At 32.4% G+C, this 67,295-nt stretch overlaps 3 protein-coding genes and 1 pseudogene across 4 annotated transcripts in view; 2 read left to right on the forward strand and 2 right to left on the reverse strand.

The window, feature by feature from the left end:
* Positions 1–21,024: 21,024 nt before the first annotated feature.
* Positions 21,025–28,509, reverse strand: LOC121217859 (PH, RCC1 and FYVE domains-containing protein 1-like; annotated as a pseudogene).
* A 4,711-nt stretch (positions 28,510–33,220) lies between these two features.
* Positions 33,221–36,191, forward strand: LOC107914118 (RNA-binding protein 2). Its single transcript, XM_016842877.2, has 7 exons — positions 33,221–33,444; positions 33,528–33,637; positions 34,358–34,494; positions 34,589–34,877; positions 34,982–35,043; positions 35,180–35,261; positions 35,732–36,191. Exons 2-7 carry the CDS (start codon positions 33,550–33,552, stop codon positions 35,833–35,835), a joined length of 762 nt encoding a protein of 253 aa, XP_016698366.1. The 5' UTR covers positions 33,221–33,444; positions 33,528–33,549; the 3' UTR covers positions 35,836–36,191.
* A 5,019-nt stretch (positions 36,192–41,210) lies between these two features.
* Positions 41,211–42,715, forward strand: LOC107914116 (extensin-2). The gene is made up of 2 exons (XM_016842875.2): positions 41,211–42,318; positions 42,426–42,715. The coding sequence occupies exon 1, from the start codon at positions 41,258–41,260 to the stop codon at positions 42,293–42,295; it is 1,038 nt and encodes a 345-aa protein (XP_016698364.2). The 5' UTR covers positions 41,211–41,257; the 3' UTR covers positions 42,296–42,318; positions 42,426–42,715.
* Positions 42,716–60,958: 18,243 nt separating this feature from the next.
* LOC107914115 (serine/threonine-protein kinase STY8) overlaps positions 60,959–67,295 on the reverse strand; it is a 12,230-nt gene continuing 5,893 nt past the window's right edge. Inside the window, exons 8-16 of one of the 2 annotated variants that reach the window (XM_016842871.2) lie at positions 66,649–66,788; positions 66,447–66,554; positions 65,718–65,791; positions 65,184–65,359; positions 63,431–63,526; positions 62,999–63,079; positions 62,855–62,905; positions 62,170–62,310; positions 60,959–61,329 (exon numbers count right to left, since the gene is read on the reverse strand). In XM_016842871.2, the coding sequence (XP_016698360.1) occupies positions 61,291–61,329; positions 62,170–62,310; positions 62,855–62,905; positions 62,999–63,079; positions 63,431–63,526; positions 65,184–65,359; positions 65,718–65,791; positions 66,447–66,554; positions 66,649–66,788 (906 nt within the window). In that variant the 3' untranslated portion in view covers positions 60,959–61,290. Of the gene's footprint in view, positions 61,330–61,830; positions 62,091–62,169; positions 62,311–62,854; positions 62,906–62,998; positions 63,080–63,430; positions 63,527–65,183; positions 65,360–65,717; positions 65,792–66,446; positions 66,555–66,648; positions 66,789–67,295 lie in introns of those variants that run through there. The other variant, XM_016842873.2, reaches the window with a different exon arrangement.

Raw genomic sequence — 67,295 nt, forward strand, 5'->3', positions numbered from 1 at the left:
CGTATTTGAACATGAAACATAGCACATAAGAAGTACACTTTGCAAAATAACTATCAATTGGTGTGATATGTTTTGAGTTCAGATATGTGGCACAGATGAGGGAGGCAAAACCTTAAGAGAATTATGGGTGCTAAAGAGGACCATTTTGATTTATATCTCATGACCTAGCCTAATAGGTTAGATTGAGTTGTACATAATAAAAGGCATTTTTTATGTTATGACTGTCGACTAATATATATGTTTTGTGAAATTCACTTATATGTGTTGTATTCCATATTTGAATCTATCAAGGCATATTTGTGGGTAACAACACCTTGAAATACTTGTAAATATTCAAATAATACCAATTTAATTATATATTCATTGTTGGAAATTGTAGATTGTAAATTTAATTATTGATGATCACTTATTCAAATTTAGAAAATGTCAATTTATCTTTCAATGGATACATTTCCATGAGATATATTTCTTCTAAAATGTATGTCCAACATGAAGGTTTGTGACTCCTCAAAATAGTATCCATTAACTGCATATAAATAGAGGGCCTACGGTGCTCACAAAAATCATTACAACCAATCCTATTTTTAGAAATTAGAGTAAAAATTAAGGAACTCGATTTTGCTAATCAAAAGAAATTCAAAAGTTTCGTTGTATCCCGAGAGGACCTTTGTCTTAACCCTCTAGCAAATTTGTATGGGGCAAATAATTCTCTTTAGAAAGCGTCACCTACACCCTCGAAGTCTACTATTTAATTCAGTATCGTTTCCAGATCTATCTTCTCCACTCAATATATCCAACATCCACAACACTACCTTGGCACATTTTTATGCCATAAACCCAACCTAGAGATATTAAAAAGAAGAAAAAGTGATGGCAGTTTTAAGTGGTCAGCGTTTCTTGCTTCATGAACTTTTTTTCCCCTTACGTAAAGGGTTTAAAGTTTCAACAAGATGGGATGTCAATCATAAATGCACTACACATTTCTTTTCTCCATATCACTTCCTTACAAACCCCCACCCAAGCAAAACAATTGGTGGGTAGCAGATGTAATCAAAATTGAAAATAAAATAAAGTGGGTTTGGGGGAGATATGGTTAAGATTTTAGAAGCATTGGATAAGATCACGTGGGGGGTTTTGAGTCGTTTTCATGAAAAAGAAATGAGGATTTTGTTTTGAGTGCAATGGCTCTCCACCTACTTCCACATTTCCACCATTTATTTCCTTACTTGCCTTACCAATTCTTCTCCACCTACTCACTTCCATCTTCTACTGCCTCTCCTTTATTTATTTGGAATGATTCTAGCTTGTGTCAACTTAAATTCTCATGATTTGGGCCCAACAGAATGCTTGAAATGATCATTTTAGGCCAGTTAATTAATTTGCTTGGGAAAGGCCTATGGATTGGCTTTCACCTGGGTAATGTACACGAGTCTTCATAAAATAAACTTACTACACTCACAATTGAGGGTAGGGATCCAACTCAAATTTTCATGCTACACAAAACCTTGTAGACTATTCTTTTAGTACATCAAATTATCCCCAAACCCTCTGAGTTCTTATATTTTTTCCATAATTTAAATGTACTGGAAAACACTTTTTATGTAATAAATTAAGGGGATTGTTCATGCAAATTATCTCAAGTTTTAAACACCTCAAATATATGCAATGACATAAGTATTGATCCCGCTATTATTCTTTGTATTTTACAAAAGTTGTGGGTTAAGTCCATGTACTTTGGCTTGGTCAATTTTAGTCCCTCTACTTTTCAAATTTTAAATTTTTAATCATCACCAGACGATAACAGTTAAATTAATTAAGTTATGCTATTTTCACAATTTGATGCAACAAACATATTATCATACGTGTAATGTGACGTCATGTCATATCAGCTTGTTATTTTCACATATTACTCACTAAAAATTTAGTTAAAAGACTAACAACTGTCATCTATGTCGAGACTGAAATTTCTACTTTGAAAAGTACAAGGGCTTGCAAGGATCCAATTGAGAATATGAGGTAAATCTACAATTGTACACATAGTACAAGACTGGTAATTGAATTTAACCAAATGGACTTAACATATATTGTTTGGGTCAAGACTAGAATTGATTGAATTAAAATATTAGAACTAAATCTATATCTCGATATAAATTATTAGTTGATTGTATTTTAAGAAAATTTTTGTTATAATATACTATCTTCAATTATATTTTAATTAAATTAAAATTTTTTATTGTTAGTTGTTAAAATAAGAATTATATTAAATTAATTTATCATATAAAATAAATTTTTAAAATAAATTTATTATAAAGATATAACATATTACAAGTTAATTATATTAAAATTTCAAATAATGGATTAGATGAACTTAATTATTAACTAAAACTTTATAATTTATATTATTGTTCTCTATGAAATAAGAAACTTTTATGCTTACCAAAAAAAGTATAACTTGACATTCTATTTTTATTTTTAAAGACATTATAGTTTGAATTCATATAAAATTTTGAATATATGTATAATACTAAATAATAAAATATAATAATTATTTAAAAATATATATTACTTTAAATTTTAAAATACATGATATTTTATTGTATTAATGTTTGATGACATAAATGATATATTTTAAGTATAAAATTTTAAAATTACAATTTTGCTAACTATAAAATATTATTTGTCCGAACTAATAAAAGTTTAAACCTTTTTTTTTTCCTTTGATAACAAAAAAACCTTAATGTAGCTTTTGATTTTTATAAGTTCTCTAACTCCTCATTTGATTACAAGTGTAAGAATATGAGAAAAAATTATTTATTATATATGTCACATCTTAAAATTGGGTTAGTAGAATTGGGTTAGTGAGTGGATATCCAATCCGGATACCGGAATTGGGTTAAAAGTGATTAATAAAACTTGATAAAATATTAAAATAATTTTCGGGTCTAACAATTTAGGTTGGGAAATTAGGATTAAGTGTTCAATTATTAATTTTCTTAAAATAGATTTTAAAAATGAAACCGGATTTGAAAATAATTAAGAAATGTGCTTTAATTTGACACTGAAATTTGGCACAAGAATGGTGAAATCTAAAATATTGAGTTAACTTGTTGTTTTAAATTGATTTTTGACTCATTTTAAACTAATTAGAAGGTTTATAAACTCAATTTTATAGATCATTAAAGAATTTTTTATGAATTGGACGTTTCTCCATTTTTAATGTTCGTGTAAGCTCAAATTAAAGTTAGATCTGGTAAATAAGATGAAATCGATGGCTTAGATATGTTATAATAAGATGTTTAGGATGTTTAGAAACATGTTTAGGGATTAGGATAAAAAATTAGATGTCGAAAACACTTATTTCGGTAAAACTAGTTAGTTTTCGGTAGTGAGAAAAAGGAGTTGAGATATGCATTTTCGTAGCTATTTGATTGTATTTGTGGTTGAAAATGATGTGTTTGTAATGTTTTTAATACATGTGCAAACTTCTAGATCAATCAGGAGCCTCTACAAGCAAATCAAAGGGCAAAGAAAAGCTTACCTAGTCCCCAACGATTGCATGAAAGTAATTCGGTGAGTGGTCAGATTTGCTGCATCTAAGCACGAATCCGTAGGTTAAATGGGATCTTAGGTTAGCCTAAACATCTATCCTAAGTTTTGAGTGTAAGTTTCCCTATTCGTTCTATTATCATTATGAAATTTATGCTTATGATATGTGATATGATATGTGATGCATATTGAGATGTTTATGTGAATGCTAAATGATTATGACTGACTATGATATGAGGCTTACTGATTTGATGCACACTATATAAGATTTATGAGAAGATGACTTATTGAGCATTATGTGAGCACTTGAAAGTGCATTATAGAGAATTTGAAAATGTTATGATCATATGTATATGATAAGTGAAAGTGCGCATAAACAATAATTATATGTGTTTTAAGGGATATGTTGGCATTGTGACCTCTTGGAACCATTGGATATCATTGGCATGCCAAAGGATTGTGAGTACTCACCACTTTCTGGTTTTGGTTTGGGTGTTAAGGCCATGGGACTGATATGGACTCTATGAGTCATTGGTTGTGTTTGAAGGGTGTTAGCTATATGCTACACGTCACGGGATATGCTGGTTGTGTTTGGAGGGGTGTTAGCTATATACTACACATTCATGGGACATGTTAGACTCTTTTGAGTCAAGGTTGTGTTTGAAGATCTGCTTATCCAATGCATTATGTTATATACATGTTTCATAGTCACAAAATGCCAATATATCATTATGAATGACATGAGTTATGCTTATTGTTATGCCATGAATGAATGATTGATATAGTATGCTTTCTTTTAACCATGGAGTATGTGTTTATTTGTGGCTTCTTTGAGCACTCATTGAGCTTGAATAAGCTCACACACTCTTATGGATAATTTGCAAAAAAATAGTTGGCAGCAAATAGGAGAAGTGAGCCTTCCAAGTGATCCAAAGCAAGGTAAAATTCCCTTTGAGTATGTGTTGTGTTTGCAACTACAGTAAAGAAAGCAATGTAGGACCATAATTGAGGGATTAGACTTCATGTTTTTGTTGGTTTGTAAAAAGGACTTTTATTGTTGGTTTGTGGTTGAATGGTTGTTTGGAATAATACTTGAATATGCATGATATGTTGGCTTAAGTTGCATGATGATTTGTGTGTATGTCTGTTAGTGAATTATTGACGTAGATGATTCAGTTGGATGTTGGATGCCTGGACAAGTTCTAAATGGTCATTTGGTATGTTTTGAGCCATTAGTTCACTTAGAAATGCATGAGATGCAAATTTGATATGTTGAATAAATTGAATTGTAACTTTAGGAAAGCATTTTAGCATAGCAACTTGCTTATAAGGTCAAAGCATGTTAATGTGTGTTTTAGTGTAATTGAGCATGTGTTGAATGACCTATGCATGTTATATGACATGTTAGAATAGAGAAATTGACATGAAAACATGAAATGGTATGTCTAGTTTAGTGTGAAAATGTCATATGCGATGACCCATAATCGACATTACGACGAGGGTTTGTCTTCAGGAAGCTGTTTAATGCGTCTTCATGATGAAGAGCCTCTCCTCAATGACGTCATGACGTCAAATCTCGTACGGTTGGGACGTGACAATTTGAGTATTTTAACCTGTTTTATTACTTTTTGCAATTGAGTATTGATTTTTATTTAATGAAATTGGATCCTTAAATGCCATAAGTTACGATGAAATTTTGCATGGTTAAGTCTCATATGTTTAATTTCATAATTTTACTCTTAATTTTTTTAAAAAAATTTTCTAAATATTTTACTAAATTTACGAATTAGTCCTTAAATCTTTATTTTAAAATCAAATGAGTTTTACTTATTGGGTTTAAACGATTCTTTTAAATATTGTCTCCGTTAATACTCTATTGTATGTATGAATGTCTAGTTTGATGTTTTGCAAGCATTCGCATGATGAATGTAAAATGACAGAATTACCCCTAAGTGATGATTTTATGTTTTTCTTAGAGAGCATGATTCTAGGGTCCGTATGTTTACTTTTTCTTGATGATTGATGTATGGTGTGATTGGTGGTTCTATGATGTGATTAGTGGTTAGTGAGGAGAGTCACGCAAGTGGCTAATGTGACATTTTGGATTCAGGTCAAACCGTCCCGGTCAGGTTTGGGGCGCCACAATATATGTATTACAATAGTTAAACATAAAATAAAGAATATTTAGTATGAATTTAAACTTGAAATTAAACTTTAAATTAGAATGATAAGTAAAAACTTTTGTAAAAACTAAGATCTCTTCAAAATAAATGAATTTTTTTCCTTCTTTTGCAAAAAAAAAATAAATCATGTTGTTTTATCAATAGCTTGATAATATAAATATTTCTTAGATCTAAATAAACCAAAATAGAAATTAAATTATCCCATTTAAATTTATATTCCAAGAATTACAAGCTAAATGCAATGACAAATGATTGAAGAAAATAACTTGAAAATTAGGTACTAATATCATAGAGTTTTTGGTGTTTCTCTAATAGTGGTAATCTCATTTTCTCAAAATTACTATTCCATTACATATAAAAATTGTAACACCCCTTACCCGTATCCGTCGCCGGAATAGGATACGAGGTATTACCAGATTTTACTGATTTTTTTTTAAATTCAATATAATCCCTTTATAAATATCTAATCCTCCCTGCAAATTTTAAACCGAGACCAAGCCAACACAACCAATCCATTTCAACATATTTTCAAGATAGATTTATTGTATTCATAAGATAGTCTCATCACATGCCAAAACCAAAATTTGTTAGCCATACCAATGGCTAACCATACATTCATTCCACATTAACATCTACTTTACTAGCTTATACATGCCATTGATTTCCAAAATAAGTTTCTTTATGTACCGAGACCTTGAGGTTGATAGTGTGATGCGTCTCCGACCAAATCTGACCTCCGAGCTCTTAACACTCGATACTTGTTCGTAAATAAAAATCTACTAATCCTGAACTTTTTCTTTTCCTCGATCTAGCTTCGTATTTGAATTTTCCGGATTTGGTGCAAAAATTATGAAAAACCAGCTTGAAGAAACCCTTAGGACATTTTTGGCTGATGAGAGTGCAGAAAATATGAAGAGAATTCTAGATATTCCACTTTAGTCCTAACTTTTAAAGCAAATTTTTACAATATTCCAATTTTACCCTTAATTCTTCAATTCTCCTGATTTTTCTCAGCTATTGCCGCCCAAAATATCTCATTTTGGGGTTATTTGCAATTTATGTCCCTCCTCATTTAACAATTGAGCTATTTAATCCTTCTAGTAACTTTTACACCTTTTCAATTTAGTCCTTTTTACGTAATTGATTATCCAAACATTAAAATTTTCTAACGAAATTTTTATACCATATTACTAATATTTCATAATTATTTATAAAATTATTTTTGACTCGGTTTTACGATATCAAAGTCTCGATACCTTATTTTTACCCAATTTCTTCAATAATTTCTTTTTCTAACTAACCACTAAATCGGTAAAATTTTTCTATTAATATTTTCATACGATTTTCCTATCATATCAATATTCATGCAAAAATATTAAAATAAATTTATCTTTAAATTAGATTTGTGGTTACAAAACCACTATTCCGATAACTTTGAATTTGGGCCATTACAACTCTCCCCCCTTTAAGGATTTTCATCCTCGAAAATCTTACCAGTAAAAAGGTTCGGGTATTGTTTCCTCATTGCCTCCTCCGGTTCCCATGTCGCTTCCTCAATCCCGTGCTTTTGCCATAATACTTTCACCAAATTTATCTTTTTATTTCTAAGCTCCTTTGTTTCCCGTGCCAATATCTTGACTGGTTCTTCATTGTAAGTCATATCCGGCTGAATCTCCACTTCTGTCGGAGAAATAACATGCGAAGGATCTGATCGATAACGTCGTAGCATAGACACATGAAAAACATTATGAATTCTATCGAGTTCCGGTGGTAATGTCAATCGATAAGCAACCGGTCCAATTCTTTCTATGATTTCATATGGCCCGATAAATCTTGGACTCAATTTACCCTTTCTACCGAACCGGAGAACTTTCTTCCAATGAAACACTTTTAAGAATACCTTATCACCCACCTGAAATTCAATCTCATTTTGTTTAAGATCAGCATATGACTTCTGACGATCGGAAGCTGCTTTTAGACTATCTCGAATCACCTTGACTTTTTCTTCTGTTTCCCGAATCAAATAAACCCCATGTATCTTCTTTTCACTGAGCTCTGTCCAATATAACGGTGTTCTACATTTTCTACCATACAAAGCTTCATACGGAGCCATTTTAATACTGAACTGATAACTGTTATTGTAAGCAAATTCAATCAAAGGTAGATACCTCTCCCAATTACGTTCAAACTCTAATATACAACATCGGAGCATATCTTCCAATACCTGAATTACATGCTCAGATTGGCCATCTGTCTGAGGATGAAATGCAGTGCTGAAATACAACTGAGTACCCAAGGCTTCTTGCAATTTGTCCCAGAAATGAGATGTAAATCGAGGATCTCTATTTGATATAATAGAGATTGGCACTCCATGTAGCCTGACAATCTCAGATATATACAGTTCAACCAATTTATCAAGAGAATAATTCATACGTACTGGGATAAAATATGCTGATTTTGTTAATCGATCAACGATCACCCAAATGACATCTTTCTTCTTCGGAGACAATTGTAATCCGGACACAAAATCCATAATAATTCTTTCCCACTTCTATTCCGGTATAGTGATTGGCTGAAGTAACCCTGAAGGTACCTGATGTTCAGCTTTGACCTGTTGACATATCAGACATCTTGATACAAACTCAGAAATATCGCGTTTCATACCTGGCCACCAGTACATCTTCTTCAAATCATTATACATTTTATTACCTCCCGGATGTACGGACATAATGCCACTGTGTGCCTCGTGTAAAATCTTCTGTACAAGCTCTGAATTTTTCGGTACACATACTCTACCTCTGAATAATAAACAACCATTAATCCCAATCTGAAATTCTGAATCATTACCTAACTCACATTGTACCCGTTTAGCCTGTAGCTTCTCATCATTTTTCTGAGCTTCATATATTTGTTGTAGAAATGTCGGTTTAACTCTCAACTCAGCTACGACTGAACCGTCATCAACCAAAGACAATTAGGCATTCATAGCTCACAAAGCAAACAGAGATTTTCGACTCAGAGCATCAGCTACAATATTAGCCTTACCCGGATGGTAATTAATAACCAAATCATAGTCTTTTATCAATTCAAGCCACCTACGCTGTCTCAAATTCAAATCTTTCTGTGTCATCAAATATTTTAGACTTTTATGATCAGTATAAATATGACATTTTTCACCATACAAGTAATGTCGCCATATTTTTAATGCAAATACAATAGCAGCTAATTCAAGATTATGTACCGGGTAATTTCTTTCATGTGGCTTAAGTTGTCTCGAAGCATAGGCTATAACTTTACCTTCTTGCATCAAAACACAACCTAAACCATTTAATGATGCATCACTATAGATAATAAATTCTTTACCTGATTCAGGTTGTACCAACACTGGTGCTTTCGTCAACAAATCTTTCAATCGGTCGAAACTCTGCTGGCATTCATCAGTCCACTCGAATTTAACATCTTTTTGTAATAAACGGGTCATCGAAGAAGCTATCATAGAAAACCCCTGTACAAATCTTCGATAATAACCAGCTAAACCCAAGAAACTTCTAACTTCAGATACATTTTTCGGTGGACTCCAGTTAATAATAGCTGAGATTTTACTCGGATCTACCCTGAGTCCTTCTGCAGATACATTATGTCCGAGAAAACCCACTTCTCGAAGCCAAAATTCACATTTACTGAATTTAGCATATAGCTGCTTTTCTCGCAGAATTTGTAACACAATTATCAAATGTTCTGCATGTTCATTTTCATCTCGGGAATAGACCAAGATATCATCAATAAAAACTACCACGAACCTGTCTAAGTACGGTCTGAATATCCGATTCATCAAGTCCATAAATACTGCAGGTGGATTAGTCAGCCCAAACGGCATAACAAGAAACTCATAGTGCCCATACCTGGTTCTGAAAGCTGTCTTCGGTACATCTGACTCCTTTACCCGTAACTGATAGTAGCCCGATCAGAGATCAATCTTTGAAAATACAGTGGCACCCTTCAACTGGTCAAACAGATCATCAATCCGAGGCAATGGGTACTTATTCTTTATAGTGATTTTGTTGAGCTGTCGGTAATCAACACACAATCTTAAGGACTCGTCTTTCTTTTTCACAAATAGGACCGGAGCACCCCAAGGTGAATAACTCGGTCGAACAAAACCCCTGTCAACAAGTTCTTGCAACTGTGTCTTTAACTCCTTTAATTCTGTAGAAGCCATATGATACGGAGATATGGAGATTGGAGCAGTTCCCGGAATCAAATCTATAGAAAATTCCACTTCTCTTTCTGGTGGCAACCCCGGTAATTCCTCTGGAAACACATCAGAAAATTCACATACAACTGGCACTGCCTGGATCTTTGACTTAGATACCTTAGTGTCTAACACATATGCCAAATAAGCATCACACCCTTTTCTAATACACCTCTGAGCTGTCATCACTGAAATCACATTAGATAATTCCTCTGTCTGATCAGACTTAACCCGAAGTAATTCTCCATTCTGACACTTCAATACAATATATTTCTGTCTACAGTTTACTACTGCATCATGCTGAGTTAGCCAATCCATACCCAATATCACATCGAACTCATCAAAAGGGAGTAACATCAAGTCAGCCGAGAAACAATAACCTCTTACCATCAGTGGACAATTTTTACAAACTTTATCCACCATCACAAACTGGCCTAGGGGATTTGAGACTTTAACCACAAATTCAGTATGTTCAACAGATAAATTTTTAACAAATGCAAGTTTAACACATATATATATGAATGCGTAGAACCAGGATTAATCAATGCAGTAATATCAGTATCAAGTAAAGAAAATGTACCAGTAATAACATCGGGTGCTGAGGCCTCTTCTCTAGCACGGATGGCATATGTCCTAGCAGGTGCTCGTGCCTCAGGCCTGTCTGCAGTATCTTTCGTAGCTCTTCGGCTACCACTGACATTACCAGATGGTCGAGATGGTCTACCCCTCGAAACTGGATTACTCAACTTCGATGTCTGTTCAACTTCTTTTTTACCTCTTTCTAGACAATCTCTAAGGAAATGATCGAAAGAACCACATCGGTAACAAGCCCCGCTCTTTAATCAGCATTCACCAAAATGAGTTTTATTACAGTACTGACATATCGGCTTAGGGGTACCAACACTGCCAACACTGGTCACTGATGGAGCGGAAGGTCTTGGATTAGTACGTTGAAAACCTCGCTCTCTACCCGAATACCAAGTGGCTGAAGTAGAACGATCCTGGTATTTCTTCAATTTCTTTGAAGCAGAAAACTGAGATTTTTCCATCGATCTTTTACTGAAAACCCGAGCTTCTCTTTCAGCTTGTTTTTTTTCTTTGCTCAGTTCTTCTGCTTTATAAGCTCGCTCTGCAATAGTATCAAACTCTCGGATTTCAAGAATTCCGATCAGTAGCTTAATTTCTTCATTCAACCCTTCTTCAAATCGTTTGCACATTTCAGCTTCTGATTGTACCCATTCCCGAACATATTTACTCAATCGGACAAATTCTCTTTCATACTCAGATACTGATCTGTTACCCTGTTTCAGCTCAAGAAATTCTTTTCTCTTCTTATCGAGGAACCTCTGACTGATATATTTCTTTTTAAATTCGTTCTGAAAGAACTCCCAGGTAATCTCTTCTTTCGGAACCACCGAAGCTTTAGTATTCCACCAATGATAAGCTGTGTCTTTTAGCAGTGAGACGGCGCATTTCAGACACTCTTCTGGTGAGCAAGATAATTCCTCCAAAACCCGAATAGTATTCTCTAACCAAAACTCAGCCCGTTCGGGATTATCATCAACTGCAGCTCTGAATTCTTCTGCCCCATATTTTTTTATTTTATCAATCGAAGTTTTCCCTTTTCTGATAGATTCAGTACCTGTACCCTGCGAAATCTCGGGAACCGGTGGAGGAGGGGGAGGAGGAGCTTGAGCTTACTGCACTACAAGGTTAGTTCTTATATACTGAGCAAACCATTCATTCATCATTTGATAGAAGGCCATTTTAGCCTCTTCACTTTGGTCCCTTGTCTCGGACCTTCTACTACTAGTAGCTTCAGCTTCTCTTTGTTCTGAAGCCGAAGCATGACTTTCGGCTTCCTCAGGTTGAGCTCGGTCGGCAGACATTTACTATAAGAAAATCACATTTCAAATGGTCAGGAGATATCACACTATCAATGATAATTTAAATGGCATGTATAGCTAATCTCATATTTGCTACGTCGGTCCAAGAACCGGCTAAACCGTAGCTCTGGTACCAACAAATGTAACACCCCTTACCCGTATCCGTTGCCGGAATAGGATACGAGGTATTACCAGATTTTACTGATTTTTTTTTAAATTCAATATAACCCCTTTATAAATATCTAATCCTCCCTGCAAATTTTAAACCGAGACCAAGCCAACACAACCAATCCATTTCAACATATTTTCAAGATAGATTTATTGTATTCATAAGATAATCTCATCACATGCCAAAACCAAAATTTGTTAGCCATACCAATGGCTAACCATACATTTATTCCACATTAACATCTACTTTACTAGCTTATACATGCCATTGATTTCCAAAATAAGTTTCTTTATGTACCGAGATCTTGAGGTTGATAGTGTGATGCGTCTCCGACCAAATCCGACCTTCGAGCTCTTAACACTCGATACTTGTTCGTAAATAAAAATCTACTAATCCTGAACTTTTTCTTTTCCTCGATCTAGCTTCGTATTTGAATTTTCCGGATTTGGTGCAAAAATTATGAAAAACCAGCTTGAAGAAACCCTTAGGACATTTTTGGCTGATGAGAGTGCAGAAAATATGAAGAGAATTCTAGATATTCCACTTTAGTCCTAACTTTTAAAGCAAATTTTTGCAATATTCCAATTTTACCCTTAATTCTTCAATTCTCCTGATTTTTCTCAGCTATTGCCGCTCAAAATATCTCATTTTGGGGTTATTTGCAATTTATGTCCCTCCTCATTTAACAATTGAGCTATTTAATCCTTCTAGTAACTTTTACACCTTTTCAATTTAGTCCTTTTTACGTAATTGACTATCCAAACATTAAAATTTTTTAACGAAATTTTTATACCATATTACTAATATTTCATAATTATTTATAAAATTATTTTTGACTCGGTTTTATGAGATCAAAGTCTCGATACCTTATTTTTACCCAATTTTTTCAATAATTTCTTTTTCTAACTAACCACTAAATCGGTAAAATTTTTCTATCAATATTTTCATATGATTTTCCTATCATATCAATATTCATGCAAAAATATTAAAATAAATTTATCTTTAAATCAGATTTGTGGTTACGAAACCACTATTTCGATAACTTTAAATTTGGCCATTACAAAAATAATTAATTAATTTATTAATAAAAATATTTGAATAAAACTACTTTTATAAAAATATATAATTATAGTTTGATTATTTTATTTTTATTACTAAAACAGTAAAAAAAATCTATTTTCTCCTACTTTAGTTATTGAGATCCCTTCTAAAAGGTGCCACAAGTTTGTCAAAGTAGTGTGTATAGATTGGAAACTAATCATGCCAGTAGTGAGAAAACAACCAACTAAGCAATGTCAGATCTGACTCTATAGAATTCAGATTAATCTATCACGCCTCCTCCTCACTATCATTAATATGTAAATATGCCGAAGCAAGCTCCATCACATCTACTGATGACCCAAAAGGATAGATCCACCATACTCTCCAACAGCCACAATTGAAAACCCACTTGTTGAAGAGAGTTGAGTCTTGAACACTTAACGGAAGGTATTATCTCACTTGGGGGGTTGTTAGTGTTTTTATCTTTTAAGTCCCTTTAAGGGCATGAGCTTGAACCCCATTAAGGCCAAAATGATAAAACATTTCCTTAGTGTCTACCCTAGGCACTTCCGATAACCTCTGTGAATCCCTTTAGGCTTTCCTCAGGATCAGGAGACAAAACCTCGAGGCTAAAACCAAGCATAGACGCTTTAAGAATAATACCCAACTGTTCAAGGTTCAAGTCAGCTGCTTAGAGAATAATACTTCAAATATTTCTTCCAATAAGAGAATCAGTTCCCCCTCAACACCAGCTAAGCTCGAAAAGTGCAACACTTGATAAGAAACTCAAAAAAGAAAAAAAAACACATGATACAAGAACAAACAAAAGAACGTGCTACAAAAATAGACCAAAGAGACGCAAGTAAACTTAATTAGAAAATTTCAAATTTATAAAAAGAGATAGGATTAATTCGAGGAAGAAGGTCTATATGTGGAATAATTAAATCACATTATGGCCAAATATGATAAATTTGAAATTATTTTTTCTATTTTTTTAAATGGGTTAAAGAATGACAAATCATATAAAAAATGGCAAAGAGCATATGTCATGTCATCTTATATATGTAAAAATAAATCACGAAATAACATAAAAAGTTAATCTTATGACTAAAAATACACATTTCAAAAAAGGGATGTAAATGGCATACCGTTTTATAAGATTCTTCTCATCTTTAAATTTTAGTTTGTCTTAGAACTAAAGAAAATATTAGCTTGGTCATATTTTATAAAAAGTCCCTATACTATGTGCTTTTTTATAAAAAGTTCCTAGAATTTTTTGAATTTAATCGTTCTACTATAATTTGATATTTTTATTTTTTCAATATTTCTATGTATATTTTTTATCCTAAGATCAACTTTTTTTTTATTAATTCCGTCATGGCTTATTGTTTTAAATACGTGGTAATGTGGCATATATACATCTTGGCATTTTTAATGTAAATGGACAAATGCTTTTTTTCTCCTTTTATGTCTTTTTTTATGTATGCAAAAATTTATACAATGAAAAAAATGTCAAATTTAAAAAATGAATTATTTGATAGAATTAATGAAGAAATATCTTAAATTGAAACTACATATTTAAAAAAAGCCCTAAAAATAATAAATTTATAATAAAATAAATAAATTTATCAAAAGCACAAAATACAGGAACTTTCGTAGGGTTTTACATAATAATTTTAGCTTTGCATAATAGAAGTGTGATGGATACAAATACACCCTAAATTTGCTCATGCTCCAATTTATTCACTTAACCAAACCATACAATTCATTCCTTTTCTCTAAATAGTATATCCTTCCATTTGGATTATTTTCAATTAAAATTTTCATCTATTTCTAAAATTAAAAATTGATAGAATTGACCGACCAAACAGTTACACATGACGTTCTACGTGTACCTCGCGTTGACATATAAAGACTAATTTTTAATAATATAAATGAAAATTTTTTTAATAAAAATACTAATTTACTCTTTGATATAATACAGAGGCACTAATCTACTCATTTTTATCTGACTTTTAATGTAAGAACCTTTATAGGATTTTTATCTTCCATTACATAATATTTTGGTATCACTTATTTTTTTTCCTTAGTAAGAGGTTGAATCTTCAAGTACTCTTGTAATATATTGTGACATAATTACAATTTTTTTTCATTTCAAAACTAAATAATAATAATAAAAAACAATCCTTATCAGTATTAGTCATGAACAGGTGAAGGCTGAGCACCCCACAGCATTAACTTGTAACATGTTTCTGCTGCATTTACAACATTGTAATTCATATCATATTCTTCTCACACAAGCCACCCCCAAACAGTCACCAATATACCAAACCTCTTCCATTTATTTAATATATATATATATATTATCTATGGAGGGGCGTCTATATTATATAATCTTTTGTAGCTTGTGCCACACAATGAACAGTAGTGGAATCCCTCATTCTCCCTCACTCAACCATTCACCTTAACAACTCGCTGTCACACTCTGTTTTGGATTTCCCTTCTTACAACTAATTCGATGGGAAGCTGCAGAAAGCTTGTGGCTCTGTTTTTGTGGTGGTTTCTGTTCATCTTTTTGGTGGGTGAAGCAGCTCATGCTTCACCATCAAGGCATTATTCCCATAGGTTGAAGATGAACCCAAATTCGTCTCCTCAGAATCCACCACGAAGCTTCTTCGGTGCCTTGCCTAGATCAATCCCAATCCCACCTTCTGCTCCGTCGAAGAACCACAATGACATAGGCTTACAAAGTTCAGCAACGTTCCCATGAATCTCAACATCAACAAACAAAAGAGATATATATATATATATAGAGAGAGAGAGAGAGAGAGTCCAACATGAATATTGGTTTCCCCCCATTTTTGCTAAATTCCAAGTTTCACACAGCAAAGGAGATGAAGATGAAGATGAAGATGAGTACTTTTCTTGTCTTATATTTTTGGTGGAATATTGATTTTTGACATATCCCTGGTTCTTATTTGTATCAGCACTTTTTGTTTGCCTGTTCAAAACAAATTTACATGCAAATTGAAGAAATACAAGCTTTGCATCCTTTGGGATTGAAAGTTGCAGAGTTTAATCATATTGGATTAAAATATGAGTTATGTGGAATCCATTTCTATTATATTCAAACAGAGCACTCTTTGTACCCAAAAGATTGAAAAGAAACAAGGCAAGGTCAGAGGGAAGTTGAGGCGGATCCACTTCAACCAAAACTTACATTTTGGATACATACGTGCAAATGCCTATAACTTACGTATGCATGACATGTTGGTGACATCCTTCATTTTATTCTTTATATTCCCTCTCAATAAGATTTTAAAATATAGTCATGTATATCATTTTTTAAATATTTAGTATTTTATTTTTGTACCATGCATTAACAAATGTGTTTCATCTTTCAAATGTTACTTGTAGTATTTAAATTTTTATCGATGTGGGTCACTTTCAAATGTTGTTTTTAGACTCTAAATTTTCATTCGCATTATAAATGTTCTTTTCTTTACATTTACTGCATTATTTCTTTTTTTTTATTTAAAAATCCGAGTAAAATTAATTTTTAAATAAGGTGAGATCATCAAAGCTATTCACAGTATTAATATTTATAAAAATATAAATCAACTTTTTTTTCCCATAACGTACTGGACTTGTCCATTATATCCTATTACTTGTACACCTACTGGCCTTTGAAAGATTTTTCTCTCTTTAATTCTTTGTTTGTTTCTCAAGTTCTTTGGCTTTTTGTTCCTTTTGGTGAGATCATCTTCCTTTTACAACTTTTCTTTTGTTTTTCAATATTAATCAAATAAAAGTAAAAGGTTTCTATTGGGTATGAATCAGTATTATATATGAAATCAAATGCTGTTACAACTTCTTCCTTTTTTTTTAATTAGTTATCTAAGAAAATGTGTTTAAAATGGGATTGGGTTAGTCACTTGTAAAAATAGATGAGATCTGATAAAATTTTAGACCTATATTTCTAACCGAGTTAAATTTAAACAAACTTAAAATATATTAATATCATAGACCATAAACTAACTTATGAATATAGTGTCTTTTCGTCGACAAGTTGCTCTAAGTATTTTCGGGTAAAGTACGCAATGGAGAATTAGTCAATATGTTGCTTTTTCCATTTAAAATGTTCAGATGATAAAAAAAATTATTTATTATTTAAAACTAATTAAATATTCATTTATATTTTATTTGATTAAATTTAATTAAATGATAATTATGGATCCCAATTTTAAATATTCTATTTTAAATTTGTATTTGGACAAGTATAATTTATTACCATGTTGATAAAAGTAGGGATAATTTTTTTTTAAAAATCTATCAAAAAATAAAAATTTGCTCTTTTTTTTCAAATCAATTAATACAATATAATTATATCAATTATACATTGTATTTTTAAGGGAGATTGTGGGTATGAACCTTAAAGACAATATTATTATGAAAAACAACCACGAATCCCGAATATAGACCGTAAAATAGATGTAAAGAATACATTATTTGTGTTTGTATTTTAATAGTACTTAATAAACTTTAAAAGAAATAGGTTATTTTTTCTTTAAAATTAAGTGTTTTAAACTTATTAGTTTTAATTGTTATTTAATGGTTTATGTATACAAAATGAGACATATAATAGCGTTTGAAAATTCTGCAAAATTGTTTATTTTTCTATCGTTTATATTGAATGTATTAATAGTATATATATATTGGTATTTGTCATGTCTATTTTACGGTTTATATTTAAGATATGTAATTATTTCTCCTAATAATATGTCTTTAAAATTTAAATTTGTATTCAACACTTATTAAATACAAATTATATAGATTATTAATAAACCATAATACGTCACATATTGAAAATTATGATAATTATATAAACACTTAAAAGCATTGTTGATGGAAGGGGCACTGAAATTCAACCAAAAAGAGGGTAAGAAGAGGCAAAAGAAGTGGGCGGCAGCCATGGGAAGGTCAAAGGTGGTTACTGGAGTATAGTTTGGATAATCAGAAATGGGAAAATTCAAGAGGGTTTGGTTAGACAAAATTTTATAACCCAATACAAAGTTGTGTAATCATTTCACGGACACCAAAATTTCAGCAACAATTTTAAGCTGCTATTTCATTGTCGGTCACTCGCTTGACTTAACATCAATCAATCAAAGGCTATCGAAATTTTGTGATCAATAGGTGTACCTCCTTCATTTACTCTTACATATATATATATATATAGTCATTTAATAGTTAATGAATTGTTTAGCTTAATAGTTAGATTGAGGCATCGACAAAATTTTCCCACCCAAAATGGGAAATTATTCTCTTTAAAAATAGTAAAGTTTTAAATTAATCCAATGATAAAATTATATTTTGGTCCCTTAAATTTTATCCTTTTTCAAAATTATGAAGTTTATGGTTTTATCCCTTAAAAAGTAGTGGAATTTTATGTTAACATAGTGATAAAATTATATTTTAGCTCTATCAAAAGTTTAAAATTTAGATTCAACTCCTCTATGGTTTGAGTCTCACTTTGTGTAAATCATGAGTGAACTTTCAATTTAAATTTTATTCTAATTTAAGTTTGGATATATTTTAATATCAATTTGATTGTGCTTTTATAATGGTTAATTATGATTGTAATTATTAATTATTCGGATGTATATTATTTATATTATAATATAGTTATTGAGAGGATTGTGGAGGGGTTTGGATATAAACAATACGCTTCTTCTATAGGCATTAAAATTAAGAAGGATTTTACTTGAATAAAATTATCTTTTATTTTATATTAAAAAGAACCTGATATAATGAATCATACTCTGACAATCGTGGACCATGGATGGTGTTCGGTTTCTTGATTTTTGATGAGCAAAGAAAATTGTGCATCATTTTTGTTGGATATTATTTTCAGACAATTGGTTCACGATGTTTTCTTCCATTTCAGAATTACAAAACCTAACCCAATGTGTGAATGATGGATTGGTGACATCATTCACTTATTTGCATTTTTCTTAACTTTTAATGCCCCTATTCATATTTCTTACTGAAAATGCAGTTAACATTTTATGGAAGGTTTCTATATACATGTATTTTTGGCTAATTAAGTTTCTCTTTGATATTTGTAGTCATTCTATTTTCTGAAATATGTCCCGTTTAATTCGATGCAATTTGTTTTTTAAAACATGTGGTATGTTTGATGGACAGATATTATACAATTTTTTTTTTAAATGTGCAAAGAAATTGCCCAATTATATAAAGAAAACCCGAAAATGTGTCATTTAGGAAAAAATAAGGCATGTGAAATTATTTGGATAAGATTAAAGACTGAAATTGTACATTTTGAAAGTAAAGAAACAAGAAAGTGGCAAATTACAAATCACAAATTACACAATAGGAGATAAATCCACCAAAACTGAATACTTGACCACAAATACAGATGTTATAGTTATATATGGTCCCCACTCGGACATAAGGCTCGCTTGCTTAGGGAATCACTACATCCCAACATGCACGCAGAGACATAGTTAATCCCATCTTAGAAAAATAACTATTCACACGAACTCGCAACCAATTTGGAAGAGGCAACTCCTCTCTTCCTACTTCTAATCTTTGGAGACTCCTTCGAAACTTTCCTCTATCTCCCTACCAGCTCTCCGCATTGCGGTTGTAAATTTCCTTCAACAATCAAACCCAAAACCTTGTACAGGAAAAAAAGAATACTAGTATCTCTGCATAACTAAATTCAATGTTCATCCATAATAATATATGTATCAGGTAATGGTCATGCACTCGAAATAATAAATGCTTATGCAATTATGACCATGTTATTTGCTATTACTCGACTGACAAATACCAAAAATATTGCACCTATGTACAAGCGTTTAGTCAAATACCTAACTTTGAATCAATTTATCATGCTGCTAATTCAACTCTTAATGCAGTTCCTTTCTCTTTTTCAATTTAAGTTATGAAATGTGCCTTTCTAATTACGCCCTTTTCTTTTTCTTTTTCTCATTTTCCCACCGTCTCCCGCTTTTTATAATCGTCCAAACATAATTCAATTGACCTAAGACGAACACTAGTGACGGTGGTGTTCAAATGGCTGGTCCTCCATTGATACAACCCTTTACAAAACTCTAAATCTGGATTGAAGATTTTTTATGTTAGGGTTCAAAATAATTAGTTTTTCTTTTCTTTTTCCTGCTAATGGTTTTTTTATTGTTTTTATTTGTACTTCGCCAATATGAAAGATATAAGGAAATTCAATAACATAACGCAGTAGATTGTTGTCACGCTTTAAAGTAATTCGATATAAGCATCTTTTCATATATTATTATTTCAATAATTCTTTTCTCCATGTCATTATTTCATTATTTGACGCACATTCAACGCTTTCTAATTATTCCATTTATCATCTCAGATTTATCAATATTTTTATGTACATATCTACAGTTTAATAGTTTCTAGCCTATTAATAATATATACATCCAAATATACCTATAAATATACCTATAAAGATGTGATATAAAATCTAAAATTACTAATTAAGCTTAATAACTTCAATTTAACGACTATTTTTATTTTAAATTCAATTATAAAAAAATAAGTATGACCAAGAACAATATATATATATATATATTCAAGATTAGTTTAAAATATCAACATACCCTCATTATACAAGCCGGTACATACCAAGACAAACAGGTACTTGTTAAAACGGATCAAAAAGCACCAAAACCACTGAAATTTTGATTGATTGAAATGAAACTTAAACTATTTGGTACCAATTTAGTGGTGTGTAGTACCGACAACTATGGTGCAGAGTACAGAGGTGCTTTGAACCATATATATAGGGAAGTCAAACTGTAACGTGCATAGATGCCTCCGGTTTACTGGTGCCGCTCCAGGGTGTGCAGTAAGAAAAAAAAGGCAAGGAACTAAAACTTTCTTGACAAGATTATTTACTATCTAGCAATTGATGATTTTATATACATACATTACAATACAAAGGTAAAAATACCCACAACTCAAATGGAAGTAACTGAATCATAGAGGGATAACAAAAAAGAAGAGAAAAGGAGGGGTCATCAAAAGAAAATATTTGTCCTAAAACAAGAATATGTAAAGAGCAAACATTACAAGAGAGAGACAGAAAAGAAAATAACACTTACAGCTTCCTTTCTTGCTCCATAGCTTTACCACAGGAACAAAATGGGTCGATACTAAACTTCCCTCCCTTTTGTTGTTACACTTGTGAAGTGGGTGACGGACCTCCCTCTGACCTGCGACCTGTTTGTCCAGAAACTGATGTTTTGTCTGATCCGCGCACATTGTACCTCTCGTACACCTTTTCACGGTTTTCTGACCACCAAGATTCCGCTTGGTGCTCCCCAAATCTTCTCCGGCTGTATATAAGAACATATGCTGACATCTAAGATTCACAAGATCAATTAGTTATGCAAACTATTGCTTGCATCCACCCACTACGTGGATCCAAAAGTCACACATTCCTCTTTCTTCTTTGCTGTCTTTCCTTTAAAGGTTTCCCCAAATAATGTTTACTATGAATCACAAAACGCTAATGAGACAATGAAAAACCTGCAATAAAAACCTACACAATTTCTAGTGTCAAATGAACCACCAGTGGTTTTCTAGTTCATCTTTCTTTTTCCCTTCCCCTTTATGTTATTGTTGCATTTAGATGAAAGCATAAATGCTAAGATATAAAAGAAAATAGAAAATTTACCTGAAGCGCACACGTTTAAGATCCCTAGTTCCATCCTGCAGTGCTACAAGAGTTATGTAAACTCCAGGCTCATACTGCTCAATCCACTCAGCCTCCGATTGATAGCCATTCCCAACCAATGCAGAATTTCTAGATTTGTTGCCATTTTCGCCATCTCTGAAAGGCCCAGATTCTCTTTCATCAACAGCCTCTGACACACCGCTGTCACCAGACTGCAAACCTGCAGTACCTTTCAGCAGTTGAGTATCTGAATGGCCATCTCTACCATTGGCTCCAGTCGTTTCCCTAAGTAATTGGGCAGGGCTCTGAGTGCCATTGATAGTGGCAGAATCAAGTGCGGTTGGGGAAGCAAGGAAATAGCCACCAATTGAATCAGATCTCAAATGTCCTAACCCATTTGCATCTGGATAGTGTACGCCATTCCGCTCCAAGCCAATTGGCAAGTATGCTGGTTTTGTGTTCTCAGTGTCATAAACTACAGGTGGCAACCTCTCAGCCATATCCTTGAGCTGGGAAGTAAAATAGAAATAAATCCATTTGAGCATTACAAGATGCAAACTGACAAAGCAAAGAAAAAGCTAGGGTTCGAAGTGACACCAAGTCTCACAGTTAAGAATGCAAAGGATTATGTAATCACTAAATAAAAAGTACTTTTAACATATAAGATAATGAAAGGAGTCCTCCAATCATCTTCAATAGCTCAGAATGTTAACTAAACCACTAAGCATATCATGAGCGGTTGCTTGCATCACTTTGCAAGTAAATGAAAACAGATTTCAAAGGAGGAGAGTTCAAATAAACAATAGAGATAACAAAACAAAGCTGAAAATAACCTGTCCTGTTAGCGACTTTATAACTTCCTTAGCAGCTTCAGATTTTGCAGACTCCTCTGCAGCCAGTGCCATAGCTTCCTGAGCTTTCTTAGTTGATTTTTGAAGCTCTGATTCTTGGAGCTCACATCTCTTTCTCAGGGTCTCAACCTAGAATAGATCTCATAATCATCAAAATTACATTGACTCAGTCACCAGAAGGCTCATCCCCCTTTCCAAATATCAGAATAGTCTCAAATAGAGATACATACTGAAAGCACCAGCAACAGCATTCTTACCTGTCCACGCAACGTAAGCATTTCTTGGTTCAAAAGTTCATTTGTCTTTTTCAAACTATCTATGACATTTTTTGAGAAAGAAAGTCCAGATGTTGGAATGGGGGTAGCTGAACGTGGAGGGCTAGATTTCCTTGAGAAAGGTGAAACAGATCTGGAACTCACTCCCGATGGAGTACGAATTGGTTTAGGGACTGTCCATCGTAAATCTACGGCAGTAGATAAAACGTCTTTCAATTGTAACAACGAAGGTGCTTGAGTAGAACGAACCAAGGAAAATGTTTCAGCCTTTTTCCCTTGTTTGGCTGCTTTGATATCTAACTGCTTAATTAAGTCTATATTCGAAGGAGATGCAGATTTAGATAATCTTATTTCAGCCTTATCCAACCTGTCCTTGTTCTCACCAGAAAGGCGAGGTACAGATTTCCTCCTACTATTACCAGCTTCTAAAACCTTGTTCATTTTAGCAAAACAGGAATCACAAACACGGTAAGGTTTCCCAGGATTAGGAGCCAAAGCTGCTCTTAGTGCTTTCCTTGAACTGCAGGAATGGCAGTGCACAAGCCCACAGTTATAGCAATTATGCCTTTTTCTGGTGAACCCAAAAGCCTGTCTACAAGCCGAGCATTGAGATTCCTCAGCACCAGAAACCCATTTATGGAGACATATAGCGGAAGTATAATTAGAACCACAAGCAATGTACTTCACATGTCTATCCTTCAAACCCTCAACCAGAGTTGGAATTTTTCGATCTTCAACATCTCCATGGCCCAACCTACCATTAGCTCCTTTCCCCCATGTATAGACTTCATTCCTGGATGTTAGAGCTGCTACGTGATATGCACCACAGGCAATTTCTTCAACAAATTCCCCTGAAAGCTTGTCTTCTACAAGACATGGTATCTTTCCATCAGCAAAAGGATTACCAAGTTGACCATACACAGCACTCCCCATTGTAAAAATATTCCCTGCTGTAGTCAAACCAACTGTTAAGCTATGCCCACAAGCAACTTTGTGGAAATTGTAATCAATTAGTGCTTGAACGCATGCGGGATTAAACCGGGGTTCCTTGTCTCCATGTCCAAGACGACTTTTGTCCCCATCCCCCATGTGAACAATTTTCCTGATGAAACACTAACAGTAGACTGGGTGACAATAACCTCAACAATGGCAGCAGTATGCCACACTCCACATGCCACAGCAATTGTTCTCAATCCCGAAAGAGACTCTACTTCTCTTGGATATGGAACATTTTCTCTGTCCCCATGGCCCAAGACACCAAATGTTCCATCCCCAAAAGTAAACAGCTGTCCTGTTGACGTTATCAAGGCCGTATGCCACGGACCACAAGTTACTGTAGCAACTTGAAGTCCCTCAAGAGGACCAGAAATTCTCTTCGGTATCCAATGGCTGACATCAGTACCATGACCAAGAAGCCCAGCATTGTGAGTCCCATCTCCCCATGTATAAAGTTCTCCAGCCATTGTAACAGCACAAGTATGAAATTCTCCACATGCAACAAAACCAACACTAGTAACAGCCAGTGACTCAACAAGATGAGGTTGAATGACATCCTTCCCAACACCATGGCCGAGTCGACCTCCAGATTCTTCACCCCAGGTAAAAATTTCACCCTGCCTTGTCACTAGGGCAGCATGCTTGACCCCACAAGCTACATGATGTACATCTAAAACTACATTAGACTCTAAAGGCCTGGGAAGAAGCACATCATCTCTTGAGCTCCAATAATTGGCATCCTTATCAGCCACAGCATTCACAACACTATCACAGATAACGTCACCCCATATATACACATCTCCTAAAGCATCATAATCATCTGGTGCAGAACCATGACTTGAAGTACTTGGTGCACTAGAAACACTTACACGAAGAAAATCTGATCCAGACCCTTTTATTTGCATATTTGTGCTGTCAGATGCTATATGTGTCCTTTCAGGATGAAAAGAATTCTCAGGTCGTAAACTCATTGAAGAAGTGTTCGGGTTAAATCTGACAGAAATATCAGAACTAATATCTCGAGTAGTGCTAACAGAACTGTCACTTGCACTATTTGATGTCAGGTCTCTGCCATCCTGAAATCAATCAGTGATGAGCATTTATGTCAAATACAATCTATAACTGTAGCTACAACAGTAAAACAGTCGATTATATAGCAAAAAGTGTGAAATTTTATGCTTATAAATGAAAGATTGTTCATAGTTAAAAGAATAAAACAATGAAGCCTTAAATACAAAACAAAGATTGTTCATAGTTAAAAGAATAAAACAATGAAGCCTTAAATACAAAACAAAGTTAACTAAACTACCTAGATTTGTCAAAAAACCAAGTAATTGTATATACATACAAGCGTCTAATGTAGAAGAGCTTAGAAGATAGTTTTGGAACTGAATCATGAATAATCAATAACTCCTCTGGCAAAATATTTTCACATTTCAAAATTGTACAAACTGGAATAATTATGCATGGCACTTCTTGAAGCAGAAAAACCACCAAAAAAATAGTGAAAAGGAGACAAATGAAGATGGAATTACACCAAGATAGAGGCCTCCATCACTCCAACCATCAATTTTGGAACGCCCACCCTGACCAGAAGATATTAATGCTTTGAGGCCTGCAATCCAAACCTCCGCCTCAACTTTGTCCTTGCAGATCTAGGAGCCAAGAAGACATTAATAACAAAAGATGCAAGGGGATAAATAACCAGATCAATACAAGTATCAACAATAGCTTATTGTTTATCTCCAAAGAGAAAGTCCAAGTTCCATCACTAACCAGATCAAGTGACCTTTTCCCGTTGTTGTAAATAAGAGAAAAGGATAAATAATCCTTCTCAGGACGGAGATACCGCTGGAAAACAGCCTAATAGAGCATTAAAGAGGAAAATGTAGTATAATTCAGAAGAAATTTATGCAAGCATAGTAGGAAGAAAACTAAATTTTGTGACAAAATAGCAAAAGAATAGAGTATACTATTCTGTATATGTAACAATAGAACCATAAGGATCTCACAGTTCTTTGTCCAGGAATAATTTTAGAGATTGCAGCCAACTTCAAACTTCTTTCACCGTTGCTCGTAATCCAGATTAAAGATGTTTCATCCTGCAATTTTGACAAATGAAAACAGTTATTAGATGCTGATATTAAACAAACATAGAATTCTTTGGTGTTGTAGGATTTAGAAATAAAATAAGTGCAAAGCCAAGAAACAAGTAAAACAGCATCACTTGTTAATTCAAAACAGTCCTAGAATGTTATGTTCTGACTGATTGATCTTGTCATTGGACAATCCACAGCCAAACCGTCTGTGTTAACAGGGCTCTTTCCCTGATTTCTACTTCCTCTCGAATGACCTATGACGAACAAATATATTGAAACAAATTCCGACTTATTTTTATTGCTACCAACCAACCCCTCAAATAGAGGTTACATAAGTTTACTTATTTGAATAATAGACTTATAAGCTAAGCTACTCTAAATAAAGAAAGACTCTTAAACCCTAATACTATAAAGATACTTTTAATTAAAGAATATTTCTAAAGCTAACATCTTTCTAAAACTAATAATTGACGTCTAACATAGAATTATATCAAACCAAGATAAAGAAGGCAAGACTGTAGAATCATAATTAACCATTGTAAATCTCTGAGTCTAAATAGTTGTTATTTCCAGGCAACATCATGGAATAAAAACCAGACTCAAACATCAAGTTGAACCAGGAAACAATGACTTGTCTAGTACAGCGGCTAAAAAGAACCAGGTGACAGGTGAACCAGTAAAAGCTGGATTGAAGTATAAAAATCAATTTTATATTTCTTTCCGAAACTTTATTTGTAATTATTATGATTTGAAGCTTTAACTTTTTGGTTTTATATTGAAGACCATGCTATTAAGCCAAATGCAATTATTTGTTAACTATTCACTATATTAATATTTGTTTTAACATTAAATCAGTGTTTAAACATTAAAAAACAAATTATTAAACTAGTTTGTCCAACTGGTTGACGGGAACTGGAGGTCCAACAGGTTAGACCTCTGGTACTTTAATGCATTTTCTTAATATGTCCTTGAATATTGGAGCACATTTCAACTTAACACCGTCTAACGAAGCATAAAAGAGTAAATTTCACAAATCAGAGGAACATAACAGAAAGGCTTTAAAAGATAGGAAAGGAACTTACATTAGAAATTCTAAAAGGACAAAACTTTGGCCTTCCTTTGCGGCCATATTTCAGAAGCTGAGCACCCTTCTTCAAAGCTATTAATCCCTACATTAGGTAAAAGTAGCTGTATGTTAAAAGGATATCGATATCAGGATATGTACAGAAAATTATTCAAATGTCAACAACATAACCATCAAGAAAGAGAACAAGGACAATGATAGCATAAGTAAGTTATAGTAACCAAACCTCACACTCTCACTTAAATCATAAATCTTCAATTGCCGATCATCCACAGCACCACTTAAGGGTGGCTCACTTTGCTCCCGACTAATACACATGCATTATGTATATGTCCAATGTTTGTAATATCACCTTATTTTTGGATCTTACAATCAGATGATACGTCTTCAAGTCAAAGTGTAATTCGCAGCCTAGAAAAGCAAGCAACTTCCTATTTCATTAACCGAAATTGTCAACCATTTCCCCCCTAAAACTTAGCATAATTCGGAAATAAGATAAACTTCAATATTCTTGAACACAACTCTTGAGATTATACTAAATTAGGCACAAAGGGTCACATTTTTTTCCAGCTTTCCAGAAGCAACTAAAATGTAGAAATCTACTAAAATGTGGAAAAATTAAACCAAATGCTCATCTTACCATACCATAAAGTAACCAAAAATTCTAAAATGTCAACAAAATCACTCAACATTTCTTACCCTCAGATCGGAAAAAACCGGGGACACAATTGAAAGTGAAACAAAGTTAAGAAAATAATTGAGAATAAATAAATGAAGTTGGAAAAAGAATTCTTAGAGACCTGGTGGATTTCGCGTTGGGCATTGCCGTAGCTAACAAGATCTGCCATTCCATGTGAGGAAATAACCAGAATGCCACCTCCCTCTACGATTGCTCTCTTGAGCTCCGTTCATCATCTGCTTCTACCACCTCTTCCTTTCTCTTTTCTACTCTCCTCTCCTCTTGCCCTCCTAAGCTTCACATCCAAACACCTTTAGCCGCACATTTTCCAATAACAAAAACAAAACAATTCGAGCAAGACTTGAGAGGATTTGTGCGACTCTCCTCCTAAAACAAAACACTAGCATTCACCTCTTCAATCCACCACCACAAACACGGTCCTTGTGTTAGATGTCGGGACGACTCCAAGGTCAAAATGGCGGCTCTGCAGAGGTGACTGAAGGGAACTGCCGGCGGAGCAGGCGGAGGTTACCGGAGAACAAGGAGAAGGTGAGCTTGAGTGTTTTTTTCTCCGACTGTTGTAGTGTAGAGTAGAGCTATTCAAAAAAAAAACAGGAGGTGGTCAAAGATGAAAAAGGCTGCAAGTAGCCTGACAGGTTGAAAAGATTTGAGAAGACATTGCGCATGCACTTCTTTTTATTTTCATCAACTTTTTCTTTTTCCTTTCCTTTTTAATGTATATGTAACATCAAGGTTTTTTACATTAATAATACGAACTTTAATAATTACGAAAATGGATAAGTTGCAGATTTACGAGAATTGTATATTTTGAACCATGCTTTAAAGCAGCTCAGCCACATCAGCCCCAAAAGTACTTCAATGTAAGCGACTCATTCCGGGATGAAAATTTTATTTTTAAGTGGTACTCTAACTTTATATCCAAATTATATTGGCCTGCGGTCGACCTTTGGTACTCTACGTAGCCCCCGGTTTGGGATCAATTTGAATGTAGATGGAGGCATTTCCTATGTTAAGAGGTTGGGAATGTAACGATTCAATTTTTAGTAGTGTCTGAAAATGTGATTTTGGAATCTTATTTTCGTAAATTAAGCCTATAGTATTTTATTTGCAGGTAAAGTGGATTTTAGATAAGTAATTTAATTGAATTAGTGATTAATTAAGGTTTAGGGGCTAGATTGTACAAACCAATCGTTATAGGTTTTTAATTAAAATTGAATTGAGGATTTAAATTGCAATTAACCTAAGGTCTAATATTGCAATTAGACCATAATAAAAATTCATAATAGTGAACTGTTGATTTAAAGAACATTAGTTTAATTCATTTAAGTTTAATTATAACTAATTTCATATATATTGAAGTTAGTAAATATTTCATAATAGTGGACCGTTGATCTTAATTTCCGTAGTATGGGTATGTTAAATTTTAATTATTTATTATGGTAATAAATTTCGTATTTGGTTTATTTATTTAAGATTTGCATATTATAAATTTATGAATTTTAATTAAATATTATTAAAATATTTGTTACAATAAATAAAAATTATTGGATATATGATATCCAAATTCAATATGATATTAAATTTGATTTTTTGTCTAGCAAGTTGGGGTTTGATCTCCGTCCATGAAAATAGAGCACATCTTATAATGAGCCGTTTACTTATTCGAAGAGCACCTGCGACGAAAGAAATAGTCATTGCTACTAACGGTGTTCAGTGAATACCTTAGTTTCGACAAAAACAATCAATTTTCTTATAAATTAATCTCTAATAGATTTTTTTTTGGTATAAACCATGTGAAAAATGAATTATTATATTTTTAATATTTTTTTACATTTTATATATTCTAAATTTCAAATTAATAATAATATTAAAAAATTTGAGGTCGTCCATTCGTCTAGTTTCATCCCCTATTGGTAAAAAATTATTACTTTTTTTTTTATTTTTTATTTTTTGCCACATGTCACCATACTATTGATCGTCAATGCCACGTCAGCATATTTTAACAATGCTAATTAGGTATCTAAAAAAATGCCAAATTGACTTATAATTTTTAAGTTTAGATACCAGTTAGGTTCAAAAAATAATTTAGGTACCAAATAGATACAAGTTGCCAAGTTCAGACACCTCTGTACATATTAACTTTTTTTTTATATAAACCATAATTGTATCTCTCCCTAAAACAATGATGATGATTTAATATCACGAAATGTGGAAATCAAACTAAGAATGATTGAATTGTGATTTATATGTGGGTGTACATATATGTTTGAAATAAATGTATTTATATACAGTAATGAGATATTGATACAATAATGATTATAATGTTATTGTCCTGTTAAACGGTGTTAGATGTAGTTTAGGTATAGTTGACATGGTATAAGGTCACATTTATTCGTTGAGTAGGTACTAAAAACCATAATTATTGGGCAACTCGAGGTGGCAGAATAAAACGGGTCCAATTCCTTGAGAGTCGTGAACAAATACTAAATCATCGTTGTTGGGCAACCCAGGATGGTAGAATAAAATAGTCTGGACAAGTACTAAAAATCATTGTTGTCGGGCAACTAGGTGACAGAATAAAATAGTCCAATTCCTAGAAGGTCAATGACTCATTCATTATACAGGTTTGAGTATTCATCCTGATGTCTAGCATCGATTATAGGACTGAAATAAATAAGTATTAGAATGATATTGTATGACATATTAAAATATGGAACACATTGTGATATGAGATTATGACATATTAAGATGAATATCGAATGTTAAAATTTGGGAATACTATGATTTTTGATTTGGTGATAAGTAGAACTAGTGTAAATTAATGTAGTTGATATTGTATTTTACATGTTTGCTTTAGTTTAATTTAACATGTTAAATTTGAATTATATTAGCACCACTGAGTATTCAATATTTAACGTACAATTATGTTTTTTTTTTGTGCGCAAATCTCAGACATCACTAGACATAGATTTTGAGTAGTCAAGTATCCAACTCAATGACTCAGCTTGGTATCCATTTACTACCTCTTTTGTATGTGTATATGAGTTTGAGTTAAATGACATGTACTTAGGATGTTTATGACATAAAATTGAGTATACATTTTGGTATGTTTGGCAATTTGGTCTAAATGATTTATAAATTTGAATCTCATCATTTAATTAGTAACTAGTTATGTTAGTTAATATGAGTTTGAAAGTGGTAATAGGTTGCTTGAATATGAATATACGAATTTCTATGATTTTGCGATGTTTGATTGTATGTATTTGTGTTAAATTGAGAATTGAATATTGAAATAAAATTTAGGTATATTTAATATATAAATTAAAAATTAAACATTTTTGGATCATTTTATCATTAAATTTTAAGACAAAAAGATCATGTCTTGAGATTTTTATTTGATTTACCAGAATAACGTAGATCTCGAATTGAATGTAAGAAGGAACTCGAATTTTCAATAAATTGGACACTTAAATTGCGAACTTATAACCAATCCAATCTAAACTGCTAAAAAACCTATTTTAATTCAAAATATTTGAACTATAGCATGAGATTGATTAATTCAAAAATTATATATATTAAAAATATCCAAACATAAAATAAAATAAACTTCAATAAAAAAATAATACTTGTAAAAGAGTCCAAACAAATAAATTTTTGCTTAAAAATCTTTTGGAAAAATCTAGCTCGCTCACTTTGTTTATTTATCTTTTCTTTTTCCATTGCGAGTAAAACAAAAACAAGAATATAATGGAATAAATTACACTATTCAAAACCCAATTATATGTAGGCCATAATCCTGTTGTCTAGAAAAGGAAAAATAAATAAAAACATATAAAATTTAAAAGTTTAATTTGATTTATTATTTTAAAATACTCACAAGATAAAAATAAAAATAAAAATAAAAATATATTAAATATAAACATAATATGGGTACAAACAGAGCTATCCATTTTTTCAAAAAAAATTACTAGTGGTCAATAGAGTTTTAATGACGATAGATTCTGTTATTTGTCTATCACAATTTATTAAAACAATAGATATATCAACCAAATAGATTTACAAATTAAAAAGAAAAAAAAACACTTAAAATGAAAAAGAAAAAGAAATTAGTGAGAGGGAAGACAAAAAGAACCGTAGACAGGTCAAAGACAAACACGGCCACTAAAAGAAAAAAAGCAAATAATTGAAGAAAGAAGAGAATTTTTTCGAGTGTGCATGTATCATAAATTCCAACTTTATGTATTTGTAGTGTTCACATATTGGAGGCTCTGCTTTCCATGTATGCCTACAACTTTTAAACGTTGAACAAGTGAAACCCATTTGGTTAGCACTAGTAGTCATATTGTTACATTCACCCTTCTCATCATCAATTTACTCGTATTTATTGACTAATATTATAGATAACCACATCTCAAAAGATTTAAAAAAATAACAAGGTGATTTTCTTATTTCAAAACAACTTAGTTTTAAATACATATTATATACAAATTTTAAAATGCAAAAATAATCATATTATATTAATTATATATAAAAATTATTTTTATTGAGTTGGTGTCATTAGATCAAGCGACATTAAATTCAATATGAGCGAAGTTAAAAATGATTTCTAGGGTAAGATTAAGTTACATAATTTTATAAAAATTAAAATATAATTTCACCATTTTATTACTTTATAATTTTTATAATTTTTAATGATTAAATTAAATTTTTATATTTTTGAAAAGTTAAATTGTAATTTTACAATTATTATTATAAATTTATAAATTTTTAAAGGCTATGGACATTGCTAACCTCCAAACATTATAATAATATAAGCTTTTGTCACATTCACTGTTGGAGTGAAAGGAAAAATAATATAAGTATATATATTTGTTTTTTAGATGAATGGTATTCTTTATTCAGAATAAACAAATGATAGCTTTTAAGAGAACAATGGTAGCTTTTAAGTTTGATAATTTTTCTAAAAAGTGGTTTAAGTTATTTTATATAATATAAGAAAACTAAAATATAAGAGTAGCTAAAATATTTGTTAAAAATTTTATTCACAAAAAAAAGAAAAAGTATTCGTTAGAATTTTTAAGTGTTATAAGGCTTAACAACCCACATTTACATTTATTAGCAAGTTAATAGAAAATGTGAATTGTTATCGTACAATCATTTATAATATGTTGTACTTGAGTTATGATAGAGTCAATTGTCAACGTGCCATAATATTTTATTGATGTTGAAGCTGAAGCTTTTATTGTGTTGACAAAACTTATCCTTCAACACGTACATTTGATATTTGTTACTTTTTTCTCTTGATTGTATTATCTCATTCATTGAATGAATTAAAAAAAAATGCTAAAATTCCTTTTTTATAAGGTTGGAAGGAATTGTGCCGAGAATTCACTCAAAACTTATTTCTCGTCTATTACGTAGACACGTCACACGTGATCCGTGAGTTGTTTCTTGACTCTTCCGAGTCATGACTCGCTACTCGTACGAGAAACTCAGCGGGAAATCAGTTTTGTGCTTTGTGTAAGAAAAAAGAAATCTCCAACGAAAATAAACAAAGTGAAGAAAGAAAAGTAGATTAGCAAGAACTAGGGTTTCCTCAATTCCAGGCCAAAGGTATTGGTTGTCTCTCATTAAATTCATTTAAATTTCTTCTTTTCATAAGGAAATCATGAACTTTTGAATTATTGTTTTTGCAGAGGAAAGTTAAGAAACGTGTGAATGGCGGACGGTTACTGGAATCGGCGACAGCCAACTCCTCCGATGCTGTCTTCCAGTGGGGCGCTTAAACGACCTCGTACTGAATACGGTAGTACCTTTTCTTTGTCGTTTTAAGTCCCTAGTGTGCCTTTATCTTTGTGTGTGTTTGCAGAGATATCTTTCTTCAATTCTTATTATAGTATAGCTGCTTTTGAGATTAGTTTAGAAATTATCGCAAGTTTTCGATTAGATTGGTAGAATTTTGTTCAAACCTTGTCTCGGGACAAAAATGCATTAGGTTTTTGTTTGCTTACTTTGATCATTATTTGTTGAGCACGCCTGCAAATTGATTTTTGTTTTCTACAACGAAAATGAATACTATACAAGTTTTAGATGCTTTATTTGAAGTAATCAGTTAAATATTCTTCTGCAAAATCTTAGTTTTAAGGTAGCAATTGAATGTCAGGTAAGGAATGAATGATCATCGAAATTTGAAAACTTAAGTTATGGCGTCTCCTTAACATATCTTTTCAGCCTTAGCAAGCTTGTATTCTGCACCATTCAGCTGTTCCGGTACTCCTCTCTTTTTTCTTTAAAGACAAATCAAATTGACCTTTGTTGGACTAATTTTTAAACATATCGTTGCTAGCTGCTAATTTTGTTCAGATTTGCATTTAGTCTTTTACTTTGTGGAACATTGTCTTCGTCTTTCTGTTTCTTTCATAATGAATTTAAGAAATATGCTTGTTTCACTGCTGCGTGTTTTGTGAAATATAGTATCTGCTTTAAGAAAGAGTTTCACCGGCATGCTATATGTTCAACTTCACAGATGGCCCACCTTCTGGGCTACATCCATCTCATGAGATGCATAATTATTTGGCAAGAGACAGTGATCGTGGTGGACATCTGCCTGTAAAGGATACAAAAACAATTGGGTCGGCATATGATCGCTATCTGCAGAGTGCAGTACCATCTTGAACCATCACTCATGCTTTATTTACTCCCCACCATGCATCTCAATTTTTTGTTTTCTGAAGCATTTATGAAATTGCTTTTGTAGCAAATTTCTTCTTTTCCTTCTGGAGAAGCAAGAACATTTGGTGGGTTGGGAAAGCCTGTTGGTGGTGCAATGCCTGCTCGTCCAATAGCTGATCCTCCTGTGATGGGTCGTCCTGGATCTGCTGCTCCAGATATGGTACCAAATGGTCGAAATGTAGGTTATGGTAATCAACTTCCGTTGGATGCAATGTCGAGGCTAGGTCGGGATACTGTACCTCTACCTCCAGATGCTTCCAATACTCTATATGTTGAGGGACTTCCTTCTGACAGCACAAGGAGGGAAGTAGCCCGTATCCTTTTTCATGATGTAATGCTTCATGAATATGTTGATATGTCTTATGATACCATAGCTCTATTACCTTGTTTCCAACACATTCCTTGATCAAGGCTTTAGACATCTTTCGCCCTTTTGTGGGATATAAAGAAGTACGACTAGTCAGCAAAGAATTCCGACATGTGAGTGAGCGATACATTGTCTAACACCTAATTTGTCTCCTGTAGCATGGCTTCTTTTGTTGTTTTCTTACATGTGAAATTCTTGTAAGCATGACCATTTCATCAAATGCTAAAATCTGATGCATTGGTAATGCAGCGTGGTGGAGATCCTCTTATCCTCTGTTTTGTTGATTTCACCACTCCTGCTTGTGCAGCAACTGCAATGAGTGCCTTGCAAGGTGATATTTTCTTCTGTTAATTTTGACATTCATAGAGAGTGATACATGGTATTTCTCAGAAAAACTGATAGGAAACAATAATTAATATTTTAAATGATATCGGTGCACTGGAGTGTTTGGCTTAAGCAGTAGGTGTATCTATCCCGTGCTCAAAGAGTAGAGTTTGAATTTCCTGTTCACCCAAATTTAAAATAAATAAATAAAGAGAAGAAGAATGAGATAGATAGCTTTTTTATGAGATACTAATTTTTCATCTAAGCCTTGATTTCTAGTTTTGACATGCATGAATGAGGATGTGGGCCTTATGCAGGCTGAAAATATGCATGGTTTTCCTCAAAATAATGCCATAGGGTGGGGATATGAAATTGAAAATAGAAGTTTAACCTAATATGCCATAAGTTGAGTCTATCGGTTTTGCGTTTTAACGCTTTCTCAAATTCCCAATTTGATTTTATTGTTGAATTGTGCAGGTTACAAAATTGATGAACATGATCCCGATTCTAACTACTTGAGACTTCAGTTTTCTCGGTACCCAGGCCCAAGGTCAGGTCCAGGGGCTCGTGGAAGGAGGTGAATGTCATTTTCTGGATAGAACTAATCTGTATGCAAGTCATGTTTAAGCCAATTTTGATGGTTCACATCTTTCCTATATATGGCTGGGTTTTGAGGAGTGGAGATGTTAATTAAATAGTATATTTAGGACTAGCAACCTAAATTGCTCAATCTGGCTAACTGTTGGCACTATAGATGCACAGAAATCTAGGAGACTGGGGATTGAGAAATTCTCGAATTGCTTGCACATTTCAGGAAGCTGTGTTGTAGAATAACCTTTTATATAAAACTGAAAGATCTGTTTTCCTTTTGGTGGTATAGATCATGGTAGCATTTCGATCTAGTGTTTTAAATAGAGAAATAAGTGCTTTTTTTTCACTTGAGATGCTCTCGGATATTAATCACTTTAGTGTAAAGCCAAAAACTATTCAGTTGTGTTTTAGCTAATGAAGTTGTAGGAGTAAATGTAAATTGTTCTCTTTGGAGGTAATTATGTGCATTGTGATTTTAGTTTTAGATACTTGGCTAATGGCATATTATTGATATAATTGCCCCCCTCACCATGACACCGATTACTCTCCTATCACCTTTGTTTTTCTTATCGGGGATGGAACAGCAAAGCTGATTTCCTTTCAAGTAACAATCTTTTGTTGATTTTGGAAGCTTGTCTTAGGAAAAGTAAAAAGTGTGAATGTAACAAAGTCCATATTGATGTAATGATAAATGAGCTGCGATTGTTAAGTTTAAATAATGGGTTCAAATCTGAACAATCTTTTTCCCTATGCCTAATCATCTTCAAAACGAAAATAATTAAAACATAACATCATACAGAAAATAATATTACATGAGTCAAAAATATCATGGAAGTTTTTGTATTAGAAGTCAGATTGTAACCCTAAGTTTTGGATGTCTGGAAGTTGGATCCATTCTATACTTGGCTACTTTCCAAAACTGAAATTGATTAAAATTTCATTATCCCAAAAATAGAGAGGAAGAGTGGAAGTATCAGTTGAATTGACGAGTTGGGTGAGAATATGTGAACAGCAGGCATCGTTTTCGATGCGCAAGAAAAGAAAAACACAGGTCTCCGAAGCTTTGTCTTCGTATTTATAGAATTGGGAAAGTTGTTTGACGTGTGTCACATAAAAATGACCCACCAGTAATTAATGTTTCGACATTGCAAAAGCACATCAATAGTTTAGGGTAAAAAAAGTATAGTGATTGGAGTTTGGGAGAAATGAGTACCTACCAATCAATAACCAAATGGTTTAATACACAACCTCTGATCATTTTGTTTTTTGTACATATAATTCTGAGTTGTTTTTTTGAATGAACATGTAACTCTGAGTTGTATAGACAATCAAACTGATATTTTTGGTACATATATATTTTATTTTAATTTTTTTTACATATAAAAGGTTATAATCAATAGACAAGAAAAGAGATGTAACCATTTAAATTCTTAATATGTTTAATATCATATTGTAAAATTGATTGAATAAATTTTTTTTTTTGAAACTAACCGTTACTCCTTAGGAATAAATTTTTAGGGGTAATTAAAGTGGGTATTATATGCTTTGTATGGGTTTATAATTATAGCTCCGACGATGGAAGCAATTTATATTTTAAGAAAAAAACCAGGCTACTATTCTTACTGACAAATTCAATGTCTAATTTATTGAAGTCAATAATTTGAGGTTGCGGAATTTTCAGTACCCAAAAGACCTTTGTGTCAATAAAAACAGCTTTCGGGGAAGAGAAAAATTAACACCACGTTTTCCCCTTGCATTTTAAGCATGTCTTTTTTCTTTTAGTTAGATGGTATGGACTATCTACATCAACTAATATTATTTTTTTTTCTAAGTTTGGTATTACGTATTATTTATTTGTACTATATATTAAATATTTATTTGAATTAGTGTCATCAATTCAATTAGGCGTTGACAAAAATATGTCTACTTCGTAAATTAAATTGTATTATTTTTTAAAAGTGTTTTTGTCAGTTTATACTTTTATATAAAAAAATAGACTCATATAAGATAATAATAGGATTTAAGAGCAAATTTTTATAATTTTCAACATTTATGGTTTACGATTATCCTAATATACCTCTATATTAAATTCCTTTTTTAATGGAAAAAAATGTGGGCTAGCTGAGCTTTGTGTAGTATTTTGTTTATAAGCTCCTTACACTCATCAACGGTTTTATTTATAAATTTTAAATCCAAAATCTAAAAAATAAGTTATAGGTACAAATTGAAAATTTTAATTTTTAATATTAAATTTTATAAGTGTTGAATTTATATTAAAAATTTATTTGGTAAATTAGTAAATATAAGTACTAATTTTATTGTTTGATAAAAGTAAATACATATTTCTAAAATATTATTTATTTTTTAATTTTAATCTTATTAATCTAATATTTTATATTATTTTAGATCCTTTTAGATAAAAGATAAATATGATAATGTGAATATTTCAAGTTCTTAAAAAAGATAATTTATTTTAATTTTTTAATAAAATAAAATCAATTTAATTTTTTTTACTAAGTGATAAGTAATTAACTTCAACATTTTTTATAGAAAAACTTATATTAAGTAAAAATTTAAAATAATTATTAAACATATTTAAAATATTAAATGTTGAAAATTTCATTTTCTGAAATGAAAATTTTCAATAGTTTATGAAAGGCACCCTAATTCTAAAATGTGATCAAGTCAATAATATTAATTATTAGTTTGAAAAATAAGCAAAGTAGTTATAGACTATATAATTATATATCATTAAATAAAATGACAAAGATACATTGTCCTGAAGTTTGCGACATAATTTCCACATAATTATCTTGTTCTGTTGACTGAGTATTAGTTAGATTGACATCAATATTATTGTCAATATAGGAGGGCATGAATTTGAATGCGCTGAAACGCATTATCCTCCTATTTAAGATTTAAGGAGGAGATATGAACAGTACTAAACATTGTATCAAAAAAAGCAGATATAATAAAAACTCATAATGAGATTATTGTTAAAAATAAAAAATCAACCATTTATTTAATTTTTTTCCTAATGATTTCTTGCACTCAATAATCTCCACACTTTTAGTATAAATTGAATTTTAAAAAAGACAAATAATTAATACTAATACATATGTTGAAGAAAAAAAAGAGTGAATCAATTTGGTAATTAAATGGAATTTTGAAAAGATAAATAAAGATATTCCAAATCTCAAAATTTGAACCCACAATCTCTACTTTAAAAGCATTCACATCCTAATCCCTAATCAACTTGAAAAGTTTTGTTGGTGAAGGTTTATGAAGCTTTTACACGTTTCCTAGGTTTTACTTGGAATTTATTTTTTCTTAATGTACCTACTAGATGTAACATCATTTATAAAATAATTTAAGTATGGTTGTATTAGAATAAAATTAAATAGTATGGATAAAAATATTTAACAAATTTATTAAAAATTATAGAATGTGATTTTGGTTAAAATAATAAAGTTAATTTAGTTTAGAGGGAATAATTTGATAAATAAAATCTGTTTGGGAAATTATTTAAAATTAACTATGGGATATAATTAGATTGTTTAATAAAAGAAAATATAATCTTAAAATAAATAGAATAAAAAATTAAATTTATTTTCTGTTAAGTGTCTACTTATTATTTTCTATATTTTTTTGTAGGAAAATTCTATCTAGTACTTTTTATCGTGGGCTATCAAATGTGTTTTAAAAATTAAATCGTTGAAGTTATTAATTTCCAATTAATTGAACTTTTTCAACAATGCTTTATATTCTAAAAAAAAAAAACTTATATTAAGTTGATTCAAACAATTGAATTTAAATATTATGATGTCTTGAGTTTAAATCCTATAATATATATAATTTTTAATTTTTATATAAAAATATTATAAAATTACCCTCAAATTAATATATTTTACTTTATAAAAATAATAAAATCAAAAATAAGATTTAGATATTATCAATTCAATCATACTCTTAATATATAATACAAAACTTTTGGAAAACTGGACATTATACAGGAAAAAGATAGTCTAGCCGCCTGGTCCCACACATATCCCTTAGCCAAGAAAATCATGGAAATGTTAGGCAGCCTCGGAATGGTAATTTAATTAATTTTTATAATTATTTTTAAAAACAACACTTAATAAATTTAAGATATTTAAGAAGGAAAAAAGTTCTAGCAAATAAAATTTTAGTTGGGTTATGGTAAAGTTACAGTATTCAAGATCAAGTTTCATTTCGTATAAATTCGATCTAATCTATTTTTGCAATGATTAAATTCTACATTTAATGGTTCGAATGTTGTATAATCTTTATAATTGTTCATATGATTGTATTTTTGCTTTTCTAAAAAAATATCGAATTTATACATAAATTTTAATTTAATATACAATTTGATACATGTTTTTTGATTTGGTGGAACTATATACATGAAATTTGAATTACGGTTTATATGTATACATAAAACTTTTGATTCAACTATGCACATTTAAAGAAATGAATACATATATTTATTTTTATATTGGATTAATATAATTGTTTATGTGTGCAATATATTAATGTAAAATGGTGCTAATACGATAACGTTGTCAATGATTTGTGGTAATTGAATCAAATCAAATTTCACGTATGACATTACACACGGGATCAAAGTTCATGTATAATTTTAATATTTCTCTTCATTCTTTAAAAATTCTTTTATATAAAAATTTTAATAAAAATAGGATTTAGTTCTAAATATTGTATTAATATTTTATTTAATACCCCGTCATTGTACATATTGTATGCATCATTAATTAATAATAAAATGAGACTTGGTGTAAAATAAAAAAAAAACATTGAAGGGCTTGACTTTTTAAACATAATCAAATATAAAATATAAATATTTTATTTTTCTTTTGGATTTTAAATTTTAAATTTTAACTTTTGGGGTTTGAATCCGAATTTTAAAATCTGAATTTAGTATTTGATTTTTATTGTTAAACTATTAAAATTAATATTAATTTTTATAAAATATTCAATATAGTTGATTTTACTGCATGAAATATTATCACTTAAAATATTAGGCTACTTCATATGAGTTATTGTAGTATGATTATTTTATTGTCTGCTTAGCTAGCATGTCACTGGGATTGGGGTGCTGCCATCATATATTCAACTATTGGAACCTCTCCAGCTATTTCTCGTAACATGCATGAAATACCACTCACACATTCAAAACTGGACTGTTTTTTATTTTTTTTTCTAATATTGTTTCATTTTTTAATGGCCTTTGACTTTGACGAAGGTTAAAAACAAGTTTTAAGTGGGATTTACCATGATTACATTACATTACGTACATGGTAAACCCAAAATCTATATAAAGGCAGTGGAGGGGTTGTTTAAGAGCAGAGCCAAACCCCAGTGTTTGTAGCAAATATGGGGTCTCCAATCACCTCCCACTTTCTCACTCTCCTCCTCTTCATCATCTCTCTTAGCTTGCCTTCTCAAACTCTAGCAAATTACCCTTACTCATCTCCTCCTCCTCCGCCTCCTAAGGAGTACTCACCACCCCCTTACTACTACAAGTCACCACCTCCTCCTCCTCCGGTCTACTCCCCACCACCACCCAAGGAGCCTTACAAGTATAAGTCTCCACCACCTCCTCCACCAGTGCATTATCCTCCACCCCCTTACGAGTACAAGTCTCCTCCGCCACCCCCGCCATCACCACCCAAGCATCCCTATAAGTACAAGTCTCCACCTCCACCATCACCACCCAAGCACCCTTACAAGTACAAGTCTCCACCACCCCCACCATCACCACCCAAGCACCCCTACAAGTACAAGTCTCCTCCACCACCTCCACCATCACCACCCAAGCACCCCTACAAGTATAAGTCTCCACCACCCCCACCATCACCACCCAAGCATCCTTACAAGTACAAGTCTCCACCACCACCACCACCATCACCACCCAAGCACCCCTACAAGTACAAGTCTCCTCCACCTCCACCATCACCACCCAAGCATCCTTACAAGTACAAGTCTCCACCACCACCACCATCACCACCCAAGCACCCCTACAAGTACAAGTCTCCTCCACCCCCACCATCACCACCCAAGCACCCTTACAAGTACAAGTCTCCACCACCACCTCCACCATCACCACCCAAGCACCCTTACAAGTACAAGTCTCCACCCCCACCATCACCACCCAAGCATCCCTACAAGTACAAGTCTCCACCCCCACCCCCACCCCCACCCTCACCACCCAAGCACCCCTACAAGTACAAGTCTCCACCCCCACCCTCACCACCCAAGCACCCTTACAAGTATAAGTCTCCCCCACCACCCACTCCAGTCTACAAATATAAGTCTCCTCCCCCTCCTCCTCCAGCTTACTATTACAAGTCTCCTCCTCCACCACCACCCCATTATGTCTACTCATCACCACCTCCTCCTCACCACTACTAAGCAACGGCTTTGACCGCACCAAGGTAACCTACATTTATTTTTTGCATCTCCTCAAGGAGCATTATTTCACATTATTTTTCTAGTTTAATTTTAGTGAGTTGAATAACCAAAGAACAACATCATGTTGCAGGGGAACAAAAGAGTGTGATCCAATAAAGCGACAGAGAAAGAGAGCAGTGAGAGGTCGCCTAGTCTCCGCGTTTCAAGAGAAGAAAAAGAAAACAAGAATGATGTAGACAAGTAGTAGGGTCAATAAAAAACAAGGGGTTCATCGTTTTCACATTTGTATTATTCAGTGGTTCTCGTATTTCTTGCTGCTTTAGTATACAATGTTTCCTAGATTTTATGTGTTTTTCTTTTCCGACCTTTTTGCAAATGCAGGGGTGATGGGTTTGATCTTTAATAAAATAAAGGTTTTTACTTATTGGTGTTACCATATTAATTTAATTAAAAATAAAAAAAATCACTTATAAAAATAAAATTAATAACCTTATATATTCTTACTAATACTTATCATTTTTCTTAACAATTATGTTAACTTACCTCATATTATTAGAGGTGATTTAAAAATAATTAAATAAGATTAATGAGCTCAATTATCTCAAACATTTTTCACTCAATTTCACTCCATCATCTAACAATTATCACCAACTCTTCTAATGTACTTAATGGTTAAGTACTTATCAGTTGACTTTGACTAGGTGTATGCAAAGCAAATATATAAAACAAAACCTTATCCCATATTATTCTACAATAACTACCTATTATCTTAGAAAAAACACTAAATCAAATATATTTTCTATGGAAGTGGGTGTATCAAAAATTTCATGGAATAAAAAGGAGGAGGAAATATGTGCTATAGTCTATTACCCCATATATAGAATTAAAACTTTTTTTTTCTAAATTTATATCACATACAGACACAAATTATAGGATTTTTTTACATTAATGATATAAAAAATTATAAAATTAGGATAGAAAGTAAATTATTTATGAGAATGATCATTTTGAACCGTAAAAGGGTATCGTCAATATACCAAGTGACATTATCTATAAAAACAATATTTTAATAAAAAAATTTTAATTTCAAAAGGGGTGTTACCAAAATAAGAGTGCAACACCCCTTTCACATGCACTTTTACTTTACTTATTTTATATCTTTTAACAAAATTTATGTAGTTTTAGTTTTATATTTATATTTTATAGTTTTAATATTAATAAAAAAACTAAGTGGTTTTATTTTCATAATTTTATAATGACCAAATTGATAAAATTTTAGTAAAATTGACATAAAACCATTAGGGTAAGCTACTTAAATAGTCACTCAAGTTTTTTAATGAGTTCCTATTTTGACTATTTTAATCACCAATTTTTTGTTGTTGTTAATTGTGTTATTCCCGTAAGGTGAATTTTCAATTCTAGTCCCTCTATTATTAAAATGTATTTGGTCACCAAATAGAGTGTCGATATCGCATTCTTTTAATTGATATAATAACAAATTTAACTCTTAATATTTTACACTTAATTCTATTTCTAAAAAATTGAAGTTAATTCTAACAAAAAGCACCACGTTAGTTTTTTATAATCTATGATATTCTACTTGTTTGGGGCTTTTCGGTTTTAAGTGTGCTAGCTGTAATGGGGTTGAAAAGACTTGCTTTCTTTCTAATATTTTTATATATACATTTTTTTAATTTATTTAAAATTCAATATATATTATATATGTAAATAAAAATATAAGGGGAGATTTACTTTTATTTATACTAGCTTAAAATTTAAATGATTTTATATATTTTCATAATTTTGTTACGATTAGTATTTTAATAATTTAACCGTTATGATTCATATTCATGTATCTCAAGTTTGCTATAATTAAATTTGTTTGACTATTTAATTTATGTAAAAGAAACTTTTAACCGTTATAAATATATTAGATTGATATAAAAAAGATATTGAATCTATTAAAGAATTTATATGCCACGCAAAGTACAAATATTTTTAATAAATTCAATAGTTGAATTATTAATATATTAATCGTATAAAAAATTACGAAAATATATAAAATCACTTAAAATTTACACTAGTGTAAGTAAATTCCTCCCCAGATAATAAATACTATGAGCAAATTAAATAAATATTAATTGTATACCAATGTAAAAAACAATTTTAATTAAATTGGTATAGTTAGATTTCTTCAAATATACATAGAGAGGGAGAGGTGTGAAGTCTTATATTTTACCTTAATGTACCCATGCCAACTAATGTTTTGTAAAAGTTAAATAATGGAGGGGTCGATCATCGTTAATGGGTTTCAATTTGTTTGTTTGTTTACATTTTCATAGCAAAAAGAACAAAAACATTGCAGACAGCAGTTGAAGGTGCAAAATTAGCAGTAAATAAATAAGAGTGGGTCTAGGACTTGGCTGGCTTTAGCCTTTTAATTTGTAAAGGTAGGTGTGTAAGGAATATTTACATTACTTGTATAGGTTTGAATGGCTATAATAGCTAAATAATTACCACTATTACTTTTCATCCTTTGACTGATATAAATATGCATGCATGCATGAGATTGCAGAGTGTTGATGGCTCGCGGTGACCAGCCTGGGCCACTTAGGGAGTTTAGACTATCTAAAATTTATGAATTAATGTATGCACTGAGAACCAAGATGTCGTACAATCCTCATTTTAATATTTCAATAATTTAAATAAAGTTTAATAATTATTTTGTAATATTTTGAAGTTAAGCGATTAATAATAAACTAAGTATAGTTTATTGTAATTATTTTTGAAGTAAAGTACAAAAATGATCACTAAGATATAAACCATATTAATTCTATTTTGGTCACTAAACTATATCAAATCAAATCTCTTAGCCAATCAAGATTAAAATCCATTAAAATACTAAGGGAAGAGCGTATGTGAAATAATATTTTTTTCACCTAATTCTTTAAAATGCCACATGTGAAGTAAAAAATGTAAATCAATTAAAAAAACTACATTGACTAAAAAAATATCCTCTTTTCTATTACAAGCTAACGAGTTATCTTCAAGCCCAAAGGTTCGTTCAAGATTTAGGAGGGTTTGAGCAAGAATATTAAGGCTGAAAAATAAATTTGGGCAAAAAAATTAAACCTATTTAAAATATTGACAAAGCTCAAGCTTGAACTAATTTTTCATATATGTTATTCTCTTTCCTTTTATCATATTTGATTCTTAATTTTCCATAAAATTATTTAATTCCCTTTCATATTTCTATTTTACATAGATGTTATTCTCTTTCATTTCCCATATTTCACTTTCCTTCTCTCGTCATTCTTATCTTTCTTTTCTACTCTCATCTCCTCTAAGATTATTTTTTAAATAATATTTCATCCATTGATGTGATATTGACAATTCAAAAAAATAAGAACCATCTATGAAGCAAGCATCGGTAACGGGCTTCCCATTTATTTTTTTAGTTCAATTGTTTCTTATCAATTTTTTTTCTATTTCATCTTTTTTTAAAAAAAATTTTCCATTGGTGCCACTTGACACACTGACAACACCTATTTAAAAAATATATTTTCCCTCATTGAATACTCATAATTTTAATGAATATTTTGAAAAATACAGATTGGTGTCGCCTAATACAGTAACAATATAATTGAATCATCATTGAAGAACAATGTCGCCAGCATGTGAGGCAACATCCACGGGCATTGTGGAGAGTTGATCATTTTGGTACGTAAATTTTGAGTCGAGTAAAATAATTAATTATTTTAGATGAGTTGGGTAAAAAGAATCCGTCTAAAGATAACAAACATGATCTGATACGGTGGGAGCCACACAAATAATGGTATAATAATATAGATTGAAAAGTGGCATATAATTCACCTAACATCCAATTTAAAATATTATAAATTTTGTGAATAAATATTATATCTTGGGTCTGTTGCACATATTGGTTTAGTTTGTGTTTTTAAAGATTATATACATCATTTAAAAAATAATAATCTTTCTTTATATTAATTAAACAGTTGTTAAAAGAAGACATACATCAACTGTCTAATTTTTGTAACATGTTCACAATTAGTGCATATAAATCAATCAAGTTGGCTTTAAATTATTCAGTTAAACAATTTCAAATAATTTGTAGGTAAATGTATATATATTATTGTGGATTAAATCTTAATTCGATTGGTATGTATATTATTGTCAATCTAGGAGGACATGGGTTTAAATGTGCTGAAATGTATTATCTTCCTATTTATGAGTTGAAGAGGGGTTATAAATAATTATAAGTATTATGTCTAAAAGAACAGATATAATCAAAACCTATAATGAGATTAACATTGGAGAGAGAGGATGGATGCTTCGGCGTAACTATGGAATTTATGGGAAAACAAAGTAAACTTTCTCTTTACATATTTACCAACTTGCAATAATATTCTTTAAACAAACAACCGACTCAGAGTCAACACTGCCCAAACAAGAAAAATGGTGCATGTATTCCATTCTTCTCCAAATGAATGTGTATTCTTAAATTGGAGACTAAATTATTAGTTTATAGGGTTGTAAGTCACAATCATTGAGTAAAAAATATTACCTTATTGGAAATATGCAAACATGGAATTACTAGGAGGGCATCAGATGTTACAAACTTGTGGTGATGATAGTGGAAATTAGTGTATATGTAATGTAATGTAAATGGAAGTATTTCCAATCCAAATTTTGTTTGGTAGCCATAAATAAAGACAAATTAAGTTCACCAACTCTGCAACCCCACATGTAATTAAAGCAGCTTGTTTAGTCATTGCCTAACATCTATTTTCTTTTTCAGACTCCCCCACTACCTCCATTTCTTCCATTCCATTCCCTTCTCTTTCCCTTTTTCTTTTTATATTAGGAGACCAAATCAAATAAGGTGGGGGCAAATAGCTAATATTTTGTTTTCATCATCATATAATGCAAATTATGTTGGAGATATATGTTAAGAAAAAAAATGAATTTGAGATTCATTATGTAATATATAAATCTGATTTCGGTTGTCATTTTGCAATAAACATACTGAATAGGCTACTCGTAGGGATGATAATAGAGCGGGATAAGGAAAGTTGTTAAATTCACTATTGCTCTAGAGTTTTAGTTGTCCTGTTTCATTATGAATGTATGAACTTGAAAATCACTACCGCCTTCATGGACATTGGATGCATCCCATCCGGCTTTACTTCAATTTAATTTTTGCTACTTATTATTAATATTTTTAATCTTTTTAAAAATTAAAAAATATTCAAACATAATTCTTCAAAAAAAATTAAATATAAAACATATGGATTTTTACTAGAACACATTATTACAATTTTACCCTTTAAATAATTATATATACAATAATAAAACAGTAATTTCATATAATGAAGCAGGACAAAACGGGCAAGCATTTTCATAATCGCTCCATACCCGTTGTCCCCGCCTCCCCCAACCCAAAAGAAAAATGCCTCGTCCCACCGTACATTCACATTCTAAAAGAAAAACTCCATCAATTCAAAATTAATCAGACGATTCAGATTTTACCATTTAATTCAACAATTCAATATAATTTTTATTTTGCAAAGCGGTAGGATTAAACCTGGATTCTTCATTTCCTTTTCCTTATCTTGTCTTCATTTTTATATATATAAAAAAATGGTGTAAATGTGTGAAAGGTGATGGTTAGGTTCAAATTAGGGTCCAAATCTTTACTTACTCTATCATGAATAGGGGAAAGTTGATAAAATTTTGTAGTAGTCTCCAACAATCATGTTCTCCAATTATAAACTATGTAGCTTATTGTGGATCAGTTAGCTTTTCTTCAACAATTTCCTAAACTGATAAAAAAAACTTTGCGTCGGCTAATCAAGCTTTTCATGGTATTGCCAATGGTAATAACATTTTAATGCACATATTACATATTTATACAAATATAGTTGAGTGTTGGACATTGACAGCATTTTCAGAGCTATAGGATTAAATATTCAACAAGTTGTTTTCTTTTTCCTTTTTTCTCATTCAAAATATAATTTAACAAGTTGCTAAATTGGACGGCATTACATATGGTATTACTATAATATTGTATTCAATGTATTAAACTAAGAATTTTATATCTATAATAAAACATTAAACTATAAATTAAAGGTGAATTACATATACAATATGTATTAAAAAAATTATTTGATACATTATCGGTGTGGTTTTAAATTTTATTAATAAAATTAAAAGGATAACATGCACTACACCAAAATTGACTTTTAGCCGCGTTTTTAGCAGCGGTTGGATAAAAAACGCCGCTAAAGATCTATCATTAGCGGCGCTCCACGAAAAACGCTGCAGAAAATAAGCATTAGCGGCGTTTTTGGTAAAGCGCCGCAAAAGACTTCAGCCCAACGATGCCGTTTTCTGAGCTGAGAAGGATTTAGTGGCGATTTTATGAAAGCGCCGCCAATTATCAGTCTTTAGCGGCTTTTCTCAGTAAGCGCCGCAAAAAGACTTCAGCCTCACGATGCCGTTTTTTGAGCTTTCGGGGATTTAGTGGTGTTTTTGGGGATGCGCCGCAAACGTACTTCAGCCCAACGACACCGTTTCTGAGCTTTCGGGGGATTTAGTGGCGTTTTCATGCAATCGCCGCGAATGCTCAGGTCTTTAGCAGCGTTTTTGGGAAAGCGCCGTAAACGTACTTCAGTCAAACAACACCGTTTTCTGAGCTTTCGGGGATTTAGTGGCGTTTTTATTAAAGCGCCGCTAATACTCAGAGATTTAGCGGCATTTTTGTGAAAGCGCCACAACAATACTTCAGCCCAACGACGCCGTTTTCTGAGCTTTCGGGGATTTAGTGGCGTTTTTATTAAAGCGCCGTTAATACTCAGGGATTTAGCGTCGTTTTTGTGAAAGCGCCACAATAATACTTCAGCCCAACGACGCCGTTTTCTGAGCTGAGAATAATTTAGTGGCGTTTTTTTGTATGCGCCGCTAATGCTCAGGTCTTTAGCGGCGTTTTTGGGAAAGCGCCGCAAAAATACTTCAGCCCAACGACGTCGTTTTTTTAGCTTTCGGGGATTTAGTGGCGTTTTTATGAAGCGCCACTAATACTCAGGGATTTAAAATAATTTAAAATATTTGTTAAAAATGGATAAATTAAAATACTATTGATTTTTAATTTATGTACTAAATTATTTCAAATATAATTGTAAGAGATAAGATAGTATTAATTTTAAAATATTTAATTTAATTATCATTATAGTTTAGGGTTTAATAAATATGGTTAGGGTATATATATGGTTAATTTAGGACTTAAGACCGGTTTAGGAGTTACAATTTTAAGTTTTATAGATTATGGAATTAGAGATTATGGATTAGTGATTCTGGTTTAAGAGTTAATGTGATTTAAGGTTTATGGGTTAGGGATTAGGGGTTAGGGGTTAGGTTAGGGGTTAGATGTTAAGAGTTAGGGATTTAGGGTTTATAAAATCGATGTTAGGTTAGAGTTTAGGGTTTAGATTAATTAGTGTATTTTAAGTATATATTAAATAAGGTTTAGGGGTTAGGGGTTAGGGGTTAGAGGTCATGGGTTAAGGGTTTAGGGTTAAGGGTTAAGAGTTAAGGGTTAAGGGTTAAGGGGTTAGAGATTGGGTTATGGTTTAAGGTTTAGATTAATTAGTGTTTTTTAATTTATATATTAAATAAAGTTTAGGAGTTAGGGGTTATGGATTTGGAGTCGGGTTAGGGATTAAGATTTGGATTAATTAGTACTTTTTAATTAACATATTAAATAAGTTCTTTATATAATTGTAAAGGAGATAATAATAAATTGTAATTATTATTAATTTAAAGTTGATATGCAATATATAATAATTTGAATATAATAATTTTAAATTGTAAAAATTGTAAAAAAATTCTCAAAATTACAAAAAATAAAATGAAAATAAAAAATAAAAAAGAAATAAAAAAACTAAAATTTTTATTTTTACCTAATTTTTATAAATATTACTTAAAAAACTGAGATTGATAATTTTATCTAATTTTTTTAAATATTACCGAAATTAAGAAAACTATTCATTAAAATTTGGCAAAACGGCGCCGTTTCAATAGAAAATTTAATGTAGTAGTGGCGTTTTTATTAAAAACGCTGCTATAAACTAGACATTAGCGGCATTTTATAACAAACGCCGCAAAATATTCTTAATATTGGAGACAAAACGGTGCAATTTTTGGCTGAGATTCATACCATTTGATAAAAAATTGCGCCGTTTTATTATTTGCTTTTAGTGGCGCTTTAAAAAAACGCCGCAAATTAATGTAACTATGTTTTAAGATTTACGCAAACGCTGCCGTTTTATCTATATTATTAGTGGCGATTGGGCTAAAACGCCAGGAGTTCGAGTTAATCGACTGCATTTGGCCTAATATTTAGAGGCGCTTATGTATAAACGCCACAATTTACAGAATTGTTTAGGAAAACGGCTCCGTTTTCTTATTTAACTTTAGTGGCGCTTTTAGTAAACGCCGCAAAAATGTTTTAATTTTTATGGAGACGATGCCGTTTTCTCTAAAACGCCATGAGTTTGAGTTAACTGATCGGGAAACGACAGCGTTTGATCATATTACTAGTGGCGCTGGTATATAAACACCGCAAATTACAGAAATTGTTAGGGAAAACGGCTTCGTTTTCTTATTTACTTTTAGTGGCACTTTTAGTAAACGCCGCAAAAATGTTTTAATTTTTATGGAGACAATGCCGTTTTCTCTAAAACGCCATGAGTTTCAATTAACTGATCGGGAAACGACAGCGTTTGATCATATTACTAGTGGCGCTGGTATACAAACGCCGCAAATGGGTTAGTTATTTTGATGAAAATGACGTCGTTCTTTTCCCATCCTTTTGACTGAAGCTAAAACCCGATTCTCCATCCCCAACCTCTCATTCTCCCAAACCTCTAAAATTTCCCTAATCCCTTACTGCATCACAACCTCTCATTCTCCCAAACCGTCTGCTTCACTGCATCAACGCCTCTGTCTGTGTCTGGTGCCGCAACCGTTCGGTAAGTTCAACTACTTCCTTCATCTTCTTCATGCGCGAATGTTTCTGGAATACCGAATTTGAACAAATATTTACTAATTACGTACAGTAAAAAGGGTCTTTCGAATATATCTGGAATTTGGGGCTTTTGAGCATTTGGATTTTCTCATTTCAATTTGAATCATTTACTGCTGTTCTGTCGAAAATTAGTTTCCATTGCTACCATGTTGAATCATTTACTGCTGTTTTGTCGAAAATTGCAAAATTGTTCAAAACCTATTGAATGATATCTATTAATATTTGCTATGGCAGGGCTACTATACTACTATTAGAAAAAATCCAATAGTGGCAAGGAACTGAACACTACAGCACTGTTCAAAACTTGTAAGTTCAAATTTCTAAAGAGCAAAGTAATATTTTTGGTTGAAATCTGAGATTCAATCTTTTTTTTTTGTTTTATAATATATTTAAAATTTATATACATTTTTAATATATAATATATATAGTTTTAATTGCTACCATGTTGAATCATTTACTGTTGTTCTGTCGAAATTTGCAAAACTGTTCAAAACCTATTGAATGATATCTATTAATATTTGCTATGGCAGGGCTACTATACTACTATTAGAAAAAATCCAATAGTGGCAAGGAACTGAACACTACAGCACTGTTCAAAACTTGTAAGTTCAAACTTCTAAAGAGCAAAGTAATATTTTTGGTTGAAATATGAGATTCAATCTTTTTTTTTTCTTTTATAATATACTTAAAATTTATATACATTTTTAATATATAATATATATAGTTTTAATATCTAGTTTAAAATGGATATAAATTTATATACATTTTTTGATTCAATCTCTTTATTATATATAGTTTTCTTTTTCTTTATTTAGGAGCAGAAACTATAAACTGATTCATAATCAAATTTAGACTTTGCTTAAATCATCAAATGTATTTATTTGTTCGGATTTCTTTCATGAAAATCAATTCTTTTACTTGGTAACAAATCTTGCAGCTTTGAAAGGAATATGGACACAGAAATTTCTGTTTCTCTAGCATGTTATGTTTCTGTACCATTTTTATGTTTCTTTATTTTCTGTTTTCTGTTTTGCTATTTTCTGTTGAATGAAGTGTTATCAAGTGGAAACAAAAACCGAGTGGTTCCCCCACTGCTCCATCTTGAGGAGGTTGTCTAGTTTAGATTAATTTGTATCAGCAGTTCGCTAAACATTGAGAAAAATATTATTTGTCAAAATCATCAATTAAAGTTTTTCTTTTGATGTGGTTCTGAGTTTTGTGATGACAGAAGGATGTTAGAGAGGATTGGTTCAATTTGATGATTCTATCGATCAAGTAACAACATTATGAATCTCAACTTGTATTGTACTGTGTGTTGTAAAGGAAAATAAACATAATACATAGGCAACAATGATTTTGACACATTTTAGTTTTTATTTAACTTATTAATATTAAAAAAGTATATATTCATATATTTTATCATAACTTATTAATATTAAAAATATATATGTTAATATTTTTACAATTTAATTTAACTTATTACTAATATATATATTGTTCGAATATAATTTTTTAAAATTTATATCTTACATTACTTAAATAAATATTTTTAAGTATATTTTAGATGTCTTACATTAATAAATAAAACATATTTTTTACTAAATTTTACTCTTAATATATTACTTGAATATGTTACTTAAATAAATTACTTAAATACATTACTTACTAAAATTTCGTTAAATTTTTTACTTAAATATGTTACTCAGATACATTACTTACTAAAATTTGGTTAAATTTTTTACTTAAATATGTTACTTAAATACATTACCCGCTATAAATTTAAGTATATATTACATTACTTACAGAACTTGTTAAAATATATTATAGTTTTAAATCGGTTATAAATCAGATACGTAATAGTGATATACTTACATCATACATATCTTACATAACCAAAATTTGTATGTACAAGAACCTACATAATTTACACAACTTACATAACCTACATAACTTACATAATACAAAGGTTACATAACTGAAATAGCTTACACAACTTACATAACTTACAGAAGTTATATAATACATAATAACTTACAACTTACATAACATACATTACTTTGATAACTTACATAAGTTACATAATACACAACTTACATAGTTTACTTAATACATAACTTATATAACTTATACACGTACATAACTTACATAATTTACTTAATACATAAATATATATCATATGATATACTTACATAACTCATTTATACTTACCACCGAACAACTTACCCTTGTAATTTCTGGTGGCAATCAGACTTCAAGAAATAAGAAATGGACCGGTTTTGGATGAATTTGTCAAGGGTAAGCAACGATTATCGAAATAGAGTACAGACTTTTCTAAATTTTGCATTTCAATATGCAAGCCAAGAGAACATGATTCTTTGCCCGTGTAAGAAGTGTGTCAATATAAACTGGCATTATCGTGAAGTTGTATACGAGTATCTAATTGTTGATGGGTTTGTTCGGGGTTATAAACAATGGTTATTTCATGGAGAATGCCCACCTAGTACCTCCTCTTCGAGGATGGATGTATCTTATGATACTACTGCTTACCATCGGTCCGTTAGAGGGGATGACATGGAAGGGATGTTGCGGGAAGCATTTAATATTTACAATCATGGTTTGGAGTCGTTCCCAGCCGACTTTGTGGCATCTGATGATTGTAATCTCGGTGGAAATGCTTTTACCGAACCCAAAAGAAGTGTACATCATGAAGAGCCGAATGGAGAAGTGGCGAAGTTTTACGCGCTACTTACTGACATGAACAAAGATCTGTATGAGGGATCAAAATTCTCAAAATTGTCTTTCTGTATTCGTCTTTTTCAGTTAAAATGTTTGGGAGGGTGGACCGGGAACTCTTTGACCATACTGTTAGAGTTTTTGAGAGAGATGTTTTCGTTTGCAAAAATCCCTCAATCATGCAAAGATATGAAGAAAATGATAAAAGATTTAGATCTTGGGTACACCAAAATCCATAGTTGCCCGAATGACTGCATGTTGTATTGGGGCGATCGGAGAAACCAACAGTGCTGTCACATATGCGGCCAATCACGTTGGATAAATAGAAACACAGAAGATGGGAACGACGATGAAAATGATGCACAGCCAAGAAAGAAGCCGGTTAAGATTTTACGGTATTTGCCGCTGATACCAATGCTTCAAAGGCTTTTCATGTCGTCGAAGACAGCGGAGTTTATGACGTGGCACCATGATGGACGAACCGATGATGGGAAGATGAGGCATCTGGCAGATTCTTTAGCTTGGAAATAATTTGACAATAAATTTCCAAGCTTTGCAAGCGATCCTAGGAGTGTAAGGCTTGGCTTAGCATCTGATGGATTTAATCCGTACAAGATCATGAGTACTGCATACAGTACTTGGCCAGTAGTGCTTGTTCCATACAATCTGCCTCCGTGGATTTGCATGAAGCAATCTTCCCTTATCGGAATGATATCGACATTTATTTACAGCCACTTATTGAAGAGTTAAAACAATTGTGGGCTGGTGTCGAGACATACGATGTGCTGAGAAAGGAGAATTTTAATTTACGTGCAGCTTTGATGTGGACCATTAATGACTTTCCCGCTTATGCCAATTTATCCGGTTGGAGTACCAAGGGTCGTTATGTGTGTCCTTATTGTGCTGCACAAACATGTTCGCAATGGTTGTACAATGGGAAGAAGTTCTTTTACATGGGGCATCGTCGGTGGTTACCGGAAAATCATAGATTTAGATTTCAGAGTTTTGTATTTGATGGTACTGAAGAGTTCAGAGAAGCTCATTCGCAGACCAGTGGCTCTGAAATCTTGTTCATGTTGGAAGATATGAATTTCATTTATGGGAAGATGAACCAAGCGCCAAACACGCAAAAAAATAAAAGATCGAATGATGAAGCTGATGATGACTCTGATGAAGAGGATGATCCTAATGAGGCGGACTTGTGGAAAAAAAGAAGTATTTTTTTTGAGTTGCCTTATTGGGAGCATCATCTTTTACGACACAATATTGATGGTGTGCACATTGAGAACATTGTGGGTACAATTTTGAATGTCGACGGAAAATCAAAAGACAATCTTCAGAGTCGACTTGATTTAGTCCAAATGAGAATCCGACCTGATCTTCATCCCAATCCACTTCTGAATGGGAAATATCGGTTGTCGCCTTCTATATTTTCAATGTCCAAGACGGAAAAAGAAGTGTTCTGCACAGTGTTGAAGGATATAAAGGTTCCAGATGCGTATGCATCAAATATATCTCGATGTGTTAGTGTTAAAGATCGAAGATTATATTCGCTAAAATCACATGACTATCACATCTTGATGCAAGATTTATTGCCAGTGGCTCTACGATATTGTATGTCCAAGAAGGTGACGTCTTGTATAATTGAACTATCCAACATAATGAAAGCCATTTGTGGCAAAGTTTTGGACGTTCAAGAACTTCAGAATGTACAGGATCGAGCCGCTTTGACTTTATGCAACATGGAGAAAATATTCCCACCTTCCTTTTTCACCGTTATGGTTCACTTGATAATCCATCTCCCGCACGAAGCAATTCTTGGCGGACCCGTTTTCTATCGATGGATGTATCCCATAGAAAGGTGTTAATTAAAAAGTATAAGTTTTCCTTCATTCACCTCTATGCCTTTACTTTCAATAATTAAGAAATGTTGTATATTGTGTTTAGGTTTCTATCCAAATTAAAGTCTTACTGCCGCAACAAGCGATATCCAGAAGGATCGATTGCTGAAGGCTATTTGGCAGAAGAATGTATGACCTTCTGCTCAAGATATTTGGAAGATGTTGAAACAAGGTTAAACAGACCAAATAGGAATGCTGGACTCACGAACCATAACTTAGCCGATACTTATTTGTTCCAAAGTTTTGGAGAACCAATCGGAAAATTTGAAATTGCAGAATTAGATCAATCACATCGATATGTTCTGTTTCACCACGAATCATTGGAACCTTTACGGAAGTAAGTTCTACGAATTTTGATAAATATTTATCAAACTAGTAACTGTTTATCTTCTAACAAAGATTTTGCGGTATTTTTTTAACATAGTGAGTACAAACAAATATTGAGATCTCATTCGCGCTCCCGAAGAACACAGCATCGAGATATCAATAAGTTATTTACAGAATCTTTTTATTAATGGTTAAGCCAAACGGTATGCAGTTCGAGCTTCCGCTTACAAATAATAATGTTTTCTCATAACATTTTTAATTACTCAGTTTACTTTCCATTCAATAGGTTTGGAGTGGGAAGAACGTAAACGACGATGTTAAATGGCTCTCCCAAGGTCCAAATCGAGTGGTTAAAAGATATAGTGCATTCCTCATCAACGGATTCAGATTTCATACAAAATATCGTGAGAGGTTGAGGAGAACGCAAAATTGTAGAATAGTTGTCAATTCTGAAATTACAAGTTATACAAGTGCTAGGGACAATAATCCTGTCGAGGGAAATGTGAAATATTTTGGACATCTTACTGACATAATTGAGTTGGATTACTACGGCAAATGGAAAGTTGTCTTATTTCGTGGTGATTGGGCCGATGTTAATACAGCTCGTGGAATTAAGCAATATCAATTTGGTTTTACAATGGTGAACTTTGACCGATTGATTTACACAGGACAACAACTGATAGATGAGCCGTATGTATTCTCATCTCAAGTCAAACAAGTTTTTTACTCAAAAGATCCAACTGATGAGGGTTGGTACGTTGTACTTCGTAACATCCCTAGAGACTTGTTTGACATTGACAGTGGGAGTAGAGATAACATCGACGACAGATCAGTAACTTTGCCCTTTCCAGAACAAAACTTAAACGATAATATCCTTAGTACTAGTGCACAATTTCAATGGGTTCGTCAGGATACCGATGAAGATATTTACGAATAATGATGTAGTAAGATTTTACGATTGTTTAATTATATATAATATCATAATTTAAATCTTGGTCTTATTATATATTTCAACTGTTTTATATGTGCTGTTATTGTTGTAATTAGTTATCACGTTGTCAACTATTTTATGTGTATTGCAGATAAAATGCCTAGAAGAAAAATTCTAAGGGGAAGCATTGTTCAAAATGATCCAAACTCGACAAAAACAAATAGTACTGAACAACAGACAACAGTTGGATCTTCGAATGTTTCGATTACAGCTGAGGATCCTACAGAAGTTCAAAGTAATTTTATATTTAATTTACATGCGTGTTTCTGTTATAGTTGATTTATTTTTCAAATTCTTATATTATAATATATCATTTGTAGCTGAAAATGGTGGGACGCGCAGAGGTCGAGGACGTACGCTACTTAGAGAGTTATGCGAGTTAGATCCAGTCGAGCGTGTCAAAGTTGGACGAAACAGTTTTGGTCAGCCTGTTGGATCAGAAGCTCGACTTTTAGCAGGATACATGGGCATTTTAGCACGAAATCCGAATATGTTGCCTATCAACTACGAGTCATGGCCTCAAATGCCCGATAGCAACAAAAACCAAGCCCTCGATAATATTAAGGTAACAAAATGTTAATGTCATCTGTAATGCTTGGAAAATAGTTTCATTTATATTTATTTTATTAACTTGTGTTTTTTGTTTTTTGTAGGCGAGGTTTGCTTTAGAAGTCTCGGATGCTTATGTAAAGAAGGCATTGGGAAAAAGATGGAGAGACAACAAAAGTACTTTGAAGAAAAATTATTATAAGACAAAAACAACCCTCAATGAGAAATTGCAAAATGTCCCGCTGGGTATGTTGAGGTACCAATGGGAAGATACGGTTAGATTTTGGCATTCGAAGAAAGGCGAGGTCGTACTTCCAAACTATTGTAATTATTTTGGTTTATAGTATTTTCTATTTACGTACTAAAGAATTTCATAATGTAGGATCGTGAACAAGTTGGAAAAGGCAGCAGGCAAAAAAAAAATTCACCTACACAGCCGGGTCGAGAAGTTTTGCATGTGTAGCTGTGGCGGAGGTATTTTTAATTTTTTTAATATTGTCGAATATGTATAACTTTCTATTAAATAATATTTATACTACTATATTATAGGAACTGTTGTCCGGTCAAAAAGTTAGACGCCTTCAACTTCTTGAAATTACACATAGGAAGAAAGATGGATCTCCCATGACTCTTGAAGCTGGTGAAATAATGGTACGTTTACTTAATACGATTTCACTTATTTTAGTTATTTATAGTGTTTATTTTCTAATGGTTTAATTCATTGCTTGTAATGCGACTATTGTTATGTTGCATATGTTTTTCAATATATAATATTGCGTTCCTAACTATGTGATATATTTATTAGGAAAAACTAAAGGATAAAAAGGCGGAGTACGAAGCGATTGCTTCTAGTGATAGTTCTGTTCATCTTAAAGACATTGATAACCGGATTATTACTGAAGTTTTGGGTCCTGAAAGGTATGGTCGGGTTCGATTTCAAGGATCTTTTGTTAGCCCAACCCAATATTTTGGATCCAGCTCCCACCAATACATGGCTTCGGGGAGTCAGGCTCAAGCTAAAGTTCAGAGGTTAAAAGACCAAATGGCTCAGATGCAAGCGACCACAGTTGAGGTTCAAAGGAAATATGAAGAACTCCAGCTACAACTTAAAGCAGAGGCGGAAGCGAGGGAAGCAGCGGCTGCAGCGAGGGAAGCGGAGGCTGCAGCGAGAGAAGCAGAGCAGAGCAAAAAGTACGACGAACTCCAGCAGCAGCTTCAGATTATGATGAAGATGTTTAAGTCGCAACTTCCGCCTTCATAGTGTATGACATAAATATTTTTATCATTTTAACATTTAACATTTTTTGCAAAAATAATATGAATTCACTTTTATTTATTGATATTAATATTATTTTATTAATTTAATTTGAAATATTATATAAATTTATTGCTATTGGCTGGTTTAGTTCTGGTTGCTTTTGATTTGTTGTTACAAGAGGGCCGAAAAATGGAAAATTTAATATAAAAAAATCCCAAAAATAGTGGCGCTTTTGTACAAAGCGGCGCCTAGAAAAAAAACGCCGCTAAAGAACATGGTCTTTAGCGGCGTTTTTGTTTGTAAACGTTGCAAACGTTTGCGACGTTTTCGTTAGCGGCCTTTTTTGCAGCGCTTGTGGAAGCGTCGCAAATACCTTTAGTGGCGTTAAAAAGCGCCGCTAAAGGCCTAAAAAAACGCCGCTAAAAACCTGTTTTGGTGTAGTGATGCGATGGTAAAGTATATATATACACACATAAGAGTGTGATATATTTTTAAAAAGTGAGATGGTAGTGCATCAGATATCAATTTATATATATTATGAATTAGTGTTTAATATATTTATATATATATTCCATATACTGTATGGAGGACATAACATGCCACCAAATTGTTCACTTTCTTTTATCTTTGTTTTGTTTCCTTTTGATTTTTACATGCATTTTGCTTTTGCAAACGTGTATGACATAAATACAAAGACAATTTGAATTCAACGACTCCAACCCCACATGGTTGAAGTCCTTTTCGCCATTACCAATATTAATGCTTGGTGCTACCATTCATTCTAGTCTCTCTCTCCCCCTTCTTTCTAAACTTCAATTCATTTAATTTTTTTATAATTTAATTCTGTAAAATTGTTTGCTTAAGAACTTTCTGTGATATTATTCACAGTGTAGATAGAAATAGGTAAACATTTATTAATTAAAAATAATAATTTTAATTCGAAAATAATTTTTAAACCACTTGTATCTTTTATACGCTTTTGCATTATTTATATTTTATTTTGTTGAGATTAAAAGAGGGAAGAGATGGAAAATAACGGTTTATACGATGGTGAAGTATTGAAAACCACGAGAGAAGAGGGAAGAAGATGCACAAGGCATAAAGACATAAAAGTGGATAGCTAGAGAGGAAGAAGAAGAACCTTTCTAAGGCCAAAGACAAGTATTTATTGGCAAAGGTAATCTTTGCTTAGCCTTGGGCATTAACACGTGGCCTGCATCTATATCATGGTTAGCCACTCAAGGAGCATGATAACTTTCTAGATAGGCGGCACTGGAACTGATATGTGCTTAGCAAGGTCTCACGTGTGATTCATTCGAAAAATAGCCTAACACATGTCCTTGACAAGATAGATTAAAAGAGCTCTACATGTTGTACATGCTCCTATTTGCAAGGCTTAGAGATAACGAGACGTTTATTGGTGAAGCCTTTACTGATTTTTTTTTATAATAAAAATCGTAATGTTAATTTTCTTAATCTTTTCCAGTGATATAAATAACCTTAAATGGAAGAAAACTCTAAATAACTACTAAAAGTGAAACTTCGATCTTCTTTCCCAAATTAACTATTTTCATGGAGTACCATTTTTGGCATTTAAAAGTTAAGAGTTAAAAAAACAAATTATAAAGCAATATGTGAAAAAGGTTAGCATCCATTAAATTTTAACGTTTAAAGAATATTACGAATATCTCACTTAATTAAGGTTGGTTGTCTTTCATTTTGTTGTAGCACATCTTTGCCAACCACGACCTTTTTAAAATTAACGATTTCTCAGCTCTGAGTTTTGTGAACATACACATACATAAATCTTGAAACTCTTTTGATCTACTTTGTTAATGACAAGTATTGCTGCATGGAACACGCGAGACCTTGTCTAGTCTAGTCTAGTCTATTTCCATCTCATCATCCTTTATTTAGAAATCTACTGTACTCTTTAAGTGGCCAACCATGAGACTTATTTCGCAATGAAAGCCCAAGGTTGAGACTTGAGAGACAATGATTGTAGCATGTAACAGCCCATACTGCCCATCCTCAGCTTCAAGGAGGAGCATAATGCTTCTCCTCCTACTCTTTCTCCATCATCGAATCTGATCGCATAAGAATCTTTGACTCTACCTTCCGCGGCTCTTGCTACTCTCCACTGTGTGAGCCTCCACCTCTTCTTCCTACCTGTTTTGTCCCTCAACAAGAGTAAAATAAAAAGTAAATGGGTGTGCAACCAATTTTAGAACCAATATACAGAAGGAATTAATAGGTAGGGACTGGGTTGCAAGTGAATTTGAAAGAAGAGGGTCAATCTGGAGCAATAACTTAATGCTGATATAAAGATGACTCAATCATGTGAGTCCCAAATACTCCATTATTTGACAATTCTTGCACAATTCGAATCCCCCAATAATCAGCAGTGTTCGGGGAATTGTCTCATCTTTGTTTAATTTTAATTTTGGCTTCCAACCGTATGTAAACTCATGCATGTATTCTTTTATCAATTCTATGAAACATGAGCATGACACAAACTACTTGACTTAAAACAAATCCCAAACACAATGTGTGCATTAAATGACTCGATATTTATTACACTACTTCCGCGTTCATGTTATCCTTTACAAAATTATCAGATATTTTCCTATCTACTATTCAAAGAGTAGAATACCAAATACCAACAGCTCCTGCCTCGGAAAGTTCGTATCAAATATCATATTGCTTCACGCATTCTTTTTACACCGTGTTCAAGCAAGAAAGTTCCATCAGAAAAAAAAAATTCTACATTTTCTTTGTCCCTTTCGTTTAAGTATATAGCATAGTCTTTACTGAAATTCTCTTTCCCTCAATTTATATAAGACCTCTATAAATATCTAACGAAAAGAAATCTTCAAATCTTTACATGGATACAAAAATCTTTAGTTTCCATTCACTGCTTCTGCCGTTTCCTGCGTGACACACTTAAATCAGGAGACAGATTTCTAACCTTAACATCAAAAGAGGACGATTTAACTGTGCAAATTCTACCTTAACCTCTTCAAAAAGTGTCTCAAGCTGAGCTGTTATCTCAGAGAAGGATGGCCGCTTGTCAGGAGTGGCTACCCAGCATCTCTGCATCAAGTCTACAAGCTTTGGATGTGCATTCTCGGGAAGATCTGGACGCAATCCCTGAATTGAAATAGCAAGACAAATGAAACTTCTATTATACAGTGGCTTTGTAGAGTTCCCATGGAAATTAACAAAATTTTAGCGGAAACAACATCCTAATTCATGCCATTTACATTGTTATGCAATGTTGGCATCTGTCTATCTTTTATCAAAATTCCTATGACTTTTCTGTTCCACAGCAGACACTTAAACTTCAGGTCATGTATGAGGAATCGATGTTTACCATTCCCAGTACATATGCTTTAAAGTTAAAACTTCAAAATTTTGGAGTTCTCTTTTATAACACTAACAAATTTAATGTTCTCAAATTAAACTTTATGGCTTTCACACTTGTTCCGTTTCTAAGAATGCCCAAACATATGAAACGGTTAGATTTTGAACCACACAGCATCAATAGATTGGATGCAGCAAAATAGAACTTGAAATTTTATTGCAAAATTACAGGAAAGCCATCTTTATATCATGCTTGAAATTAAACGAACAAAATCCATAAACTATGATATAGTAGAGATTACTCTTTAATTCCATAAATAGAAAAGCAGACCTGTCTCACTCCCAAGGCAGCTTGCAATGGAGTCATGGTATCATATGGAACCTGCATCAACAAGGAAAATAATTTTCGAAAGTTTGACTTCCAACGTTTTAGCATACAAATAGCTCTTTAACTTTCTTCAATTTCAGGAAATACCTTGGCAGTCACTAGCTCCCAGAGTACAATAGCCAAACTGAATATATCTGCTTTCTGATCATATGGTTGGTGGTTTATAACCTTGTAGGAGTAATAAAGATGGGAAAAAAACCCAAAATAAGAAGTCAAACTTGGTGACACTTAGGTGTACACAGCTAGTAAGACATTATGGCACATGACATAAAGAATAAGGACTGCACCATTAACCCTGCAACTACTTTTTCATTGCAAAAATTATGGAAGGAACAACGTATCCAAGTATTAGAGCATTTATAAATGAACAGAAGTTTGAGGTAATTTCACAAATGACTGAGGAAGTTCCCCATCAGGCTTAAAAAATATAAACCAAATTTTGAAATAATTAACGGAGGCAACTACACTCCCTCAGTCTATTGGACAAGGGAAAAAGAAATAAACATAAGAGATTCACACCTCAGGTGCCATCCATCTATATGTCCCAGTCTCAGCTGTCATTACTCCTCCTTTGTTCAGGAACCGAGCCACACCAAAATCTGCCACCTTAATAACCTTTAAAGAAAACATAAAGATCTCAAGATCAGAAATAGTAAAACACTAAATGTTACAAAAATTTCACTTCAAATTGTGATATAAACAACTCTACAGGTGCCAATAAACATTAATGTCAGCTATCTTAGCTGTCTACCCTATTAACTGGTAGAAACTTTATTGCTAGGAGTACATTGATAGATATAGCATGAAAGATGGATCAAAGATGCAGAAGCACTAGAACTACTTCTGTTAATTCAGTAATAAAAATGTTTAAAAGAAACTCCATCACTGGCTAGGGGACTTCCTCGAGGGTCCAGATCATGTCTACACATCAATCCATATACATAAAGCTAGTCTTATTTTCTCTCTTATCTTCTTTGTTACTGAAGTCCTTCTCTCGTGAGTAACTACCTTCTTGCTTATGCACCCTTGCTTTCCTGCTCCCAAGCCAGATTCACATACAACATCCCTTAATCCGAGAATCAAAGTTAAAAAGCCAAATTCCAACAAACTTTGAAGTCATTGTGATTAACTTCAGTTAACCTTCCAAACTCTCTATCACCATTAAAATACTTTAGACTTTAACCACCATAAAATAAAATGAATAAAATTAGCATTGCTCGCTTGGTTCATGGCCATGTCCATATTAGGTCCAGTAGTATACCTTCAAAATGTGACTCCTCTTGTTCGCAAAAACTTATAACTCTAAAAGCAGGAGGTTCGCTTGAGACAAAGTAAATTATCAAAGTTCACGTCATAAACAATGTAATAAAGCATGCCAAACTCCAACTACATGAAACCACAGAAGCAAATGTATGACTAGCTACTTATGATGAATCTAAACACTCGCAATATCTCCTGGAAAAACATAGGATGCTTGCCACTCCTCAAACACCCTGCATGTGCTTGGTTGCCGATTATATAATTCTCAGTTGACAATATCAATGATTTAGATAACTTATTTTTTGACGTTTCAAAAATTCTGACTGGCATAAACCATTAATATTCTCCGCCAGTATTTTGATGATCCACATGCTGATTATGACGAAATTAAATTTGAGCCATAGAACTTAAGTCACTACCAACAAAAGATACCGTTAAAATTAAAGTAATCATTACTAAAGACAAAGCCATATTTCAGCTTAACCACTCCAATAAAAACTTTTAAAAAGGAAGTACAACGGCATGCATGCATCCAGAGAGAGAAGATTATAGATACCTAGAACCAGGATGAAACAAGCCTCAGTACCAGAGACAGTACTAACACAATGAAAAAGTATTTTTAGGCATATCACGAGAAACTTGAACTAATTTCCTAATTGAGGACACCACCAAGCAAAAGATTTCAAGTCCATCGATATCCGGTAAGGATTAAAAGTAATTCAACACATAAGCATAATCTGCGGTTTAACCAGATAAACCTAAGGATTTTCAGCAGCATCCTGTTCACTAACAGTATGCAATTTTATTAAATTAGTTACTATCCTTCATGCAAGTTTTACCCTTTTTAAGAACTTTTACAAGGGAAAACCCAACTCTGACGCATGTCAAGGTTCTGGTTTTCAACTTAATATTCAGTCATGTTGCTGATCACCAAGAACAACTTAATTGTTAGAAAATCAGATAAACTAATCCCTTCAGCACTCTCAGATCAATGATGTTAAGAAAATCATACGTTGTCCGTATCCATTAACAAATTTGCTGTCTTCAAGTCCCGGTGAATTATGTGGTTTTGATGCAAATAATCCATCCCTTTGCAGACATCAATTGCAAACTTCAGCAGTTGAGTGAGCGTCAAGACATTACGATTCTTATGCAAATAGTCATACAGGCTTCCCCCAGGCATATATTCTGCAAATAATAATGTGAAATGAGAAATTTTAACAGATACTAAAGTTGAAACAGTGAGTGAATGGTGTGTGCTCTGGAGAGTGTGATTGGAAGGCCCTGGCCGCTATCAACTACATAAATTCTTTTAGCTGGGGTCCCAAATTAAGGCCATACTCTGACAGATATTTAGACAACCCCAAAATGAAAAATAAAGAATAGAAGGTCCCCTGACATGATTAACTAGTCAAAATAAACAATTATAATGAAAAGCTTTTCTCAACAGATGACTCAAGATGACAGATTAATAAGGGAGGATAAGTAGAATAGAAGCCTCTTCAATTCAAAAAAGACTTTTTTTTAGCCTTCAGAAGTTTCATACCTGTTACTATGCACAAATGTGGGGACCTTGTACATGCACCAATAAAACGAACAACATTTTTATGCTGGACCTCTCTACACTCAAGAATCCAAAAAATAAAATCAATAACCATATGATTGTGGTCCTACATAAATACAAATACCTGCACCAACCATATCCTACTTCAGAAATTAGCCAGTAGATTATTGCTAAGAAAAAGCAAGAAAAAAATTTATTTAACTTTATTTGCTTGCAATACAAGAGGTAAAATGTATATATATAAAAATGCATTTTGCTGAAGTAGATCTCAAGAGGAAAAATGTATTGTTCTACTAAGAATATTTTTCTTTAGAGGAAACGAACAAAATTTATAGCCTAATGAGCAAGTGCATAATTACTCCAAGGTAGATTCTAGACAAAGACAGCTATTTCTAAGACTTGACAACAGAGTTTCAACATGATTTCATGCCTAAGGTGAAGGTGGTTTCAGACATAACAGGCAGAATTCTATGGGAGTATGAACCTACAATGAGACACCTTAACTTGGAAACATAAGTGTTCACAAATTCAACTGTTCTTTCCTTTCATTATCTTTTTCTTTTGGGTAGGTGAGTAGGTGAAGGAGGTGAGTGAAAAAGGGCAAGGGGTTATTGAACAAACTACACAGAGTAGACAACAGAAAATTAAAGATTGCGACAAAGACAATGTGAAACATCACAGAACTCTAAAGTAACAGTTAAAGCTTCTCACCGTAGAATCGCCACCTCTTGAGTAAACTCATCTTCCATAGCATCATTCAAATGCTCAGACCTAAGAAATTTAACAGCGACATCTTGTCCAAGGTAGACACCATGATACCTTCAGATGAAAATCATAAGAAGGTTGAGCAACAGAACAAAATTACAGAATAGAGTAGATCCAGAAGAAGCAAGTTCATATGGGCAAAACTTACAGATCTCCACAAGATCCAGAAGCAATTCTTTCTCCTATCTTCAGAAGTCTTCTATCTATCTCCCAATCTCGAGATTTTGATTGTGTAGCTGATGCATCATCTATAGCAGAATAAGAACTCAAAGATCCAGACAATGATCCCTTCATTTCCAAAGAATAGTAAGCTAAATTATCTTTTTGGCATCTGTTCATAATACTTAAAGGACAACGTCATGCAAATACGAAAGTGTAAGCATAAATGATGTGAGATCCATCAGAATCCAACAGGGGGTAATAGTAGAAAGATGAAGAAAAAATTCAGATTATTATAGGGGTTAAAAACCAGGGTTACAATCTGCTCATCAATTATAAAGGTATAAATTTACATACAGATTATTTGTAAAATGCACAAATCTGATGGTGGCTAGATCAAGACCTTTAAAGAAATGTGAAAAGCTCTTCAATTGTTCTCTCAAGAACCATTTGAACTTCCAAATAGAAGGAGACAGTACCAAACCTTTCAAAAATTTAACGCCAACAGTAGAGCCATAATGACTAGCTTTGTGATGTCCAAACACATTGTAAAAACAAAACCCAGTACCATTAATGCCCATTCTTCATTAGGACTTGAAATGAATTTTAGATTGCAACTAAACTAGAAAGAAAGTG

Source organism: Gossypium hirsutum, chromosome D05 (genome assembly GCF_007990345.1).
Source record: "Gossypium hirsutum isolate 1008001.06 chromosome D05, Gossypium_hirsutum_v2.1, whole genome shotgun sequence".
NCBI lineage: Eukaryota > Viridiplantae > Streptophyta > Magnoliopsida > Malvales > Malvaceae > Gossypium > Gossypium hirsutum.

Excerpts from the sequence above, each read along its gene's own strand:
- LOC107914118 (XM_016842877.2), top strand. The coding sequence starts at position 33,550 with ATGGCGGACGGTTACTGGAATCGGCGACAGCCAACTCCTCCGATGCTG. Across the intron at positions 34,878-34,981 it reads CACAAGGAGGGAAGTAGCCC|ACATCTTTCGCCCTTTTGTG; the intron begins GTATCCTTTTTC and ends TCAAGGCTTTAG. Across the intron at positions 35,262-35,731 it reads TGCAATGAGTGCCTTGCAAG|GTTACAAAATTGATGAACAT; the intron begins GTGATATTTTCT and ends TGAATTGTGCAG.
- LOC107914116 (XM_016842875.2), top strand. The coding sequence starts at position 41,258 with ATGGGGTCTCCAATCACCTCCCACTTTCTCACTCTCCTCCTCTTCATC.